Source organism: Ammospiza caudacuta, chromosome 2, assembly GCF_027887145.1.
Source record: "Ammospiza caudacuta isolate bAmmCau1 chromosome 2, bAmmCau1.pri, whole genome shotgun sequence".
Lineage (NCBI taxonomy): Eukaryota > Metazoa > Chordata > Aves > Passeriformes > Passerellidae > Ammospiza > Ammospiza caudacuta.
In genome coordinates this window covers 15,991,777-16,063,865 of record NC_080594.1, presented here as the reverse complement: position 1 = coordinate 16,063,865, position 72,089 = coordinate 15,991,777, and the positions used below count along the sequence as shown (strand labels likewise).

General features: G+C 42.8%; 1 protein-coding gene across 1 annotated transcript; it reads left to right on the top strand.

Annotated features, from left to right (window-relative positions):
• The first annotated feature begins 34,620 nt into the window (after positions 1–34,620).
• Positions 34,621–46,540, top strand: LOC131554638 (transforming growth factor beta activator LRRC32-like). Its single transcript, XM_058800168.1, has 3 exons — positions 34,621–34,848; positions 38,735–38,825; positions 43,640–46,540. Exons 1-3 carry the CDS (start codon positions 34,826–34,828, stop codon positions 45,578–45,580), a joined length of 2,055 nt encoding a protein of 684 aa, XP_058656151.1. The 5' UTR covers positions 34,621–34,825; the 3' UTR covers positions 45,581–46,540.
• Positions 46,541–72,089: the final 25,549 nt, after the last annotated feature.

Below are 72,089 nucleotides of genomic sequence, written 5' to 3'. Positions count from 1 at the left end.
GAGAGGACTCTCATGATGGAAGGGGAGACCTTCAGATGAATGTGGACACCTTGGCATGCAAATATTTTTATATTGATGCAAACCTAGACGTTAATTGATTTGATTTCTGGATTTTCTTTCATTTTGAAATGAGACGTAAAGAAAAAAATCATACCACGGTTTTCCTGGAAGGTAATAATAGAATTACAGAATCACAGAATAGTTTGGGTTGTAAGGCACCTTCAAGATCCTGAAGTCCATTCCCCTGCTATGAACAGGAACACCTTCCACTGCCTCACACTGCTCCAAGGGCTGTCCAGCCTGGCATTGAACACTTCCAGGGGTGGGGCTGATTCACTCCAACGCTGAGCTAAAAGTCACCTCAGAGACTGATTCAGTGAGGTGGGTATTTGCTTTATTCAGTGCCGGGTACATGGGGATCACTCCTGCTAACATGCACACCCAGCACTTTTACACAGTACAATATATGGTTAAATTTCATGCATATTCATGACATTCCTTGGGACAGGTGTGGTTATGCAAATTACTTCTGGGAAATCATTAATATAAATAGCATGTTTGACGAACTGGTGCAGTGTACCCTGGTGGTTCCACTGAGTAAGGCTCCGAGTCTTCCTCAGCAGTCGTTCCAATGAAGGCGAGCAGTCTTCCTCACTTTGCACTTCTCACCTCTCTTTCTGAAGCATGTGCTGGTTCACTGGCTGGTTTAATGTTTTCTGCTGACAACAGGTTGTTCCTTGTATCTTGGCAAGGTGCATTCTGTTTCTCTTATCTTGACAAAGCTAAGGTGCTTCTTAGGCTTGTGATCAATATTTGCTGACTCTTAATAGTTAACTCATGCTTACATGAGTTAACTATTGATCAACTCCTTTCTTTGGGCAACTTGTGCCAGGTCTTACCCACCATCACAGGGAAGAATTCCTTCCCAAGATCACAATATCACATCTAACCCGCCCCTATGGTGGTGTGAAGCCATTCCCCCTTGTTCTGTCACTCCAATGTCTTGTAAATTGTCTCTCTTCATCTTTGTGTAGGCTCCATTGAAGAAGCCTGAGCTTCTGGAATGGGGAGGGGAGGCAGAAGAATAGAGTAAAACAGGGCAACCCTGAAGGGGAGAAATTATGCATCTGGCTCCACTGATATCAGAAGGCTAATTAGTTACGTTCTTATACTATATTATTCTATACTATATTACATTATATTTTATTACATCTAAACTGATTCTGCCAAGCACTCAACTCAACTGCACAGAATCTCATGACTGTGAGCCAGCAGTCCTGACACACACACTTGGATTCAATTGATCAATGAATCAAAACACTCACACCAGAATCCAGTCACCAATTCCCTTCAGGTAAACAATCTTCCACAATGCATTCTACTTGTTTTAAAACATAGGAGCAGTAAATGAGACAAGAATTGTTTTTTCTTTCTCTGAGGTTCAGAGCTGCGATTCCCAGAAATATCCTTGGGAAGTTGTGCCTTGCTTTTTTCTGTGGAAAGAAATGCAGCTACAGAAGGGGGGCTGACATCCCCAAAGATGAGGTAGAGTAATTTAAGTGCAAAAAGGAGTAATAGGTAGGAAAATTTGCTGCTTGGATAGAGAATAAGGTATTTTACAGTGCTGTTCTGGCTCACACAATATTAGGGAATTGTAAGTATTTGGGGGTTTGTATTCATCAGCAGAGTGCCTCTCATGGTTCAGTCATGCCTGGAAAAACTGACACTCAGAGCCTGCAGCTTCTTCTGCTTGTTGTAATTCTTATTTTTTGTTTCATTTGTAACTGAGATGAAGGTGTGGAGCAGAAAATGCATTATGGGAATGCAGTGTTTTGTACAAGGCAGCTGAGTGACCCTGTGGATATTAGGATAATGCTATTGCTGCAGATAACAAACTATATTAGTTGGAAATGGTTTCTAGCTGCTAGGCAAGGTTATTATATTGTCAGATGTAATGAATATTGTCAGGCTAAAAGTATTTAGCATCCCATCTTGGGAGTTCTATTCTGTGATGGTATTCTTCATTGGCTGCAGGCCTTTCAGCCCCCCTGCTCTGGCCTCCTCCCTTGACACAGGTGTTAGGAGCCAGCTGAGGTATTTGCTTCCCTTTGAAGAGCCAGCAGCACTTCCAGGTGAAAAAGTCCAGTTCCTCAAAGTGAGGGAACAGGTCAAACTGTGATAGGGGAAAACTGTTTCAAAACTATGTAAAATCCTCTGGGTGGATTTTCTTCTTTTACATAATGTGGTGGTTTAAAACCAGCTGGGAATTAAACTCCAAATAAGCTGTTCCTCCTCTCCCCTTCCAGTTAGAGAGGGGCAAAGGCAGAGACTATGGGTTGAGATAACAATTTACTGGAAGCAAACAGCAAGAGGATGAACATTGTGAACAGTAACAGCAATATTAATAACATGAGGGTGTATACAAGAGAGAAGGTGCTTTACATATCAAAGATGCTCATTGCCTTGGCTCAGTTCATGTGGTAGCCAGGACAAAGACAAGGTGGTGGGGTTTCCACAGCCTGGCAGGGACATGCAGGTTTTCCTGAGACAAAGGCAATGATATTGTGTGCAGTTTTGGGCACCACAATACAAGGAAGGCTTTAATGATGAGAGAGAGTCCAAAGGAAGGTAACAAGGACGGTGAAGGGCCTGGAGGGGAAGCTGTAGGAGGAGTGGCTGAGGGCATGTGGTCTGTTCAGCCTGGAGGAGAGGAGACAGAGGGGTGACTTCATTGCAGTTACAGCTTCCTCATGAGGGGAACAGGAGGGGCAGCTCTCTGATCTCTGCTCTCTGGTGACCAGTGACACTCCTGAGGGAATGCTCTGAAGTTGTGTCAGGGGAAGATTAGATGCAATATTAGGAAAAGGTTCTTCACCCAGAGGGTGGTTGGTCACTGAACAGGCTCCCCAGAGCAGTGGTCACAGCCCCGAGGCTGCCAGGGCTCAAGAAGTGTTTGGACAATGCTCTAAGGCACAGGGTGTCACTCTTGGGAGTGGTGCTGTGCTGAGCCAGGAGCCAGATTCAGTAATCCTTATGGCTTCCTTTGAATCCAGCTGTTCCCTCAGTACTGCCAAGCCCACCACTTGTCCCCAAGTGCCGCATCCACAGGCTTTTAAAATCCTCCAGGGACGGGGACTCCTCCACTGCCCTGGGCAGCCTTCTAGGATGTGCTGTGCCCATGTTCTTCTTCTTTCTCCTCCCACCCTGTTTTGCCCGTGGGTGTTGGAAGGGGAGGAGGGCTGCTTCTAAGGCGTTTTAGCTTTTCACTCCTGTGCCTTCAGTGGCTGATTCCCCATTTTGCTCCGTGGTTCTGAGCCTTCCCCCAAGACCACCACGGGGTTTTTATGGCAGCTGGTAACATCCTCCCTGCTGGCACTGGAGAAACCCAAATGTGTCCTTTCTCCTTGATTTAGTGTTTCTTTCCTGGTGACTAGCTGTGGGAAGAGCACAGAACTCCCAATTTCTCACAGGCCATGTTCTCTCTCCCTCTGGATTACAGTGAATTTTTAATTCTTTTCCAGAATCCCATCCTAGAGTTTTGGGAGAAGTTTGCTAGCTGTGGGTGAAAAATGCATGCAAGCAAGATGGGATACTGGGGAAAATTCCTTCCCTGAAAGGGTTGTTGCGTCCCAGGACAGACTGCCTGGGGCAGTGGTGAAGTTCCTATCCCTGAAGGGATTTAATGGATGTGTGGATGTGACACTTGGGAATAAGGTTTAGAGCTGGCTTGGCAGTGCTGGGGGAATGGTTGGACTCAGTGGTCTCAGAGGGTTTTTCAACCTGAATGTAAGAACCTGTGCCCTGATGGCTTGGGAGACACCCCTCTGGGATAAGCACTCCACAGTGCCGGACTTTGCACAGCACCCTGTTTGATCTGCTGTCTGTTTCCCATCCTTGGGGCACTTATAAACATTCATGCAATAAAATAGCAGCTGAAATTCATATTTATAGGGCTTTTTCCTCAGGAACACTTGTCTCTGAGAAGTGACTTGTTGAGAAGAGTCAAACAGTCCTATATGTATCAGGAGGGAAATGCTGGAACCTTACCCACCATTGCTGGGTAAGGATAATCTCTGTTTTATGATGCTGCAGCAAATATAGGATTATTATACTGAGTTTTTATGGATATTCTTTAACAAGGATGTTAAAACATAAAGAGGGTTGGAAGAAAAACCCAGAGAATTGTTAAAAGTTAGGAAAGTGTGTCTTAATAGTCTGGGCCTCTGGGCATTCATTTCATATGGAAGAGTTGGATCATGTTGTGTGAATTTACATGGGCCACAGGGATCTGGTGTCAGACAAAAAATAAAAAAAGGTCTTGTGGGGGGAAATGAATTACATCAAAGGGGGAATAAGACTTAAGTTTTTTAACAGTGAGAGAAAAACAAAAAGAACATTTTGCTGGTCATTATGAACCATTCTTCATTGTTAAACACTTTGTTGGGGGAAGGATTTCAACTGAAAACTATTGAAGTAGATCAAACTATATTGTTGTGCTGCAGGAACATGTCAGCTCTTCTGGACACAAAGGTCACAGCATGCAAAAGTTGGGACCAAGGGTGAATTTATGATACATGGCACCTTTAACTCAGGCTAATCCTGCAATTCCTGAAAGCTCATTGGAGACCTCCTTGTCCATGAGAGCCCTTCAGGCACCTCAGTGTGGTGTGCTGTTAGTGTGCCAGCATGGTCCCTGGTGGTTCTCTCTCCTCTGACATTTGTGCAGGTCTCCTTTCTTGCAAATGGGGCATCAGTGCTGATTTTTATGTGCTAACTGATACACAGGCCTCTGATGTTCCCTGGCTGGATCCCATGGTGCCTCTTCATGCGGAAGAAGAGCATGGTTGCCACTTTTAGACAACCAAGATGATGCCATGGCGTTGCCTGTGGTGGCTCTGACACAGCTCCTGCTCGCATGCTTGTGACAGAGAGGATGCTCTCTACACTGGGGACTCAACAGGAAACAGTGAAAGTCTGTAGAGATTTAAAACAAACATCTTCCACCCAAATCAACCACTACGATTAGATTAATTCTTTCTCATCACTTTTTTTTCCACAAATTCCCATCCATGTGTACATTTTTGGTAGTGGACAGTGCAGGAGAGTCCATGTCATAGCACATCTGGCTGTTCTCTTTGGATGTGCAGGATGTCATAGCACATCTGGCTGTCCTCTTCTCCAGCACCCTTGGCTGCAGGCCCATTGCTTGGAGGCAGGTAAAAGATTGATCTCAGGAGGGTGATATCACTGCATGGGGGAACAGTGACCCTTCTAGGCTTACAGGCACTGGTGAAGCAATGGGTTGAATCTGGACTGAATTGTCATCTCAAATTAAAAATGTCAATGAATGAGCAAGGAGATAGCACAAGGCTACTCCCGTATCTCTGTTGCACACCCCAATGCCTTTAATGAGCTTTGAAAGGTTCTGTTAAACAGATCCCGTGGGAAAGACATAAATTTCAGTCTGCTAATGTCAGAAAAATCCAGGTATGTCTCAAAAGGGCAGAGATTTGCACTAGACTAATGGCCTGCTCTGGGAGAAAAAGGAACTGAATAAACAATGAACAATCCCACTTTCTGATGCTTGATAGTGTTGACAATTGGTGGTTCATGGTGGTTTATTGCCTGTTGCTTCATGTTGGCTTCCCCAGTGCTGGAGCCTGTGACTCAGTCTGTTGGATGTAAGAAGGAGTTGATAGCCCTGTATTGCACACAGACATGGTTTCATCCAGCTGTGACTCCTCTCTTTTTAATTGTCTTTTACTTTCTCCACAGCTTTGCAGTCCTGTGAAGTGATTTTTAAAGTTTCCTTACCTGGGAACAATGAAGTCCGGAGTCACCTCTGTCATTTGTAGGGAAAAGAACTTCTGTCACCCAAGAAAGTATTAGAGTATTGAAAGAATGCATCCTTCATGGTGGAGAAAAGTGTAAAGAAACATGGTAATGCTCTAGTTCAGCTTTATTTAGTGCATTGGTTATTTAGTCACGGAAGGATAGAGAACAAACTAGAAAATTATAAATATTATAGCAAGTTGATTAAAAGAATCATGGAAATAGGCTAAAATATATTTATTTTACCAGCATGTGCCCTCATTTGGGGAAACCACACAGAATGCTTAAGGCAATGATGTCTTAACTAATCAGAGGAGTGAAGTAATAAATAAAATAAAAGTTTCATTCCTCCTTTGGAGTTGATTTGTAGTATTGAAGGGATGACATGGGTAAATGACAGTGTGATGAGGCCAAAGGGATGACCAACGCTGTCACAGCAACAGGGAACCCCAATGTCTGGAAATGGGCACTGAAGTCCAAGCATGTGGATTGTCCAGCTGCCAGAGGGTCCCAAAGGCAGTGGTGATCCATGTTTTTGTTTCTGTGAGCTAGTGAAGGGGTCAGTGTGATGATGGGCCCAGCTGTTGGCAGTGCAGGGAGGCTACCTGGGTGCTCACTCTTCTTGTCGCCTTGGCTGGGTAAAGGGGATGGCTGCAGGGGGCAGGTAATGGTCATAAGCCTTCCAGTGCTCTGAGAGTGCTGGAAAGGGACTTTGGACACGGGCCTGGAGTGACAGGACAAAGGGAATGGCTTCATGCTGACAAAGGGCAGGGTTAGATGGAATACTGCAAAGAATTTTTTTCCTGTGAGGTGGTGAGGCCCTGGCACATCTTGCCCAGAGCAGCTGTGGCTGTCCTATCCCTGGAAGTGTTCAAGGCCAGGTTGGATGGGGCTTGGAGCAACTTAGTCTAGTGGACAGTGTTCCTGTCAATGGCAGTGGGGTGGAATTGGATGATCTTAAACCTCCCTCCCAAGCCAAATCATTCTGTGATTCAATGATGATTCCATAAAACAAGCTGGTGTTCAAGATATTTCCCTAAGGAAATTTGCAGAGCTTCTGTAAGGAAAACCCTTATTTTAGACCAAGGCTCATATGCAAGATACAGCTTAGCCCCTCTTGTCTCTATCTCATAGTTAAGATGATTTGGATTCTCTGTTGGAGATGTGGAGTTTGTCTGTAGATAGAATGTTCTTCAGTCTTGGGGACAAACGTCAAATAAAGTCAAGGTCAAACCCACCTTGCTTTGGGTGTTGTCCATTCAGAGGGTCCCCATGTGGACTGGTCATTTGGGGTCCTTTTCTGCTCTGTGGGGAAAAGGCACATTTGGGGCCATGCAGGTCCTTTGCCCCATTCTGCACTGAGGAGAAGTTGAGCCACGTTATGGAAGTGCACACTTCTCTAAGGGAATTCAGGGAATTAGCTCAGGAGCAGTCCATCAGCTTCCTTTTTCTGCTAGATTACAATCTTTGCTACCCAAAGTCCTCCTCACTGTTTTTCATGCTCCAGCTGCTGCTGATTGGACACTTGCAGCATTTTCCATGGCCTTTGAAGTCGCGTTCTGCTGTTGTTGGTGATTTTCAGAGGAAAATGTAGAATTTCTTTTGACTTCCATGTTGTTTCCTGGTACATAAAATACTAATGATAATAGTTTTCACTGTAATTCTTTTGGCTGATTGAGGCCATCATCATGTTCTTTACCACAGTAAGAAATGTTTCATGGCATTCAAAGACAGGGTAACAAAAAAGTCAGAATGAGCAAGTGACTTCAGCTGAGATGGAGGGGGACACACCCTGGCAGTTTACAGCCCTTACACATCTTTATTTTAAGTAATCTACAGTTGTATTATTCATATAAACTTATGATGCTTTTTTGATTTGTCCAGGAAGGTTAAGACAGTGTGTGCAACTCTTTCCCATTTATTTTACATTTAAAATTCTCGAGGCACAAAGATTTTCTTCCTTCTCAACAGAAATACTTTGTTGCTCATAAAGATTTAATGCAGAAAGGACTGTTCTCTCAAAACCTATAATTTATGCTCTTATTTGCTGCAGAAAAAAATAGCATTTTGCAAACTTCCAACAGCTTTGATTCAAGCCACAAAAGAGCTGCTGCCCTTTCATGGCACAAATTCCTTGGGAATTTCTCTCTTTAACAATTATTTCTTACAAGACAATGCTTGTAAGAAAACAATACCCTTTTATTTGTTAGGTTTAAGCTATAAAAAAAAGGAGAGATCAGGCTTAATTAAGGTTTTATGCCATTCCTTGGTTTCCTTATCCCAGTTTAAGAGAGGGGAAATAAAGCTCACTTGGAAATGTTTTGTGCATGGCCATGAGTAGTGGTTGATCTCATACAATTTCCGAACTTTATTAAATCTCTGGTAATTTTCAGATAGTTTTACCTTTCACCTAGAGACTCATCTCCATAACCATATAGGAGGGATCCATTTAATATTACAAATAAATAGATTTTCTGCCATTCCAAGATTTAAATGCAATTGATATTTTGTTTACTTTCTACCTCTCACCTAATCTAACCTTCTCCACTTCTCATCCTTTTTTTTTCCAAACTGGTAAGCTTTGAGGGTGTAATTTATACAAAAAATTCTGTGCTATTAAAGAACCCAAGGTAATTTATTGCCAAAATAAAATTTATTACCAAAATAAAATTCTCAGCATGTGAAGTCCTTAAAATTAGCATTGATTTGAAGTCATTTTCAGATGTATTAGATCAAATTCTCATCCCTTGGAGCCTGTTTACATGGATAACAATCATATTTTTCCATCCTGGTCCCCAACAGAAAAAAGTAAATCAAAATGAAACACTTAATTAGTCTGAAACATGCTTTCCTATTAACTGAATAGTCGCAGCAATAACTCACTGGTGCTTTGGAGTTAACATGGTTTTCCCCTTCCTTAGTGTTATCCTTAGTGGGAAGGGCATAACTCCTGCAATGAATCAATGGGCACAGCTACTGCTGATGCTGATCTCGTTTCAGCACGCTGCCTTGCCCCCCAGAGATGCTCTCCAGGAGTTTCTCTTGGCTTGAGCCCACACATTTATTTAACCCACATGTTATTTTCCCAAAGGAGCACTTCAACAGTTTTGAATCCCCCTCCCAGCAGATGGGGATGGTACAACCATAAACTCCAGAGCAGCAAAAAAGGAATTTCCACTACCCAGCGTTTGTCATGCAGTGCAAGTGGGCTGTTGAGTCAAGGCCAGTGGGAATCTCTGAAGGAAGAGTCGTTGTTCCTTCCCAGCTGGTATCTTTGCTGTAACCCTGCCCTCTCACAGTGGGGAGCCATTCCCCCTTGTCCTGTCACTCCAGGCCCTTGTCCAAAGTCCCTCTCCAGCCCTTTTGGAGCTCCTTTAGGCTCTGGCAGGGGCTCTGAGGTCTCCCTGAAACCTTCTCTTCTCCAGGGTGAACACCTCCAGCTCTCCCAACCTGTCTCAGGAGTAGGGTTGCTCCAGCCCACAGAATGTCTTGGTGACCTCCTCTGGCCCTGATCCAATAGGTCCATGATGTTGTAGCCAGGTGGGGATCAGTCTTTTCTCCCACGTAACAAACAACAGGACAAGAGGAAAGAGCCTCAAGTTGTGCCAAGGCTTGGGTTGGATATTGGGGGAAAATTCTTTCTTGGAAAGGGCTTTTCAGCCCTAGCACAGTTTGCTCAGAGTCCTGGTGAAGTCCCCACCCCTGGGTGGATTTAAAAGCCACATGGATGAGGCATTTGGGGACATGGGTTGGTGGTGCGTTTAGCAGTGCTGGGGGAACAGTTGGACTTGATGATCTCACAGGGCTTTCCCAACCCAAATAATTCTGTGATTTTATATCCTATGATTGTCAGAGCAATTTCCCACTTGAATTTCTGATTGCTTACAAGTGGAGATGGTGCTCCTCATGGTGGAGTCCCTGGACACTCATATTAAAAATCTTTCCTGTAAACATCTGGGAGAAGTTGTACTTGCAAATGTGGTTGGTTTGAAATACTAATTCTTACACTTGGGGGGCAATACCAGTAAAAACAGTGCAAATTGGTCTCTCAGTGACTAGGAGCTCTTTGGAGTTCTAGGGATGGTTTTCATAATAATTAATATCCAGGGACAAACACAATCGAGGCTTGAACAGCTAGGGCTGGAGCGTGCTGGAGCCTCAGGCAGCTTGAGCATCAGATGGCCTGAGTCCTAGACAGCCTGCAGTGGGACTTCTAATGAGATTAAATCCTTTCAACTCTATTTTATTTTGCAGCTCTGCCCCATGAAGGATCTCCAGGGGACTTGGGCTGTAGAGAAAGGTTGCACTTTAGGCTGCTTTGCAGATGTGGGACATTGTCCTAGAGCCATTTTTTTTAATCCAGCTGTAAGTAAACTCATGAACACCACCGTGTTCTGTGGATGTCCCAGGGTACATCAAGGGTTTTCAATCTCCTAATTATGACTTGCTGGGAAATACTTTAATTTTCACATAGATCCTGGAGTTAAAGAGAAAAGATTAAGTGAAGCATTAATTTATGTAAAAAATTCTTATATTGAGGCTATCTGAATTAACTTTTACTCTCTTTATTTAGTTTTTTCATAAAATTAAAATAACATGTGTGAATGTCTTTTTTAAACTGTTCATAGAATCACAGAATCACAAAAAGACTGGTCTGGGTTAGAAGGTTAAATGTCATCTAGTCCAACCTGCTGCCATAAGCAGGGACATCTTCCACTAGACCAGGCTGCTCAGAGCCCTGTTCTCTCCTTCTGTAGATTCCTTTACTGGTTTTGTAGAGTATCCCTTTCTCTACCCTTGGGGGGAGGGGGTGGGGGGGTTCAAATCCCCCAATTTTAACATTTATGGCGTTCAAATGTCAGCTCTGCATTCATCTTATCTTCTTTCCCTTCACCCTGCTCCTTACTAGAGCTGGGCATGATCCCATATAGGACCAAACAAATGCCTCAGGAATAATGATTCCATCTTGTCCCAGTTTAAAAAATTACTTACCACACCATTGATTTGGAATTTCAAAAGTTCGGGGTAGGAAAATGCTGATTTCTTTTTATGGAGATAAAGCACTTGGGTATCACTCTTCAGCTCCCCAAACTCCCCACTCTTCAGTTTTACTAAGCGTGCACAATCAGTTCTTAACTCAGAACTGGTTGTTTAGTTTTTTATTTTGCTTAGCAAAAGATTTTCAGTTAAAGTCATTATTTTTAATTTTCTCACTTTGCCCAGAGATATGCATAGAAATAAAGCTAATGTGGAGGCCCAGGACTCTCTGGTGAGCTGCTGGGCTGCAGGATACAGGATGTTCACGTCTTCAGGCATTCCAGCTCTGGGACTTCACAGGCTCCCGACTGGCGTGGAGGAGTCTCCTCCTTCTGTGCTCTAACACTGCCACCCCCTGGCACATCGACACTTCCAGGAGTGGGGAAGCCACAGCTTCTCTGGGCAACCTGTGCTGGTGCCTCACCACCCTCATAGGGGAGAATTTCTTCCCAAAATTTAACGTAAATCAGAGAATCGTAGCATGGTTAGGGTTGGGAAGGGCTTTTAAAGCTCATCTCATTCCATGAGCAGGAACACTTTCAATAGACAGAAACACCTTCCACTAAGTGGAAGTTCTCCAAGTTTTGTGCAAATGGCCTTGAATATTTCCAGGGATGAGGGATCTACTGCCTCTCTAGGCAACCTAAATTCCCAAATTTTATACTGTGACTCCAGGTGCATCCAATAAAGCCACCAGTGCGTGCATCACAACGTGTGTTTTGAAGGGCTTGCTTTACTTCTCATTATTCTACTCTGATTTTGTTAGCAATAAATTCACATTATATCTCAAAGCTGAGCCTGTTGCGCCGTTGATAGTATTTAGTGAGTGATCTCTCCTAGTCCTCATTTCAATTTACAGGTCCTTCATTAAATTTTCTCTCCACTGTTCAGCTGCAGCAGGGAAGTGAGTGAGTGGCTTTTTTTGAGTTCCTGGCATCTGGCCAGCGTCAACACATGACATGTGGAATATCACTCTGGCCAGTTTGGATCAGTTGTCCCAGCCATGCTCCCTCCCAGTTCCTTGTGTAGCTCCTCACTGGCACAGCATGGGACAAGGAGAAGTCCCTGATTTAGAGTAAGCACTACTGAGCAAAAATGTCAGTGTGTTCTCAACCTCATTCTTGTACTAAATCCAAACCCCAGCACGTTGCCAGGTACTGGGAAGAAAATTAACTCTATCCCAGCTGAAACCAGGACAATGGAAAATGTTGGCAGCACAGGAAAACATGGGGCCTGCCAGGAGAGGAGTGGAGGGGCTGCACAAATCCTTGACCACTTGAGCATCAGAGAGAAGAGAATATGAGGAGGCTGAACTGGGAGGGATAACATGATATCGATGGAAAAGCAAAGGCTGCTGTGTGTAGGGGATGGCAAGGAACACAGGCAGAATGAAGGGAGGTAGATGAAGAAGAGCTTCATTCATTCACTGCTCAGCAGGAAAGAAAAACAGAGGAGGATGCAGAGAATGTAGAGGAGTTTGGTAATTTCTTTTTTTAGCTTTAATCTTCATAAAAATGCAGATAATAAAAGGGGAGGTGAGAAAATGGGCCACAACGGGAGAGGTAGGATAAAGGAGAATGTAGATGTATACCACGTATTCAGTGTGGGGTGTCTGGGAGAGATTTGAATTTGCTGGAGAGAACAGGAGGAGGAACAAGCCCAGCCATGAAAAGAGAGTTTATCAACCCATCTTCAGGGTGATACTGAATAACTGTTCACTGGATGCTTTTGTGTTTGAGACCATTTGTGCCACAGGAGATGTTCTCAGGAGGTTTTTGCCTTATGGCATGTGTGGGTGTCCCTATCAGATGAAAATCCAGAGCCCTAACAGAACTGTTGCTAAAACCCAAACAGAAAAGAGATCCTAGAGGTGTGCATGTATAGCAATCAGTGCATTGCTATGATTGGTGTATGAACTCTGGCTACTTGGGCCTGTGCCACATCCCCAGCCCCAGGGCCTCCACACTCCCTCCAAGGACCAAATCTCCATCGGCTCCTGAAGAGGATGATAATCTGGAGGCCAAGTTTTGGGGCATCTTGCAGGAGTTTGCTAAGGGCTGTTCTGAAACAGGGGGATGGGTTAAATCACAGTGTTGAAACTGTGGACAGTTACCTTCAGGAGCCAGCTCCATGCACACAGGATTTCACATGGCATCATGGAAGGGGTAATTTTTCCAGGCTAAAGAAGTGCAACTACAGAACAAAAATCTACAGTTTTTCCCTATTGTTGCTATCTTATTGTATTTCATATTTCTAGAGTCCCATCTTAAAGTCCATACCATCTAGCTGGTTTTCTACCATGCAGCTCCTCTCTGCTGTGCAGTTCCTCATGGCTTCACAAAGGCTCATCCTGGGCTCTCGACCCACCCCCTTTTATCCCAGTTATCTTTGCAAGCCACAGCTGCTGCCCAACTAAGGACTTCACAGCTGTGGCTCATTTAGAGCATCTAGGACCCACTTATCCAATACATAGATTTTGTAGGGACTCTCACTACAATTCCCTTAGTGGAGCCAAAATAGAGTATCATTCCCCACTGCAGCCCACAGCATCAGCCAGGCTGACTTCCTCTCCTCATCCTTAGACCTGGTTCCAAGTCAGTCCCAGAGAGAAGTTGGGAGACTGGGCTTAGTCCCATGATTAGGCAGGTCCCATGAAAATGAGGGGCTGCAGGGCCTGGCAAGAGTGCTCAAGGTGGCCAGACTGGACATGTGAACTGATGTGAGCTGGTCATGGCAGGTACCCTGAATGGTCCATGGGGAGAAGCAGGAGCTTCCCTGAGTTTATTCAGTCAAAGCAGATACAGGGCCAAGGACTAATTCTGACATATTATATCCACATAGGCCTGATGGCTAAATGAAGGCCACAATACAATGCTTGAAATTCCAGTTGGTCTTCAGTATTTATTAAGGATTAAAGCCTTTTCTGGCTATTGTTCAGATTTGCCAAGCTGCAGATGTTTTGCACTTTTCAAGTGGAAAATGGTTCTGGTCTTCAAAGTTTGTTTGCCAGACACCTCAGCTGCTTGCCCTCTGGGCCATCACAGTCACTGATTCCAAAGCAACCCTGGAGACAGTTTGCTGAGATCCAACCTCCACATCTGATTTCCTCCTTTATTTGTTTTTATGTTCCAAAACTTGTATTGAAATAACATTTCAAAATCTTGAAATGCTTCAGGAAACCAACTAAATTTTCTCCACTCCAGTCAGAAAACTGTGGGCAGGAAGAGAAGGCAGCAAACTGACTCTGCAGGGCTGAAGCTCCGGCCTTGAGGCCTTCACTCACCAGGAGCAATGTCTGAGCATTGCAGAATAATATCTGATTGCAGATGTACTGAAATTAACATCTTTAATAACCATGCTTATTGAAGATTTATTCTGCTGTAGTATCAGATGACTTAAGCCATGGACTATGAGTCTGGTGCTGTAAATCATAGAATCACAGAATATCCCCAGTTGGAAGGGACCCACTTAACTCCAATTCCTAGCTCTGTACCGTACACCCCAAAAATCACACCATGTGCCTGAGAGTGTTGTCCAAACAGTCCTTGAGCTCTGGCAATTCTGGGGCCATGACCATTCCCCGGGGAGCCTGTTCAGTGCCTGACCACCCTGAATGAAAAAACTTTTTCCTGATACCCAGACTAAACCTCCCGTGACTCAGCTTCAGGCCATTCCCCTGAGTCCTGTCACAGGTCACAAGAGGGAGGAGATTGACACCTGTCCCTCTGCTCCCCTTCATGACAATGTTGAAGATTGTAATGAGGTTTCTCCTGTCTCCTCCAGGCTGAACAGACCAGGAGACCTCAGCCACTCCTCATACAGAGCCTTAAGGCCCTTCACCCTCCTTGTTGTTCTCCTTCAGATGCTCTCTAATGACAATGTCTTTTCTATTTCATGGTGCCCAAACCTGCCCCAGCCCTCGAGGTGAGACTGCCCCAGAGCAGAGCAGAGAGGACAATGTCCCCTCCTGCCTGGCTGGCCATGCTGTCCCTGATGCCCCCAGGACATGGATGTCCCTCCTGGCTGCCAGGGCACTGCTGACTCCTGTTCAGCTGGTCATGGACCAGAGCCCCAGCTCCCTTTCCATGGCACTGCTCTCCAGCCTCTCCTTCCCCAGCCCATGCTCACAGCCCTGTCCCAGCTGCAGAATTTACTTGTACACAGAATCACAAAATGAGCTAGGTTGGAAGGCACCACAGTGGGTCATCTGGTCCAGCCTTTCTCCTCAAGCAGGGTCATCTCAGAACATGTGGCACGGGGTTGTGTCCAGACAATTCTGGATCTCAAGTGAGGGAGACTCCACACCCTTTCTGGATGATCTCTTCCAGTGCTTGGTCACTGCACAGAAAGAAGTTCTTCATGTTCAGGTGGAAATTCCCCTGCATCTATTTCTGCCCATTGCCTCTTGTCCTATTGCTGGGCACCGCTGAGCAGAGCTTGGTCCCTGCTCTGAGCCCTCCCTGCAGGCACTGACAGACACTGAGGAGGTCCCCTGTCAGTCATCTCCTCTTGAGGCTGAACAGCCCCAGCTCCCTCAGCGTCTCCCCTTAAGAGAGAAGCTCTGGTCCCATCATCTCTGCAGCCTCTGCTGGACCTGCTCTAGGACCCCTATGTCTCTGCTGTCCAGAGGAGCCCAAAACTGGACACAGCACTCCAGAAGTGCCTCACCAGGGCTGAGCAGAGGGGCAGGATCAGCTCCCTTGACCTGCTGTCAAGGCTTTCTCTTCCTAAAGCCCACAGGGACTGCCCCATTGGCCAGTGCATCCGGGCTGGGAAGCACCTGGGGAGAAGGAACCAGCATCAGCTTTCATGCCTGTCATCTCCATTGCACAGTCACAGAATCACAGAATGAACTAGGTTGGAAAAGAACTTTGAGATCATCAAGTCCAACCTATGACCTGTGCACACCAAGGCACCCAGCGGCCTCCTTGGCCCCCAGGGCACTGCTGGCTCAGAACATCATGTTGTGCACCAGAACCTCGAGGTCCTTCTCTGCAGAGCTATACACCCTTGCATGTGAACTCTGCTTTGGTACATTGTTGCTTTAAACAACAAACCTGAAAACTGTTAGTGTTTCAGGTTTCTTTTAAAATTTTAATTTTAAGAGAAGTTCAGGCTTGCCTCTGAGCATGCATTTTGTGACTTGTGGCAGTTTGCAAAAAGAAGCATTACAGGAGCACAACACTCCTTGCCAATCCTTGTTTTGAGCTCTCTGTGAAATCTTGGCACCATGTCCCAAGAACCCTGTATGCTTTTGTTTAACCTACTTATGTGGGCTCCCATGGAAGTGATTGTCTGCCTGGTGAAATCTGTAACCCTGGCTGCCTGAACACCATCACCACACAGAAAGCACTGGGGGGAATAACTGCAGGCTATTATCCAAATAAGGTGCCAGAGTTTATTCATGGAGAGATGTCATTGAAGATGCTCTGATTGACTGCAACACAGCCAGGACAAGAGGGAAATAGGACCCCCTGCTCATGGTGGGTTCAAGCCTGGGGTCCTGTTTGTAGGCTGACCCCAGGAACTCCATTTCTCACACAAGGGAGGGGAGGGATCAGCCTGAAAACCTTCTCCTCTTCACTCCTGCTGCTGTAGCTTTGTCCTTGGCTGATATTATGAGGACTGCAGACTGTGCACACTGGTGTCTGTGGGTGTGGAGAGAAACAGGAAACATGAGAATAATGTCCTGACCAGGTGAGGTTAGAAGACAAAAAGGTCTTTATTTAGTTAGGATGAACCTGCCTTGGTTCCCCACCCTGGCACTGTTGTCCACATGTGTCCAGCCAGCAGAGAATGGGCAGGAGGAAAGAAAATGAGTGAAGAATCTCTCCAGACAGGAAATCCTCCAGCTGTAATGAGAAAGGAGGTTTCACATCCTGAGAGGTCTCCAGCAGATCATTCCCCATATCTGGAACAACAGGAGGCCCTAAGCAATGAGGGGAACAAGCCTTGCATGTTGCTTCTGTGGACTCAGAAAAGGAAAGGCACAAATGGAAGCTCCTCAGAAAACACAGGGGATGCCTTTGTGATTACATGGCATCTGCTTGGCACCTTTCCCTGGCCAGCTAATAAACTGCCATCCCCTTCCAAACACCCAAACTCCATGTTTGGAATATCCGTGGCCCCAGATGTGCCTCAAGGTTGTTTAGGGTGGTGCTTGTTGGGCTAGGGACCAACTGTCCATATTTTATGGACAGTTATATGAAAAATCCTTTTGTTAGGATTTTTTCTCCTGAGAAGCTGAAAGGCCTCAGAAACAAAATGTGAACAATAATCATCTGCTGCTGTGGAATGCAACAGGTGCATCTTTGGTCTCGTGGTTATTTTTGATTAATGGCCAATCACAGTCCAGCTGTCTTAGACTCTCTGGTCAGTCACAAGATTTTATTATCATTCCATTCTTTTCTATTCCTTGCTAGCCTTCTGATGAAATCCTTTCTTCTCTTCCTTTAGTATATAATTTTCATTTAATATAATATATATAATAAAATAATAAATCAGCCTTCTAAAACATGGAGTCAAGATTCTCATCTCTTCCCTTGTCCTGGGACCCCTGTGATCACCACCACAGTCACCACAGAAAAGGCAAAAAAATACTGCCCTGTCACTGGACAATGTGCAATAAATGGTGGGTTTGGACAATATGGAATCATAGATTAGGATCACGGAATATCCTGAGTTGGAAGGGACCCACATGGATCATCAAGTCCTTCTCCTTGCTCTGCACAGGACCATCCCAAGAACTCCACCATGAGCCTGAGAGTGCTGTCCAAACACTTCTCCAACTCTGGCAGGCCTTTTGTTGTGACTATGTCCCTGGGGAGCTTGGGACTTAGGACATAATCTCCCAAGGCTATGGAAGTCCAGAGATATAGTGTGCTGCTCCCTGTACAAGACTTCAAAACAAAATCCTGAATAAATATGTAGTCAGAATGGTAATAAATGCACTGAGTGGTGAATCAATGTATTGTTGAGAAGTTACTCTTGTTCACTTTCCTCTGGACATAGACAAGGCCCATCAATATGAACTGTAATCACTGTGATAGGTGGTCTGAAGAGAAAAGGCTGAACACCTTGTTTAGGCAATACCTCTGATATTTATGTAAGTGACAGGAGATGCAGTGTTGAACACATTTACCCTCAGTACCTCACACCCAGTGCTGGACACCTTTCTAGGAGATGTGACAAGCTACATGGCTGCTCTCTGCAGCTACAAGGGGAAATGAGTTTAAAATTACTTGAAAATAAACTGCACCAAAGGTGAATGAATTATCTTCTCCAAACTTCCCCCTTCTGAGCCCCTCTGCTATCCCATACTGGCATTGTGTAGGAAAAGGCACATCCATGCCTTTTCCATCTAAAAACAACAGGGCAGTTGTTTTTATGCTACCCTGTATTTGTCATAACAATTGGTCCTAGAAAAACATTTTGCTCTTGATTTTGTACAGCTCACCCAGTTTCAGCAGAGTTTATAGAGAGGAAGGGAACACATGGAGGCCTCCCTAGTCTCTCCAAGCTGGAAAAAAAAAGTCATTATAGTCTTATTATTTTCAGAAATATTTTATCCGAACTAAATTGTAACCAATCACAGGAAAATCTTCAGCATTAAAAAGACCAGTTACCACCAATGGGACAATTAACTACTGCTCACTTCTGTAACATCAAACACAAGGTACAAATCTGACTAAAGTGTTTTCTGCTGTATATGTCACTGCACACATATATATATGTACATATACATCCATACGTGTCTATAGAAATGGATATGCATGCATACACTTAATCAGCACCCATTCACCACGAGAGGGCAGGCAAAGAATATGAAAATCAGTTTTCCTGCGTGTTCCCTGCAAATGCCAATGAGTAAATAATTCAGTGGCCAGAAAATATCACCACTGTTTTCTTTAATCATCTCCAATGACTTTCTTATTACAGAATCATAGAATAATTTGGTTTGAAAGGCACCAAAGTCATCTAGTTCACTCCCCCTGAAATAAGCAGGGACATCTTCAACTATACCAGGCTGCTCAGAGCCCTGTCCAGCCTGGCCTTGAACACTTACAGGGATGTGAAAACCAGAGCTTCTCTGGGAAACCTGTGACAGTGTTTCACCACCTTCATCAAAAATGTTTCCTTAACATCTAAAGAAAATCATCCATCTCCTACCTTAAACCCATCACCCCTTGTTCTAGCACAACAGGCCCTTCTAAAAAGTTTTTATCCTGAATCTCAATCCCTACAACAACCTCATAGGGCACAGTTTGATGGCTATTTTTTGTTTAGTTTACTTGTTTAGAAAGTCTGCGCATTTTTCAAGGCTGAAATGGTCTGAGCTAAGAGTAGCTCATCATGGGTTAAACCCAAGAAATGTCACAAGTGAAAGGTGAGAAACTTCCTCAGTGCTGTGGCTAAAACCTCTTTCCTGATTGGAATGGGTGTTGGCATGTGTATATGTGGAGAAAGGGAGAGGTCAGTAGGAGCTGTACATCCACTCACTTTTCATTGGGCCTAAGTGGATATTCACTTATATATGGTAAAAAGACTGGTCCCTTATCAAGAATGTCTTACCTGAGAACTGAAATGCCTGAGATCCAAACCTACCATGGATAGGTTTGTCCATTCTCACAGTTCCTGAGTCCTGGGAACAGCTGATTCCATCCATTAAGTTGTGAAGTGTGCTATCAGCAAGAGGGACCTTTTGAAAATGTCCAGTGAGAAAAGAAGAGCTTCTCTTCTTTTCACTCATGATATGGAGAGAATAAAAATGCAGTAGTCTTGATGCCAGAGAGCAAATCCAAAGAAGCACACCCCTTCATCCAGGAGATGCTTATAATATGGCGTGGACAGACCTTCCAGATGGGCCATGAGATCTGTAAGGATCACTGTCTAAAACACAGTGCCTTTGAGCTGAGGAGGAAAAGGGGTGTAGAATCTAACCCCAGAATCTGGATCCCAATTTCTTAACAAAGATATTTACATTTTTATATGAGTACATGCTTTATGGAGGTACTGAGGCTCTTCATGGAGGAATCCTGTTCAGGGCTTTGCTCAGTGGGATGAGGGATGTCAGACCCTCAAAGCAACAACAGAATGGAAGAACCACTTATAGCATTTGTAACACATCCAGAGATACCATCATCAACTGGCTTCTCTCAAGGAAACCTGAGAATTATCATAAGGAATTGATATATCCAACCTGGGCTGAAAAGCTGGGGTTTACACCAGCTAGAGGTACGCCCACAACCAGCAAAAAAAATCCCCAAATTCTCTGTTTGCTGGCTACAAGAGGGACTAATTTCCCTTAATTTTGAATCTATGTCTGTGTTAGTCATTCACCACTCCCTTATTCACAGGAGAAAGTTGGAGCTCCTTGTGGGTGATGAATCTGCCGGAGAATGAGATGAATCACAAGCAAGAAGAGCTTCTATTTCCCTCCATGAGCTGTGGAGGTTATCAGAACCAGTGTCCTTTGATAGATACTAACCTTGTACATGTCTGTTTGATCAGAGATATCACATCTTTTTCACCTATGACATCATTCTGGGGTTAAAATTTTCTATGAGAAAAAGGAGACCAGGAGTTTACTCAGCTTTTCAAACTTGCTGCCGTCACTTCTACCTGACAGGGAGCTGATGATACATATTTAAGCATAATTTGAGCACAATTATCTATGTTTCTGTGTTGCCCATGTTTCACCATTCCAGTGCACTAAACTTCCTAGTGGAAAAGTTGCCTGTTCCCTGCCTCTGCAGTTTTTGCTGAGTGCATCCCATCTCTGAAATAAAGATGTTCCCCAACAAATTAGGTTTCAATGTTTGGAAAAATCAAATAGATGAGCAGGATTGTTTCCTTCAGTTTACTGCCCTATGTCTGCTTTCCCAGCCCACTGAACTAACTCCAGCATTCCCCTATGTCTCCCAGTGCATCCCCAGCTTCATTCTTTGGTCCAAATGGGTTGCTATGATGCCTTAGGATTTTGGCCTCTATATTTTTCAAATCCTGTACTGCACTACTGCATAACTCTAAACTCCATATAAAGTGTTAGTTAACTGTCTTCACATTTTGGTCAGACAAAACCATCCCTCTAGGCCTGAAATTCAAGGACAGCCTACAGCCTCAGGCCCCGAAAAGTATAAACTAAATTGAGTTAGGGAGGGAAGCAAACTCAGGGAATATGACTTCTTTACCCGAAGCTGTAATTGGGAGATTAATCTCTGATATGTAAATGGACCCAACTTATAATTGTGTGAAAAACTTGTGACCCTCGTCCAACTTGGGTGTAGCCTCTCTCAGAGGCTTTCCCCTACCAAAGGTGTACGTATTTACACTCAAAGGTGCACCTTTAATAATACCTACTTTTCATTCTCCTAATCGTGTCTAGCCTCTGTTCTAGGTAGTTGTTGGAGGTTGGGTTTTTCTGTTCTTTCCCTGTTATCTATGGAATTTTGTTCCCATGGAGTTGCCAATAAGCACTGATGGGGGGGAGAGGGAACTCCTTTGGATTTTTTGGGAGTTTCTCTGGGGGTAGAGAAGGAGGAGATACTGTGAGAACGGGGGCAGGTAAAAAAGGAGACAGGGTTGGGGGTGTTACAGATGGATAACAGATAGATGGGATGATTGGCTCTCACAATTAAGGGATGGATATCCTGTGTTAAGAGAAGCTTTATTGATGTATAGCTGCGTTATTGTAGTTTGTTGTTTAGATGTCCTCTGTTCTCCCCACAGTTCCCTTCTCCCCCCTGTGTATTGTTGCCATCAGACAGCCTTGGTTATCCAGGACAGGTAGAAAGAAGAGGTGTACAATGGGTTGTGTTGGGGGCCCTGGCATGGCAACACCTGACCTCCAATCAAGGTACAAGAAAGCAGTCTCCAACAATAAACAGCAAAGAAGAGCTGAGTGACAGACTGTGGGAGTGGCCAGGGCTGGCTGATGCACACCCTCGCCCCCGGGGTATAAAAGGTGAAGCATCCACCTTGAAGATGTGCCATGGGGTAGGCAGCCATGAGGGAGGCTCCAAGGCCTGTTTCTCCTTATTTAGTCCTTTTGATGTAATTTTTATTAAGGTTTTAATAAACCTTAATAAACCTTTTAAAACTTGGAGAAGTGAGCAGTCCTTTCTGTGAAAAATGTGTATTTTATGATTGGCTTTTCTCAAATATTAAAATGAATATTAAATGTGTTATGTTAGAAAGTTATGCTCCAATAATTTTCTTCAATAGTGTGTTAAATATAGTTTTAGGTTATAACATAATGTTAAAATAGAAACTATGCTATGTTAGATACTTTTTTAAAGAAAGGATTTGCACCGAGATAGCAGCCACAAGACGCCTAAATCTTTCTGAGAAAAAATTTGCTCTCTAATCAGAAGAAACTAACTTCTTCCTGCCTCACTCAGCCATGAAGACACCGTCAGGATTCAGAGGAAGAAGTTGACACTGACCAGACAGAATCCTGTGTTTGAATGGAATTTATGCATCATGTATGAGGTGTATGAGTATGCAAAAGGCTATTGCTTTTAAGGGTTAATCCTCTGTTAACATATGTTCTTTTTCGGGCTTATGTTGCCCAGAAAAAAGTACCCAGACTCTCCATAACTCTTTGTTTATATTGTCTTGTATTGTCCTAAATCCAAATTGTCCAAATTTTTATTATTCTAACTATATTACTATTTTTATAACCATTTTATTACTATTAAACTTTAAAAATTTTAAAACCAAGTGGTAGTCATTTTTCACGTTTCTCACAAGGGCAGGGCTCTCTTGCTTTCTGGCATCAGAGAAGCACAGCCAGGCTGTCGCTTACTGCAGGGAGAATTCACCAGCACTGCTGGAGCTCAGCCCTGAGACACCTCCCTCTATCTGCTCGTGTGCCCAGCAGACACCTGTCTGGTAAACCAAGACAGACGGTATCACTCCAAAACATCAGCTAGACAGTGCAGATACTTTTCTCCTCCTGCAGTATGTTCTACCCGAAGCAGCACACACAGTGACTGGCATGACAGACTGTCTGCACAGCAAGGGCCATGCTCAGGGTTTAAGTCAGGATTTCAATCATTTTCCTTCATGGAAAAAAAAAGTTCCAAACTATGTCATTGGGGGCAGAAGTTATATTATTCAAGAAAAGCTAACCCACTGTGCAGGATGCAGAGGCGTTTTGGAAATAACACACCTGTAAGCTATTTAAAAAAAAATGACATAGTGATGGAACAAGGGCTTGTTATGGGGAGGATCATAGGGTTTAAGGAACATGACAAAAATAGAGCATTTCCAAGCAATTTCTTCTCTCCCTAGGATTATGACTGCAAATTTCTTTTCTTTTCAGTGCTTGCCTAAAAAAAAAAAAACATAAAAGGAGCAAAATCACACTCTCAACCAACAGTGGTGAAATCCTTTTCTGCAGGATCTATGTCATCATCAGCTTCAAGGCCTTGTACACAGAATCCTTTTACTAGCTTCCCTACAGTAAGACATCACATAGCCAAAATAAAGAGGTGGAAAGGAGGAGCAACAAAAAGTGAAAATTGATTATTTCAATGGTATTTGATAGTTTAAACTGATTTTCATAAGGTATTAATCAATAGCAGGGACTGAAGATGCTAGATATGAATGACATTCATTCCCCCACCCAAAAGGAAACCAAGAGAAGGAAGAATGGATGACAATTCACACTTTAATTGGAGCAGGAGGTGAAGAGTGAAACATGATCTTTAACCTCTTCGCACAGACAACAGGAAACTGTTCTGCTGCTTGTTTGGCACCACCTGATTCATAGATCCCCCTGCTATTGCAGTGGTAGACTAGAGTTATGAGAAATATTTGCAATAGGAACCACATCAGTCTCAATGGTCTGCATTGTGCCATGGAGCACAGTTTCCCAAACCTGCTGATTGAGCTTTGAGATGTTCAAACACAGGCAAGAAGATATCCCTGGAGATAGTAGTGGGCAGAAAAAGTGGCGGACATAGAGTAGTGGACAGAAACACCTGAAATCTGGGTTGGATGCAAGATGCTTCCAACCATAGGAGCTGTCAGGCAAGTGCAAGTGAGGCAGGAGCTCTCTGTCCTTATTGCCATCTTGAGACATCCACCTGGCAACTCTGCTTGCAAGCCATATGTCAAAGTCTTGCTGGGCAGTGGTGTATGTCAGAGGTCCACAGAGGATGGAAAATAAAACCAGAGGGCTCTGGAGACCCTGGAGTTTTGTCCCCTCACACAAATTCCATTTGCCCCATTTCAACCCTCCAAAAATTATGAGACTTTGAAACTCCCGTGATGTGGGTTTACTTGTCTGGAAGTTTTGCCCATGTCCTTTTCCTCTCTCTTTTCCCTTACTGCCTCACTGCTGCATGCCCCAGCAACCCTCACATCTGGGGAGATGCTTCCATCACAACTTATTTGTATTATCTTCTGTGGTCTCTCAGTCTGCAGAAGACCCTTATCACTAAAGCCATGTCATCTTTATCCTGCAGTAGTACCCTCTTATACCAGGAGTTTCCACAACATCTGCCACTCCAGGTGATGTACAACATTCCAAAGCACTCCACAAATGTCTTGAGCTCTGTGAACTTTGCATTCTTGCTCAATTTTTTTGTCATTGCCTGCCAGTGCATCAAGCAGTGCCTGGGGACCCTGTCCTCTAAGACTGACAAGGTGAGCCAGGACCATGCTCAGGACTGTGCTCATCCTTCCAATCACTGATCCATAATATGGGTGCAGCTGAACTGCTTCATAGCTGGTCACATCTGGCTGGGGGAGGGTGAAGTGCCCCGGGAGAACTGGACATATGCCTTTTACTCTGCTTTTGGGGTGAATTTCACAGCTATTTGGGTCACTGGTAGCTGATTTGGAGCTAGTTAATGTGTGTTTCTTTTGCAGCTGTTCCTGAAGCTGTTCATCTTGCAACAACAATGTCCTCATGGCCCAAGGTGAGGTGGGCCTGAGGAAGATTTTGGCTGGGACCACAGGGGACTGAGCCTAGCCTAGTCCAGGGAGATGCCAAGAGCAGCTTCGAGTTCAGGTGAAGACACAGTGCCTGAGAGCTGTGGGCACCATATGATGAGACTGATATGGGACAGGAATCACACCTGACCTGGACAACTTCCCTTCTCTGCTCGCCACCAGCATCAGCACCAAGACAAGCCAAAATCCCAGCATGTGAAACATCATCATATTCCCAGCATCAAACTTCCCTCAACACTGAAAGAATAGAAAATGGGGCCAGAGCAAAGCTCTTGGACCTCTTGCTCCTCGTGTTTGTTTTTCTTTTAAAGAACAACTATAATTGGAGCAGGAGGAAAAGGAGCATAAATATTAAACTTTGTTTAGTCTTGGGAAATATAATTTATACTTAGTGTTGGGCATCCTGTTGACATGATAGAACCTATTTTAAGTGTGAGGTGTGCACATGGTCAACCTGTAATCTTTTGCAATTGTATAAAAACTGCCAGTTCTTTTCTTCTTGTCTTCTTTCTTTTGCCTTATTTTTCTTCTAATTTTTTTTCCTTTTTAATGCAATTTCTAGATAGCAACTGGGCTAAAATAAGTTCAAGATAATGAAACTTATAGAGGCAATGATGTCTTGGAGCATCTCAGCAGCTGGAAATTTTGCTTTCTGTTCGTGCATTTCTGCTTGTCTTCGTGCCAGCCCCACCAACCATGCCTGCTCACCTCTACTATGGAAGAATGGGAATCCCATGAGACTTGGAGGGGTGAGGATATGGTGAAGATTGACTTTGTGTGACCAGCACTGACCTGTGGGCTCTTTGTTTTGAAGTGGCATTTGCCAATTGCCACATCCTGCAGCCCTAGTACAGAAAAATGTAGGACTTGTGCATGGCAGGTACCAGCAGAAATTATTGTAGGACTGATGCTTCCAAGCAGTTTTGGAGGCAAGATCCTACAAGTCTGCAGGTGTCCCTCCTAGAGTGCTCAGGTTCTTCCATGGGGTGTACATCAGTGCTGTCAGATATCTCAGCTCCTCACATCAATTCCATTGAAGGTTAGCTCTCTTCTGGGCACCCTTCCCCACCAAACCAGATTGTTCCTTCCAAGCTGGGTGCAGTCCTTGGGTTTTCTTCAGGGCCTGGATCAGGTTGGCTGCTCCTGTTCTGCACAGCCTTCTGCACTGTTCTAGGACAGCTTTGCATGCTATCCCCATCTTACACAGGGCACTCTAAAAGAAAGTGAAACAACCATCTCAGGGTAGTGGGGTCACCATCCAAAGGCAGATAACTGAGTGTTACACACCTGGACATGTCCCACTTCCACTAGAAAAGGATGAGGTTTGTGTGGATTAGGCAGAGATCACTCCCTGGGAGAGGTATCTTTAGTGGGAGAGATGTAACTGGAAAAGCCATCTGCACTTAGGTGTCACTGGGAATAAACCACAGGCTGACCCAAGTTTCTGCTGCCCACAACCAGCGATGGAGTCTAACAACAGCAGGACCTGTAGGAATTATTCCTGCTGCTTCCATGTAGTCTGAAATTTCATGTTGGGAGACTTCCTATCCTTTCTGAGACGGACTATTTTCATATTAGCTAGCCATGCACCACCTGGGAAATACAATTGGCTCTCCACCTCTAAGCAGCAGGTCCACTGTAATCCTCCAGGCTTGGCTACTGTGACATCAAGTTGGCCATCAGGTGGTCCTGCTGTGGTGACAGGAGGGGATACAAAATATGCTCGTTCCTTGGTCAATCCATAAGCACAACAGCTTCCAAATAAGCTATTGTGGGTTTTGGTCCATAATAATAATAGCACCAACAACAATGCATATACAGCTACATCTGTACATAGGCAATAGTGGAGGGAGTAAAAAAAATTATTGTTTTCTTTGTTACCACTATGTATATGTTGCTATTCAATTGATTAGTCTTATTACAGTCTTATTGCAACAACATGAGCAAAGTGTATTTACTGAGATACTTATCAAACCACATTTTTCACATCCGTAGATGTTTTCATGTCGAATCTCCCAGTATGCTGCAGTTCTGAAGTAACTCTGACTCAGAGGAGCTGGTGTGCTACAGAGAGCAAACCTGCTGCAGAGAAGCAAAAGTTGGAGCCTGCAAATGTTTAACAGAATTCATGAACCTGTTTGGCACATGGTGTAAAAGGACATAGCTTTTAGCTGATTTTAATAAGCAGATCTGGGAGAGGGGGACAGAATTGATGGTGGTTGGGAGAAGAGAACCAGCACTTCATTTTTTTTGGGTGAAAATTCTTGGCCATTATTGCATATCTAAAAAAAAAGTTGATAAAGCACATGATGCAGAAGGAAAACCTCTCCTCTGAGGGAGATCAGATGTTAAAAAGTTTTTTAAACCTTAACAAAAAATAACAACAAAAGGACTAAATAAGGAAAAATTACAGCACTGGGAGCCCCCATGACTATCAGCCATGTGCTCCTCTAAAAAATGGATGCTCTGCCTTTTATATCCTTAGCCCTTCCCAAAATTTTGTCAGTCAACCCCTTCTCTGCCAGGCATTGCTGGAGATGACCTTCTTATATCTCGATTGGAGGTCAGGTGTTGTTACACTGCTCCTCTTGGTAATAAGCCAGCCCTCTCGAAATGCCCTGACTACTGAGGCTGTTACAAGGGAGAGAGGAAAGAGGATTATGGGGGGACATTACAATAACATCACTATACATTTTAACATTTAGATAATATCTATCTCTTAATTGTGAGAGCCAACTATTGCATTACATGTCTATAACAACACCCAAAGTAAAGGAAGCAAAATTCATCCCACAGCCCTTCTTAGAAGGTATTTACATTATTGCCCATTCAGGCATTAAATTGAATTTATCCTTCCCCCCAAGGCTGTGTTTGGTCATCCCACTGCTGTGCCATGAAGGCACAAATGATCTGTTGGGACACCAAATATGATGTGCTTGCCCTATTCCCATATACCCTTTTCCTACACACCCCATCCTGCGTGGACTTGAAATGTAAGGCTTGCAGCCAGCTCAGTGCCCCTAATTTACCCCAACCCTGAGAATCTCCAGGCTGACAGCCATGGGACAGGCATGGATGACTTCAGAGACAAACACGTGTCCCAAAGCCTGTGGAGGGGATTTTTTGTGGTGTTCACAGACTGTTTCATGTGTCAATACGAGAGGAGCGTAATTACCAGCTGAGAAACTGCAGGAAATAAGCCAAGGCTGAATGAACAAAATGGAGAATAAAGAGAAGAGCAGAGGACACACATATCTTAAAAGCATTACAGATATATGTATTTATATAGTCTGGGGAGCCTGGAAATATGTAAGATCTTATGACTGTGAAGGAATGAATTCAAGGATTAGTCTATGGGGACTATTTTTTTTTTCCCTGTGACTTCAAACTTCTCTCAGCGCTTGCAGAGTTTTAGTCAGCTGGCATGCAACAGAGGTACGACTTCCCCAAGGAAACTCTTCCTTGGCTTGAGCTGGAAAGGCTGCTGGGAGAGCCGGGGGAAAAAAAGGCTGCAAGCAGAGAGGAAACCTCCTCCTCCTCCAGCCACAGAGCAGGTATGTGGAGATGTGTGTGAGCCCGGGAGCCTGCTGGAAAGTTGCACTTTCAGCTGTGGGAGAGATGAGGGCTCTGGTGACTTTGAGCTGCAGCCTTTGAAACTAACACAGATGAGGAAGGTACTGTATAAATAAAATCTTCTGTGTTTATGAATAGGCTGAGGAACTGGCTAAGCACGCGGTGTGGATGGCTCTATCCACCCAGTTTTATATTTAATCCATCAGGGACTTGCACTGTGTGAGTTGGATAATTTATATTAAGGAGGCACCAGTCAGTTTATAACAGTACAGTTGTCATACACAGTATTTGTTATTACTCTTTGTGTTTGCAGGAATAGATAATGGGGAGATGTTTGGTTTGGTTTTTTTTTCTTCACAGGACTTCAGTCTATTTATGGTACTACTGCATTATAGCCCTCTGAACTAGGAGTGCTGCACAGATCAGCACTGCACACTAATTAAATGCCACTCAACCAGCTCTCCAACACTGAATCCTAATATAGCCTTGGGCAAATCACACAGTCCCCGGGTGAAATAGGCAAAATGCTGTTTGGCTGGTCTGCTCTTCTTCCTGTCAGTGCTGTCATTGAGCTCTCCCAGCTGGAGCACGAGGTGTGAGATGGCAGGGTTATTTTGCTGCTCTTAAGATCCTCACACCTTGAATGTCACCTTTGGGTGAACGATGATTTACTGAGATGGTTTTGCTGGATCTGGACTGTTATCATGAGAATGAATGTTTTTGCAATATTTGGAAATAGTAAAGTTTTAGAAAATCATAGTTTATATAAAAATCACAGTAAGTTTTCTAAGGCTAAGCCCAGTTGTAATTTAGATAAAAGTATTTTTGATAAAAGACAAATATGCTTCCCTTAAATAGAAGCAATAATTTGGCTTTGTACAGCAGTGATAATTTGGGTTTTTTATTAAGATGTATTAATTTATACTTTAAAATAAACATATTACTCTAAAATGCTGAAATCCTCTAGTTTTCAAGAACAAAAATTTACAACCTGTCATCTCTTTTTTAAGCAGATGGTTACATCTTAGTGACTGTATCAGTGCTTGGCCTTTTACTAGTAAAATGATGGGTGGATTCAAGCATGGATATCAGTATTATGTAAATCAAATCTATCAAAATAATTTTCCTCACCTCATTTTGTTTCCTATTGGATTTTATAAAATCAGTACACCTTTTCCCAAATAGTGACCTCACTGTTTTTAAAAAGTCATATTGCTGAATTAAAAGTGTATTTTAAAAGCTCGTAAGAAAATATTCTGGTTTGGTTCCTGAATTTGAATTTTGTTCTCCAGGAATAGTATTTCATGCTTAGATAGTTTAATCTGCAAATGCCAGTACATGTCACTTTTTGCTGATGTAAGTAGTTTACATTTTCCCATCTCCCTCTGTCCCTTTGCCCATCATTCACAAATTCTCCAGGCTTGTGGGTTTCATTCAGTTCTTGTTCATTTACATTCTCTTTTCTGAAGAGAGTAGGAGGAAATAGGGTGAATAAAATAGGGAACCTGGCTAAAATCTCAGTAATTGGAAATGTTAATTTTTGGTGGGGAAATGCTGTTGGCTGAACATCTGATGAAGATCCACATGGAGAGAGGGCAGAAATAGAAGAAAGGAAGGCAGCAGCTCCAAAAGACAGGAGAAAAGCCTTGTTGGCTTTACAGGAGATGGAGGAGTCTCTATTTTGATCTGTGGACTTGACACCAGGAAGACAAGGGGCTGCATCTGCCTGCGGGATGCCAAGCACAGTGCAGGTTGGGGGAACAAAATAAACCAGGAGAATCAGCTTCTGGAGATTCTGGAATTGTAGAGTATCAGGAGCTGGAGCTGTGCCTCCTTCTCAAAATCTGTGGCTCAGAATGGCATTGGGTATTCTTTTTAATAGGGTTAATATTAATGTTGTCTCCATCTTCCCTGTGGGACGAATTACCAGGGAGCTATTCCAGCCAAAAAGGAGCAAGACTTGTCCCGCTCCTGAGTTTACAGTTCAGACCTACTTTCTAAGGCAGGAACTTGTTTTATGTCCTTCTCTAGAGAGTTTGATTCATAGAGCCTGACACAGGACTCAAACAAAAGCAGTGCCTTAGAAAGCAGCAGCATTATGAATGGACAGACTCCAGAAAGTCTGGAGACTCAAGACACAAAATCGTCAAGACATTTTCTTGTTTCTCTGAAACCCCTGGAGACCTGCAGCAGTTCACAGACTGACTGATAAGAGCCAGCAGCTAGGATTTGCTTTTCCTTCTTGCTCTGGGCCATGGTGGAGAAAGGGTTTGGAGGAGAGGAGAGGTCTGATAAGGTGTCCCTCACTTTGGGTGACAGAGGATGAAATTCGACTGACATTGACAGAAACAGAGTAGGAAGTGACTGCTGAGACACCACTGGAAAATAAGGATTTCACAGGATTTGCTGGTGCAAACCCTTTGTGGTGGGTTTCAGTGCTGGCCAAATGCCAGTGCACTCACTAGAATATACTTACTCATTTCCTGCTGTGAGATAGGATTAGGAGAAAGGCAAAGTAGGCTCAAAGGTAAAAGGATATAAATACAACTTTATTAACAGCAACTAAAAAACCCCCAACTATATATAATAAGAATCAGAATAAACTTTTAGAACATTTCTCCTCCCCCTACAACCTTTTCTTTCTCACAACACATAGAAATAATTCAGTCAGTTAATCACTTCTAGAATAGTTTTTCTTCTAAGTTCACTTAGGGAGAGGAGTCCCTCTAGTAAATTTATGGAGACTTTTCTACAAGAAAACAGTTCTCTCGTGGCTTCTAATTTTCACTAATAGTGGCTGCCCAGAAAAATTAAATCTGCAATTGTGAAGTTCCTCCCATTTTTCACAGGTTTCCCCACAGTTGTGTTTATGGGCCATGTTAAGTTATGGAATGCTATTTTAAGGATGAGCTGTTCAAAAGCAAAAGTTCTCTATTTATTTCTGAGATCATCTTCATCTCTGAGAATAGAGGTCTTTTTCTTCTCTCCCTGGGGGCACAGGGTCTTCATCACTCTTCCTCTCTCTGTTCAAGCTTTTAATTAAACTCACAGCTATTTCAATGTTTGTCTGCTTTAACACAGGTTTGGACAATCCATCCCCCCCATGATTCTTCAATGCGTAATAGGGAAAAAAAAGTTTGATGGATAAATTAAATTTTTCTCTATAGATTTACAAGAGGATTTCAGTCCTAAGATTAAGGCCGAGACAGGGGGCCAGGCTGGCTGAGTTATGTCATAGATGCATAATGAGATGATTGGCTCTCACAATTAGAACATAACTATTGTGTGAATATTAAGAGAAGCTTTAGTGATGTACAGTTATGTTACTGTAGTTTAGATGCCCTCTGCTCTCCCCACAGTTCCCTTCCCCCTGTATTGCTGCCGTCACACAGCCGGGGCTGTCCAGGACAGGTACAAAGAAGCTGCACAGGTGTCCCTGGCATGGGGCAGTGGGGAATGGAAAAGCTCAGGGGTTGCTCAGGGGGTGCAGCATGGCAACACCTGACCTCCAATGGAGTCACAAGAGAGCAATCTCCACTGATAAATGGCAAAGAAGAGCTGAGTGACAGACTTTGGGAGGGCTGGGCTGGCTGATGCAAACCCCAGGGGTATGAAAGGCTGAGCATCCATCTGGAAGAGGAACTGGCCATGTGGTATCCATGAGGGGCAGTTCCCAGCACTGCAGCTTTTTCCTTAGGTAGTCCTTTGTTATATTTTTGTTAAGGTTTAATAACCCTTTCTAAATTTTCAAAATGAGCAGTTGTTTCTCACAGTTTCCTGCTCTCAGGCCGGAAAAGGCAAGGCTGAATTCCCGGAATTTTCATTTTTAATATGAGAATTTACAGTGCTTTAACAGATTGTCAATTCTCAAAGCTAATCACCGATTGGTTTTTTGTCAGACATGGAGGAAACTGCTAGCACCTTCTCTTAGAACATCATTTCCGTGATGCAAAACCAGCACACCCTTTGGCATTGTTGGGATGGGACAACCCTTGCTATTTTGTGGGCAAGAAAAGCTTGATTCTCCAATCTGTGTGATGGAGATGATAATGACTGGGGCTTTGAGCAATGTGGTCTAATGGAATGAATCTCTGCTCATGGCAGGGGGTTGGATTATCTACAAGGTCCCTTTCAAATTGGGCCATTCTCTGATTCTCTGACCCAGTCTCTGACTGATGCAGGTGACACTTGCCCTGCAGATATATCTTACCCATACCATGCTAAAGTTTCAACACCACTTTATAGTGTAAACTGCTGGGTAGCCCAAAGCCAAAAATATTGAAAATTTGGGAAATCAGCCAAATGCTTTGGAGTCTTTGAAACTGTTTGCTGCCAGATTCCCTTTGGGAAAGGACAAAGATGGCAAGGACAGCAGCGATCTTTCCCACTGCAGCTGGTGTCCTCTGAGAGTGTGGTTTTATTGAAACAAAGCCTTGAGCAGTAGAATCAGTGCATGCCTTTCCCTCCTGCTTTGGCATTTGTTTCTGTCCAGGCTCTTCTTTACAGTTCAGCTGGCACAGCTACTTGGTTACTCAATAAAACAGCTTGAGGAGCAGAGCTGGCTTTTTGAAAAGCACAGAATCTCTGCTGTTTTTATCCCTGTAAACCCAAACTTCCTAAAGTGTTCTGAACATCCAGGTGTAGAAGCTGCCACCATCCTGGCCACCTGCTGCTCTTAATTAGAGGCATGATATTTGCAGTTAAAATCAGATCAAAATATTCTACTAAAAAAAGTATTTATTTTCCTTGGAGACCTCAAATATTTGAGGTTTGCCTTGCAAGGTGTCTGTGCTTTTCAAGTGCTTTTGCACACTGCTGACAAGGCAAGCGCTAAACCCAGAGCATCCAAAAGGCATTTAAATCTCTGAATAGCACAGTGGTCCCCAGTTTCAACATGAGTTTGCTGCTTGCCCCACAAGGGTTGCAGATGGAGAGCTTGACTCCAGGGAGTGTGCCAAAGGGATGAAGTGAAAAATAGCACTGCAAAGTGAAGCTCAAGACATTACAAGCTTGGGGGAAGGTGATCAAAACTAAAGTGATGAGAAACAAGTCAAGGAAAACTTTTCTGAGATTGTGGGAATCTCACTGGTGGACAGTTCTCCTGAGAGCTTAACGAGTATTTTTCTATCCATTTCACCCAATCATGCCCTCCCCTGTTGCCTTGTCATAGTATTTTTGTTGCTAGACATGCAACCTGGTCCAGTGAAAGGTGTCCCTGCCCATGGCAGGGGGCTGGAACTAGACGAACTTTAAGGTCCTTTCCAATCCTTTAAGGTCCTTTCCAATTCTGAGATTCCATAAATCTGTGATTTATACCTCTCATTTCAGGGTGCATTACCAAGCAAACTAAGAGCCCAGCTCTTTGGTGTAGTATTTCAGCCATGGGAAAACTGTGTTGTGGCAGTTCAGGCTTGCGTCTCTGTGAGAAAACAGCAGGGAAATCTGTGTAGAAGTGGGTTTTCCTGAAGCAGGACTTAATTAGGAAAAGGAAATGAGGAAACCAGCTGCTCCAGCTCTAGAGGGCAGCACAAAATAATAAATAAAAAGCCAAACTTGGGCCATTTGAAATCATCTTCTGCATGACAAAAGCACCCCTTTGCAGTGAGAATTCTTCCCACTGGATCCAGTATATTTAGCTCTGTCTACTTACAGCCAAAAATTCAGCAGCTCATCTGAAAATACCTTTATGGAGGCCTTTAGCCCTAATTCCTGTTTCATGCGATGAAAATCCATCAAGGGTGTTGTAGCCAGCAATGGACCCCTCTCCAGCCAGCAGAATGCAATCACACTCTCATTAGTAGGCTGACTGCAAAAAGAAAAGTTATTTCTTCCAGAATAGTTTTCCAGATTTTGGGGCTTATAATTATCAGCCACGAATTTTAAACATTTAATCTGCAAGCACTGTTTCCTTAAAGATGCAGAGAGGGATTTAGGTGCAGGAGCCTACAACCCTCCAGGAATGTAGCTTGCAGACACACCCAAAATAAACACACTGTCATGCCCCACGCACACAGCCAAACAATGGCATCGTCAATAAGTTACTTTTTCTCTGGAGAAAACCCACAGCCTGCTCCTGACAGTTCCTCTGGCAGAAATCCCCCTGTGTCTCAATGCCTGCCCCAAGGAAGGGCTGCAGGATGTCACACAGTAGCTGACTCCGTCCCGAGCACAGCGGTGGCTGGGACCCAGCACGAGCCCGGGGAGGAGTGGAGAGGAAGACAAGCAACATAATTTAAAGCAGGCACTGTCCCAAATAAGGTTATTTTCCTGAAAATGCCTTCATTCTGAAGTTATGAGTGAAACTCTAGGTGTCCTGAAGGGGTGAACATGAACCAGAAGAATAATTGCATCGATACCAGGACTGAATCGATTTTGAAGAGCTGGACATGCTTTTTAAAGAGATGATAAGCACTGTTTGGGGATGCAAGAAACCCTTGAAACAAGGTAAATGTGAAATAGTCCCTCTTTTTACCCCTGAAGGCACTAACTTAACAGGAAAGAGACTTGTGTGGAAAAGGATCAGACCCTGGGGAGTGTGGTTTTTGTTCTGTGTGTTCTCTTGTGTTTAACTTTCCTTGGCACAGGCGAGCATCTCCGTTAATTGTCTAAGCAATAACAAAAATTACGTTTGGGGGAAATCTGGAAAGTGCTGCTTTTATTATGCAAACAACATCTGTGAAGTAGTTTCAGGATTAATCTTTTGATAGAGATGGAGGCAAACATTGTTCTGAAGTGGAAACTGGGAATGAATTGTTATTATTCCATAGTTTGAAATGTGTATTGGGGCAAATTACTGGTCTTCTCTGCCTTCTCTGCCTTTCCTACTTTTTAAGTGGGCATGCTGACATGGTTAGGGTATGCTTTTTCTAGAATTATTTGACTGACTTATTAATACTCCTTGGGGATGATACTGACTTAAACCACCTGTATTTTTCAGCTGGGGTTGACACTGCATGATTTTGAAGTGGTGTAATGGAAAGCTGTGGATTTAAATGAGGTTCAGGGCTCAATCCACTGACTTGTGCTGGGCTTTCTATCACAGCTTCTGGTGGGAGCAAATTGGCACTGATCATGAAGCTACTTCAGCTCTGGGAAAGCCTCAAAGCAATAAAAGCCCCTTTGAGTTGTTGCTGCTGCTGCTCCCAAACTGTTTTTGTCAGCTGTGGGTGGAGAGATCAATGCCAGCAGGAGGGGTTTAGTGTTGGTAGACATCCTCTTGCACAGCAAGGGATTGAGGGTCCTGTTACCCTGAGCTTGGCACTGGGAGAGCGTGGGGGGATGCTGAGACCTGCCCAGAGGGTAGAAAGGAGGGGGATGCACTCATGTGTCACACTAGAGGTTGCTGAGAAGGATCTAAAGGTTGTTCAGAGAAAAACTATGCAGGAAAAGCTCCTCCCCTGGACAGCTGAACTGAAACTACCCTAGGGAGGGAATCTCCTTGAGCAAGGAGGTTGGGCAGTACCATGACAGGTCAAGAAGAAGTAGCTTCAGGTTGTGCCAGGGGAGGTTCAGTTTGGATATTAGGGAAAGTTTCTTCACCACAATGGTGAAGCACTGGCACAGGCTGCCCAGGGCAGTGATGGAGACCCATCCCTGTAGGGGTTTAACAGATGTGTGGATGTGGCCCTTGGGAGCATGGGACAGTGATGGCCTTGGCTTTGCTGGAAGAACAGTTCGAGCTGATGTCTTAGAGGGATTTTCCAAACTAAATGGTTAAATGGTGAGGACAGAGTCTGTGTTGCTTTATGCTGGAAGAGGCCACCACATCCTTGATGAGCTTCAATATGTGACAGCCACCTTAGAAACACCTTGAGGGACAGCTTTCTTGCTTATTACAGATTTGCCTTACACAGCAAACCATTACATTTTTTTTTTGGTGTTCAAATACATCAGTTTCCCAGTTGCTTTATAAACCTAAAATTTAGGAAGTTACAAAGTGTGTTAAGACTCTGGATTGTGCCAAGTTTATTATTTAAGAGGCAAACAGACCTTTTTTTGCACTGACAGTGTGACAAGGGAAGACACTGAAGAGCACATGGGCCACATACTGTTCCTCAGGGTGGTGCCCTGTTGTGGCTAATATCCTCAGCTTAATTCATTTTGTCTGAACAGGAAGGATTCCCCTTTGAGGGCTTGGAGAAAAGCCATGTAATCATTGGTGCATTCATCTTCTATTGCCACCTCAGCAAACTAATACTCAAATGATAAAAATAGATTTCTCCTCCTTAAAGGAGGTTCCAGCTGCTCTAAGCTTGGGGAATGAAGAACAGAGGGGGACAACAGAATCATTATAGATGGTGATATTGGTAATTCCTCCTTCCATCAGATGATTTCAGCATATGTTGCAGACATTGATTCAGTGGTAGAGAATTAACATCCTTGATTTGGTTTTAACAGGGAGGAAAACACTTCTGATCCCATCACTGAGACCTGTTTTTTCACCTTGGGGTCACTGGGGTTTTCTTGTGAAATGGAAGGAATACACAAACTGTACAGAGAGTAGCTGTGTACTAATCCTACCCAGTTTCTCTTTTCCTAATACACAGCTCTGTTCTCTGGTTCAGGAAGGTAGAAATGGGCAGATTCCCATCAGGAACTTGTTGGCATTGCTGTTCAGTGACTGTCAGTGCTGCAAGGGGCCATCAGCTCCATTCATCAAAGTGACCAAGCAGAGGGATCTCCATCAGCTGAGAATGATCCGATCTCTTTTGTTTCCAGCTATTCAATGCTCTGTGTTGGAAGCCACTGAGCAGCAGTACATTGATACCAGTGGCTTGTGCATGGGATTGGGGTTGCATTTGGAGTTGTTTGAAGCAGGAATGCTTGCCTTTGGCTTTAGTTCTGTTTTTCCCTATTGTCCAGCGAAAGGTTTCTCAGAGGTGTTTGCTTCTTTTGCAGTTCTGTGCTCTTTTATGGACTGCTTTCCTAACAGTTAAACTCTTATGAATTCTCTATTTCATGCAAATCCATTATATTTTATATCTGTCTCTTTGTAAGGCTGACAATCTGTCCTTGTCCATGGCAGGGGGATTGCACCAGATGGCTTTTAAAGGTCCCTTCCAATGTATGCCTAAGAGAGTTCAAGAAGCATTTGGACAGCACTCTCAGACACAGGGTGTGACTCTTGGGGATGGTGCTGTAAAGGACCAGGGATTGGACCCAATTATTTTTGTGGGTTTCTTCCAGTTTTACATATTTTGTGATTCTGTGGGATATATGGTTCTGTGATCTCCTGTCAAATGTATTTATAAGCCTGTCCATACCTGGTGTAAAATAAAAAATCTCAGTCCACTCCTGTTCTGGTTTGAAAGCAAAACCAGTGAGAGATTCCAAGTCAGAAATACAATTTATTAGGAAAAGAAAAAACCCCCAAAATACATGCAATAATACACAAGAAAAACCACTGACAGAGTCAGAATACAACCTGACACCCTGCTTGTTAGGATGGTGGTAGCAGTCCAGATGAAATAGTCTTGTTGAAGTGGTGATCCTGTAGAAACCATCTGGTAGCTCTTGTCCTCTGGAAACCAATGGGTAAGGGCAGTTTGTTCTGTCCCAAACCTCAGATTATACCCAGGTGGGGATGCTTAGCTCCTCCCCCCTGGGCAGAGCATCTCCCAATGGGCTGACATGATTCTGTGAGTCATGTGGTGGGTCCCTTAAGCAGAAATGGCTCCTGGAAGGAGTTATCTCTGAGCCATGGGCTCAGAGCTCTTTCAGCAGCTCTTGAGGATGGGAATAGAATACATCTTGACATTGTAACCTAGGACAATCCTTAAGCTGTTGTCGTTAACTCAGCAAGGATACACATGTAGAAGCTCTTTGACGCTCTGGGATAAGAGTTATAAGATATATAAGATATATAAGATATATAAGATATATATATAAGATATATAAGATAGAAAGTGTTATGAGTGGAAATGACAACTATTCCCACTTCTGGTTCTCACTGAGCAGCACCTATTGGCTGTGCTCAGAAGATGGCACCCAAAACTTACACCCTGTTGAAAGCACTGGTGCTGCGTCTATGGGTATATGAAGATAACTCAGTCTTCAGTAGTTTTCTTTCTCCATGATGTCAGACACCCTGCCCAGCTTGAGCATCTGGACTTCATTGAGTATTCTGGATATCATTTAGGCAGCAGCTGAAATCACACTGGGGAAAACCCATTAAATGCCTTGGACCTTCCTTTCAAGTCCTCAGAGATGGCCTAATTTATTGCACTGCTTGTGTCCTTCTGCATGTTAGATGATGACCTGGTGCCAACTTTTGCATGTGTTGACCACTGTGTCCCATATGAAGTTTAACTGTAATTATTTTTACCTGCAGAGCCATGAAACTGTACATCATCTTCTTCCTGGCAGTGGTGAACAAAGGAACCTCTAACTACCAACTACCCAACGGGACATCCTGTGAAATGGTAAGGCTGTCTCTCTACTTAGGTCCCTTGGGATCCTGAGTGAGGTTGGGACTCCCTTGTTACAGGCACTGCACAAGCAGTTGCAGTCTCTGAGAAGGGAAACCCCCAGGACCAGGCTTCCAGAGATGACAGAGATAGGATTTGCAGGTTTAGGGGATGCTTGGCAGTTTGTCCTCAGGCTGTGTCCTTGTTGTGACAGCACACAAAGGGGAGGGGTGGGCAAAGAAGGGTCATTATCTCAGCTTTTTTCCTAAGGAGGAACTGGTTAAAAGAAATTTGACTTGATTTCCCTAAGATTGTACAGAGTTTCTGTGGCTAAGACAGAGAAAGAATTAGTCTTAAAATCAACTTCTTTATATCAGTTGTTCTTTGCACTTTCATTAAAACATCTTCTGTGAAATACTTGTATTCCAGCTCTTTTGTAATAACAAGTAGACAGACCTCCTCTGCCCTGACACAGCATTTCTGCCAGAGAAGTTGTACCTGACTTCTGCTGGAGCAAAGAGAAATGACAAAGACTCTTGCTCCAGTACAAAATCTGCTCCTTGAATTTTTGCAAGCATCTGGTACAATATTAAATGTTATTTGCAACTGAGCTTTCTCCCTTCCCTCTCCAAGTGCTTCTGACTGTACCAGGATGTTTAAAAATACTTGGTTTTTTCCCCCCTTGAACACTGAAGCTGTTCAGCACAAATCCTCAAGAATTTCCAAAATAGGGAAAAAATAATTTGCTAGCTGTACACATCTCCCTTGTGGGACTCATTCCATTCCTGCCCACCCTGCCATATTGTTGCACTTCCTGAATTCCAGAGAAATGAAGACCTAGTGTATATATAAAAAGATCTTGGGAAGGTGGCTGGGTAGCACAGCTCCTTGGCTGGAGAGGGAACACTGATGCAGCCACAGTAAACAGGACAGCCTGGGCCCCATGTCATAGTCACATGAAGGCTGGATGAGCCACGCAATAATCCAAGCAATTTCATCCCATTTTTTGATGGCTCACAGACCAGGCTGATTGCTGAGAACTAAACACATGCTTGCTTGCACTATTCCACTGTAACCTGCTTTCATCAAGCCAACGACACAACTAGGCTGGGATAAAATGAGCCCTGACAGAAAACACACTGCAGTCAGGGGCCAGGATGCTCATGCGATGTGAGTCAATAGCTCAGTCAGTGTCGCTAATGTCCAAACTGATTGCCTTCCTTCACTGGCATTCGGTGTGCCTCTAAGCACACTCAAATAAAGAGGGAGCTGCTGGATTGGCTGGTTAGCTGTCATTGACAGTCCTGCATTGCATCACAGCCTCACTGCTTTATATGGTACTTTCCCTGTGGTGACACCTTTAGAATAGCAAAGGCTCAGAAATGGAAACTAATCTCAAATATCACGGAAGAGGCATGAGTCAGAAACCTGTACCACTTTCTGAGTCACCACTGGTGGTTCTGTTGCTGAAGTAAACTCTCCTACAAGAGGTTTTAGGAAGTAAGCAGTTCCTACCAGACCCCTGACATGGGGGTGAACTGCACTGATTACACCAGTCACAGCACATCTATCAGTTTGTGAGGCAATAAGGAATAGATCAAATGTCAGGACATTCTTCCTAACTCACATTATTTTCCAAGGATAGGCAAAGCTTCAACTGCATCACATTTTACCTCTCAAAGAAAGATGACTTTGCTAATTCCTGTTAATTGACAGAGGAGGAAATTTCAAATAATTCATAGAAGGGAAGGGATTTTAGAAAATTCTATTTTATCTTGCTTTGAGGTGATGCAAGGACAGATGCATAACCACATGTCATAGGTCAGCTGATGTGTGGTACCTGGGCAAAATGCCAAGGTTTGATTGTGTAGCTGAGCCTCTCCCTGAGCAGCACTTCTAAGAATGGTCAGGGACACCATACAAGTACAGGTCAGTGCCAAGGGGCTCCAGCCCAGATTCTTGGTTCAAATGTTCATGAATTGATAAAGGAGAACTCAAGGGCAGGCTTGAGTCCACCTCCTTTTTGAAGGGCTCTTACTGAGGTGGCAGAAAACTTCCACCCAGTGCTGAGCAGTGAAGAACTGGAGTCAGAAACCAAATGATGCCCAGCTTTTGAACTGTTGGGTAATTTTTTGGGGGATTTTTTTTTGCCAGCATCTTAATGGACCAAGTGGTCCTCACCCTCCAGTACTTTTTGACAATGAAACAAACTGATGGCAGCACTGGCAGAGGTGATGAAGTCAGAACATGAGATTGACAAAAGTCTCTTTTCCAGTCTCAGGTTACCAGCCCATTGGACTAAGGGGTGAGAGGCAAGATTAACCAAACAGATGCTGTTTGCTCCATCCCACAGAGACATGCTTAATCTGTTTTTTCCCTACTGCTGATGACAATGAAATTCATGCAAGTTTGTGCCTTGGAGGAGAAAATATGGTGCAGAAGAGACAAAATAAGAAATTTAGTGAGGGTCAAAATAGTCAGTGAAAAGGAAGGAGAGTTTAAAAAGAAAAATGAGAGGGAAAATGTTATGGGAACAAATGGCAGACAGTGTGAGGTGTAGATTTTATCAGTCCCTTTTATCACTGGGATGGTTCCATGGATGCAGATTAAAAACCAAATCATGCAAGATACATGGTGAACAGTGGCTGACCTCTCCCCCAGCAACTTCAATGAAAAGCAGATTTTTGGCATTGGCAGGAGTTGCATCAAGACTTTGGTAAGATTCCTGCTGCCCAGGGGGAATGGAGGGTGCTCAGCACTTGGTGGGATCTGGTTGAAAGTGTGAGAACAAACCTGGCATCTGCTTTAGGATGCAAAGCAGTTTCTGCTTTTTCACTCTGATTTTTGTATCTTCCTGGCTTCTTCCTCTTCCACAAATGAGTAAGAAGAGGTTTCCTGTCCTGCTATTTGTGCCTAGGAAATAAGGCCAACTCTGGGCATAATTTAACTCTAAATGAGGAATTGCACAGTGGCTTTGCAGGAAAGAAAAATTTTCAGGGAGAAGTCAGAACATTTCCTTTTTTTTTAATTTCTATTTTTTTTTTTTTTATTCTGAGGGAGATTTGAGTGAGTTGGAGGGAAAAGAGGAAAGGGTTTAAGTTTTAATAGGCAATTTACTTGGGATCATTGGGAAAAATGTGTCATGGGAGAGCTTGTGTACATCTAGAGTTTGAATGAGCACTTGCACTTCTCTGGCACATTCTTGTGTGGTCTCCAGAACTGAGATGATGCAAAAGAGATTCCCAAAATGCTGACTAGTTACCCACTTCTGCTAAACAGATCTGCCACTTCATTCACCTCAAAGTTCATATAAAACAGATGGGATTTAATATCTTTGACTTTTAATATTTGCTTGATTTCTGAAAAGCTTCGTGTCATGGAATCTGGATCCTGCTTCTTCATAGAAGTTAAGATTCAACAGATCTTTCTTTCTTTCTTTCTTTCTTTCTTTCTTTCTTTCTTTCTTTCTTTCTTTCTTTCTTTCTTTCTTTCTTTCTTTCTTTCTTTCTTTCTTTCTTTCTTTCTTTCTTTCTTTCTTTCTTTCTTTCTTTCTTTCTTTCTTTCTTTCTTTCTTTCTTTCTTTCTTTCTTTCTTTCTTTCTTTCTTTCTTTCTTTCTTTCTTTCTTTCTTTCTTTCTCTTTCTCTCTTTCTCTCTCTCTTTCTCTTTCTCTCTTTCTCTCTCTCTTTCTCTTTCTTCCTCTCTCTCTCTCTTTCTTCCTCTCTTCCTCTCTCTCTTTCTCTCTTTTTCTTTCTCTTTTTCTTTCTTTCCTTTTCTCCCTTCCCTTCCTGGAATTTTCCTTCCCTTTTCCCCAGACACCCAAACACATTAATAACAAGACTTTCCCTCCAGTAAATTAAATGCTGCCTAAGCCTTTCACATTCCATTTCCTCCTGCTGTTGTATGTTCTTCTTAACAACAAAATAGAACTTGATGGTTATGTGAGGATGGTTGTGTTCATGTTTCCAATGTTCCTCATGAACACGCACATAAATTTTGCCCTTCTGCTGGGAATTGGCCTGAAAAGGCCTGACCCTAACTGCACATCCCTTCTTTTCCCCTCTCAAACAATCAATTTACATAATTTATGTTTTCAGTGTTGTATCACAGTGTCTTATGTGGGTGGCTTCATAAGGCATGCTCTCCATGCAAGTAGAGGGGAACTGTTGCCTTAGGAAAAGGGTAAACATGGAAGATAAAAGTGGAATGAGTTTGGAGATCAGTGTCAGAAATGTCTCAGTTGTTGAATGACCCTATTTGATTAAAGCTGCCTTGCTTAACTAAACCATGGCTAAGGGAAGGCATATTTGAACATGTGACTGTGAAGGAGAGACAGGCTTTGTGCTATAGGATCCTTATAGGGTTTTATACCTCCTTGCTCAGGAACCCATGTTGCCAACAGAGTGAAACTCTTCCAAGTACTGCCGACTACTGCAAGTGGAGTCTGCAATACAGTGATGAAAGTGAGAAAATTAAACATCAGCACAAAAATGAGGAAAAGATGCTTGATTGCAGAGAAACTTGGGACTATTCCTTTTTGTACCTTTCTCCTGGACTGAGTTCAGGAGAACGGTACGAAAAGGAGAACTTTTAGGAGGTATCACATGCAGATTAAACTCTACTATTCAAAGTCAGAAATCGCTTTAAAATGAAATGTTAGCTGCAAAGGAGCTAATTGGGATTGTTGCTCTTGCTGTCTGAATGCTCAGAAAAAGTGATCAGTATTTCAGAAGCAGCATCTGCCTCGATGCTGAATGTTATTTTTCTTATATTTAACACAAAGACATTTTTCATTTGTCGTGTGACATGTTCTTTTCTCTTTTTCTGGCAGGCAAACTCTCAGGCATTTTGCCACAACAAAGACCTCCACCAAATCCCTCATGAACTCTATCCAAATGTAAACAAAATAGATCTGTCGGGAAATCTGATTCAAAGCATTCCTGAAATGTCACCATCATTTTACGCTTCCCTTCAGTGCCTGGATTTAAGCTCTAACCAGATAAGTTTCATCACGCCTGGAGTCTTCGCACAGATGAAGAGTTTGCTGGAAATAAATTTAGCCAACAATCACTTATATGAGCTTGCTCAAAATGGCACAGAGGGGATTGGACTCTTACCCAAGGTGGAAGTACTGGACTTGTCCCACAACAATCTGTACAATGGAATGGCTGAGTATTTCATTAAAGAAGCTCCAGCACTGCAGTATCTTTCCTTGGCAGACAACAGTATTATAATGATTTCACAAAAGATGTTTCAGGGATCTCCCAATCTTGTGGAGATAGATCTTCAGAGCAACATCATCATGGAAATAGAAGAAGGTGCTTTTGAGACTCTAGCGAGCCTGTCCAAACTGAATCTCTCAAAGAATTCAATTACTTGCATCTCTGATTTTAACCTCAGGCAGCTGGAGATACTTGACCTCAGCAGGAACAGCATTGAGACCTTCCACACCACAAAATCAGAAGATGAATATAGCTTAAGGTGTTTGGATCTGAGTGAAAACAAACTGTTTCATTTCCCAGTGTTCCCTCAGGTAAATAAGCTGGTAACTCTGAATTTATCAAAGAATTTAATCCAGCTCACTGCTGAATCCCCTCATAATAAAATGGACTATGTGAAAAATGAATGGCTAAATGCTTCTGTCCATTTTCTTGACCAGAAGCAAAGTAGAAACAAAAGTTCTCTTTATTTATCACAGCTTGTATATTTAGACTTAAGTTATAATGAAATCAAATCCATTCCAAATGGGTTCTTTGAGTCAATGTTGTCCCTTCACACCCTTAATCTCAGCAAAAACTGTCTTCAGGCATTTGCAGTAAGTTATGACAGTGCACTGATTTCTTTAACTGTCCTTGACTTGAGCTACAATGCTTTGCAGAACCTTCTCCTTGATGCTGGTACATTGTCAAATTTGAAGGAGCTCTATATTCAAAACAACTATCTTCAAACACTGCAGTTTGACATCTTCTCAAATCTTCCTAGCCTTAGACTGCTTAACCTACAAAGCAATAACATCAGCCTTTGCAGCATGTACTCAGGATTGGCTAAGCAAAGACTTGCTGGAGAGCAAAGTGGTTGTGTGTCATTTGTCAATTCTCCCGCTCTTCAGTACTTGTACCTAGCTGACAACATGCTGAACGTCCTACCAGCATACAGCTTCTACAAGACTCCTCTGATTGTCTTGGACCTCTCCATGAACCCTGGGCTGAAAATAGAACTTAAAGCATTATCAGGTCTGGAAAAGTCTCTGGAATGTTTGTATTTATATGGTAATAGCCTGGTAGATTTAAATATTGACTTGCCTTGTTTCAGTCACCTTAAACATTTGAACCTCTCTGAAAATCAGCTGAACTGGCTGCCTAAGTGGGGTAGTGACTCCTCACTAGAAGTTCTGGACCTACGGAACAACAGGTTCAGTACATTGCAGAACAGCAATATTTTAGCATTAGAAAATTCACTAAAAAACTTGTATCTCACCGGGAACCCACTCAGCTGCTGTGGAAACATCTGGCTTTCATCCATGATCCAGAACAAAAATGTCCAGATCCCCAACGTGGAGCATTTAACGTGCCAGCACACTCAGAATTTCAGGTACCAGGATGAAATGCACATCAAGAACATTAGACCAGAAGATTGTGAAAAAGAGGATCTGAAGAAAATCAACTTCCTTACTATATTAACACTTGTGTTGGTTTTATCTGTGATCATCATTGGTGTGGGTTCATTTTTTTGCTTCCGCAGGCAAAACTTTACCCATCACTTTAAAGCATAGTAACACAAAATGTCTTGAAAACTGAAGAAATCAGGTGCTACACTGACTGTGTAGAAATAAAGGGTAAAATTCTCATCTTTGATTTTCAGCTGTGGATTTTAAATGCTTTTGAAGTGCCCCTGAATTACGCCACTGGTATGAGTTGCAGGGATTTGAAAGAGAATTTGCCATGTTTTGCAGATCCATGGTTTAACTCAAAGAGGAGAAAATTGGCCCTTGTGTGCAATATATATTTAACTGAGTTTAATGTGAAGAAAGTCATCTCTGGGGTGAAGTGTTTTTAAAAAAAAATCCTGGAGCATGAATTTCAACCAGCTAACATTGAACTGAAATGTTTATATTTCTAAGAAAAACTGGTGGAAAATCACTGCATATGATTGCATTTCAATGCAGAAGAATAGTATATCTATTTTTAAAGGCCATGGCAGGTTAGACTGCAAAAAATTGTTTTGAAGATACCAATGTGAAATAATGCATAAGGAACACAGTCCTGGGCCATTATTCAGATCTGTCTTCCTACTGACTTTCCCCAGAAATATATTATTGTCTAGAGGATGTGCTGTGAGAAAAGTTCTGTAGGTCCTCATTCTGTGATGTGTTTAACATGGCTAGCCTGTTGCCTTGCTAAAAGTTGACACTGACAAATGTTATGTCCAAACTCTCACAGAAAATTCACCCTTTTGGAGGGAACATGACAGTGAGTGAGAGCCTGACCTGCTAACAGGGTTCAGTGGCTTGAAAAGGAACTAAATCAGGTCTTCTGTTAATGCCAGGAACTGTCCATTCAGGCACATAGAAGTAGTGTTCAAACTGAAACCTGTCTAGGTAAATAACTCAGAGTCAAATTGCTGCTCCATTTCTGTTTCTTCCAGCTAGTGAATGTCAAAACTACCACACTACAAAATGGTGTATAATTATATTTTTTAAGCAATTGTGTATGAAACTGGCTAGTGGTTATCATTGTGGAATTTTGTACAATAAAAACAACTTTGAATTTTGTAAAAAGCACAAGGCAGTGGATATATTAAAGCACTAGCTTGGAATGCTCCACAGATGAAAAGAAATGCCTTCCTATTTTTCTATGGTATTTGGACTCCACCTTAGACCTCTGCCTTCTGGTCCTGAAGCAGAGACAGCTGCTTCATATTATAGAGTACAACCAATGGAGAATAAGGAGATGTACTGGAAATGTAGGCAAGAATTTGGCACAGGTTGCCCAGAAAAGTTGTGGCTGCCCCATCCTTGGATGTATTCAAGGCCACATTGGATGGGGTTTGGAGCAATCTGGTCTAACAGAAGGTATCCCTGCCCAGGGCAGGGGATTGGAACAAGATGATTTTTAAGGTCCCTTCCAAACCAAACCATTTTGTGATTTCTGTGATCCTGTGAATTTGAAAAAACCATAAGCAGCAATAGGGCCTGATGTAACATTTATGGAAGCCAATGGCTCAAGCACTTGATCTTGTAGAAGGCTTGCACACGCAGCAATCCCAGGGATTAGCTGGAAGCTCAGAAGCAAGCCAAACTCCAAGCTGTGCACTCAGATGCTGATTTGCCACAGACTGAGTTCATGGCTTTTGTGTCAAGCATGGCAAGACTAATTCTCCTGCTGTGAGAGCCAGTGTTAACTTGGCTGCTGTGAATAGAATCAGCTAATAACCTGGTGACAGAGCCAAACTGATTTAATTAACAGTTTTAACACTGCTATTGTTTTACTCTACAGAAAGGAAGTTCTTGTTATTACGATGGGACTAATTAGACTTCCATTGACTTCCCAGGGAGCAGAAATAATTTTTGGAGGAATGTCTCAGAAGTAAAGTGCAGCATGGCTCATTTGGATTTTTCTGTTAGCAGCATAAGCAACCAAGTAGTGACATGAGCGTGCTTCAGCCAATTCTTTTAATCTGGGTGAGAGGAGAAGCATGAGGGTAAGAAAATATGAATACATTTACAAAGAGAGGGAAATCAGGGAAAACGAGAGCTCTACACTACATTGTTCAAAATTATTCAAAATAGGGATATGTAGATGACAGCCCCACCTTTTGCCTCTCCTGTGTGTTAATGTGCCTGCAAGAAGACCAAATGACAGAATATCTGATCCTACATCAAATGTGGCCAGATCAAATGTAACTAAAACATTGCATATCTTTCCACCAATCAGCCCCACTGTCCCAGTAGGTTGGTGTCATGGTTTAACAAAGCAGAATATGAACCTTATCCCGGTGGAATCAGGACAGTAGGCATGAGACAACCTGTTATTTTGCAACCAATATTGACACTCTCATTTGTTGCTTTTTCATAAAGTCCTTGCAAAAACCTCTGTTGATGCAAAGAGCTCCTTCTGCTAAGCCAAGTGATATCCTTCTGTGATTCTGGCATCTGTAATAGAGCGTTTGGGATTTATGCAGTCAGTGCAAACTCTGTTTTCTTTAGGTTGCCACTTGCAACAAATGGCTTCCTTTCTGCAGCTGTTTGCATGGGACAGGACAATAGAAACAGAATCCTAAACCGGTTTGGGCTGGAAAGGACCTTAAAGACCATCTCATTTCAACCCCCCTGCCATGAGCAGTGATGCCACTTACTAAACCAGGTTGCTCAGGGCCCCATCCAACCTGGCTTTGGACACTGCGAGGGGCGGGACAGCCACAGCTTCTCTGGGCAGCCTGTGCCAGGGCCTCAGCAACCTCACAACCAAGAGTTTCCTCCTGACACTTAATCTACACCTCCCCTCTTTCAGTTTAAAACCATTGCTCCTTGTCCTGTTACTATCTGCCCATATAAGAAGTCAATCTCTCCCCTTCTTAAAAACCCCTTTAGGTATGGGAAGGCAGCAATGAGGTCTCCCTGCAGTCTTCTCTTCTCCATGCTGAACAACAATAGATCTCCCTAAAGCATTTCCTACCACAGTTTGCTGTGTTTTCTTCCTGAAACAATCCCCTGTAGTGGGATCAAGTACTGGAAGCTCTAGAAACACTCCCAGAGAGGGTCCCTATGAGCTCAGCAAGTCATGATTCTCGTTGGTCATCCACAGAAAATCAAGTCTCAGTTTCTAGAAACTTGGTTTTTTTCTGCAAAGCCAAGACAAAATAATACCCTCACAGGGTGCCTGTCTCTGGCCACAGATTTCTGCTGGGACCCTGGTCAGCCCTAAACTAGCCACAATAGGTTAGTACACACAAGGGAATAATTGCCTCCTAATATTTTGGGAACTCAAAGTATTTCCTCGCCATATCTGTTCTCCATGTAATTCACTACTCTTTTACTTCTCTGGGGAGAAACAAACTGAAATGAAAGTATCAGTAACCAGGGAAATGGGTTATAACTGAAATGGGAGGAAGAAGAAACAAAACACATGGAAGAGCTTTCTGAGGAGGACCTGTCAGGCTATACTACATTCTTTTACAAGCAAAGACATTTGGAGGCTAATGCAACATGATATCAAGCAAAATTTGGGCCAATATAAGGGAACAATCCTGCAACACTGAGTCTCTTTTTTCACAAGCTATTGACCATGGCTCTTCTGCTGTGTTGCAGAGCCACAGATTCCCTCCTCTGGTCCACTTCTAGCAGTTGTCATGTCAGACACATATCTGGGAGACAATGTGAGATCTGATTGCAGCCTTTCCATACCTAAAGGGGGCTTGTAAGAAAGAGGAAGAGTGGCTTTTTATGCAGGGAGATAGGACAAGAAAAGGGAAACAGCTTTAAAATAAGAGCAGAGATTTAGATGAGGAAGAAGCTCTTTACTGTGAAGGTGGTAAAACACTGGCACAGGTTGCAAAGAAGCTGTGGATGCCTCATCCATGTAAGTGTTCAAGACCAAATTGGATAGAGCTTGGAGTAACCTGTGGCAGGGGACTGGAAATGGGTGTTCTTTAAGGTCCCATCCTACCCAAACAGTTTGGTGACTTCATGATTTTCCAGTTCACAAGCAGTATACTCTATGAAGAAATATTCTGGAAGGTGACTATGGAAGTGTATTTACTCTTTACTCCTCCTGATTTTCCCAGAAAAAGAAGTGGAGAAGGGAGACCCTGGTCCTGAAGACCAGTGAAGAAGACACTTTCATTTTCAGGTAGAAAACCCACAAAAGGGAAGAAGGTTTGGAATGGGCAACTAGGCTGGAGGTATGGCACAAGGAGAAGAGAAGGGGAATAAGAATAGTTAAGCCAGGAATCTGGAATCCATATTACAGAATCACTGAATATTTAGGATTGCAAGGCACCTCTGGAGATCGTCTAGTCCAACCCCACTGCTACAGCAGGTTCACCCAGAGCATATTGCACAGGATCGTGTCCACGTGGGTTCTAAAGATTTCCAGAGGAGGAGACTCCACAATCTCTCTGGACAGCCTAGTGTAGTACTCTGTCACCCTTACAGTGAAGAATGGGGAAGGAATGGTCTGGATGAAATTAGAGCCAGAAGCAGGAACTAGGCTTGTTCAGCCTGGAGAAGAGAGAGTCTTGAGGAGAAGTCTTTGTCATTAGTGGATGGGCAGCTACAAGGAAAAGCATCAGCTCCTCCCAGGAGCATTCACTGAAGGGACAAGATACAACTCCTGAGAGCTGCAGCTGGGGAAGCTCACATTAAACATAAGGGAAAAATTCTTCATAATGAGAGGGGTCAGAGTCTGGAAAGGCCTTGGAGACTTTCAAAACTCATCAGGGCAAGGCCCTGAGCAACTGCTTCTGACACTGCAGTTGGCCCAGCTTCAATCAGGGAGCTGGATTGGAGTTCTCCTGAGGCTCCTTCTGTTCCAAATTATTCTCCTAATCTCTGGAAAACAAGAATGGGTCATACACTTAGGTAAAGAATAGAGTAGCAGAGAAACAGAGCCTGTAACTAACATCTGTTCACTGCACTGAAGCAGTGGAAGGGATTTGGCAGGAGAAGTGTGCAGAAAGATGGCAAAAGTGGCTGATGATGTCAGATGTTGACAGAGCTAGTCCGCTCATGGAAGTCTGAGGTCACGTAATCTTCCCCTTTTTTTTCCCTACCAAGTTTTGTAGCTCAAAATTAAAGTTAATATTTCCAAAATTTTCCATGAAAATACTGAAAAATCTGAAGTTGGCAAATGTCTCTTTTGTAAGGACAGAGCTTCAATTTTAATTCAGATACTCCTTCTGCTGAAAGCATATACAATTAAAAAAAATCATTGCTACATCCAGTTTGCTTTTATTATATTTGTTCTAGAGAAGATAAGGAAATATTTCAATCAGCTAATGCTAAATAACATCCCTCCCAGTTATCACTAAATTAGGCAGAGAAAATAAATAAAAATAAAATAGGCTGTTGAAATGAAAGAAGTCTTTTCATGTTTTAAAATATCAAATAGTTCTGGGGCACAGGAAGAACATAAAATAAAATAAAGGTAATTACATTTTGAAATTCCAGAAGAGACCCATGAGGTAAGGTTTTCATTAAAAAATGTTTTATGTTGTAGAAATTCCTTCCATCATGAGTACCTACATTGTAATTCATATTTTAAAAATAATATTTACAAGGTTTATATCTTCACTGCCTTTCACTTAAAAATGTTACCAAAAAATCTGACAAGAAGCATAGATTGAAGAGTTTCAAACCCTCATTTTCACTGATGGTTTCCTCTTGGAAAACACTTTGTACCAGACTGTAGCATAAGTTACTTGCCTCACATATGTGATTCAAGACCCTGTGTTTTCTTTAATGTGTCCCTGTGTTACACCGCAGGCATCAGACAAGTAACTGAATTGTTAAAATTGACCCATCACCCCTAAATCAAGCTCCTTTCCTGTTTGGAAAGAATGATGCCCACTGAGGTGAAGATCCAGAAAATTATTTGGGTGCTTTAGTTGCCACTCTAGATATTTAAACCCAAAATATAAATCTTTACAGTCCTTGTTTAGCTGCTGGTTCTTCCACCTGGTGCCTGAAGTCTCTAGAGGACTATGTTTGAAGTGGAAATTTCCTGTGAATTTCTGCTTCTTGGAATATTCCGAAGTGCCACAAACAGCACAAAACCACTTTCATATGTGTGTAAGCCCCAACAGAACTCTTAATTTGAACTTTACCAAGCCTCCTAAGTAGATAGATATTGCCAAGAGAAGTGTAGCTGGAAATGGAGCAGCCATGATAACTCCATGTCTAGATGGCCAGTCCCATTCTCTCCCCTATCCTCATGGGAATATTCTATTCTTTAAGTGCTGTCCAGGCCAGCAGGAGTGCTACATGGATCCTATCAATTTATCCTCAGCTTTGTCTCAATATGAAGAAGGTTGTGCTCCTTAAAGGAGATTTAGCTAACCTCTGGAGGACAGAACTATTCTCTCCACACAAAAATCTGACTGCTGGGACTGCAGAAGGCAGAGGGGAAGAGCTTGAACAACACACCTGGGAAATACCATGCTCCCATACTTAATGACATACTAATTAAAAGTGTCCTTTCCTGCAGAGGAGGACATTAAGTCATGATGTGTCATATGTGCTCTGAACACTATGTTATAGGAGAAAAGAGGAAGAAAAATCACCGCAATCTCCATCTACTGTTTTCAAAGGAAGGCTGAGGTGTGTGAACCATCAGTGATTAGTTCTGTCTCACTTTCTAGCCCAGGTTACAGCATTTAAGTCACTGAGAATGGCTGAAAAAAAGTACCATCATGAAGGATTAGGACATTTCATTTCTCTGACAGACATCTAAATTCCTATATGGTCTCTACATGCATGAGCTGGACAGTCAGTTTGTCTGGGAGAGCCACATCCCTGACATGGAATAAGCAAAGCCTCTCTTCAGCTTTGTTGACAAGACCTCCACAAAGAGGTGTGGAGAGTTGTGAGGGCTTGGGTGGTGAACAGATTGTAAGTTGACCACAAGCTCATGTGGTGATGTTCGCATTTATGTGTATCTTAGAATAATGGAATTGTGTAAGTTGGAAAAGATCCCTAAGGTCATAAAGACCAAGAGTTTCCCCAGCCACTAAGGCCACCATTAACCCATGTCCTCAAGTGCCACATCCCCATGGCTTTTGTCTCCCTCCACAGATGGTTGTCACCACTTCCCTGGGCAGCCCGTTCCAATGCCTTCAATTATTTTTCAATGTTCTTTCAGTGAAGAAATTTTCCTGGAAACCGATCTAAATCCTGGCACAATTTGGGATTATTTTATTTTCCTATTCTTCCTGTTACTTGCTAGAGGAGCCCAATCCCCATGGGGTTACAGCATCCTTTCAGGAAGCTGTAGAGAGTTAGAAGATCCCCACTAAACCCCCTTTCCTTCAGGCTGAGCCCTCCAGCTCCCTCAGAACCTCCCTCAGCAGATTTGTGCTCCAGACCCTTCCCCAGCTCCATTGCCCTTCTTTGGACATGCTCCAGCAGTTCTGTGTCCTTCTAATCATGAGGGTCCCAAAACTGACCCCAGGATTTGAGATGTGACCTCAGCAGTACCCAGCACAGGGGATGGCCACTGCCAGGTCCTGCTGGCCATATAGGATGGAGCTTAGTCTTACCCCAGAGCTAAAGGCTTGAATTAATTGCCTAAACATAGACAGCTAGTTCAGTCTATGGCAAGAAAATACTGTCATTGGGAATGTTCCTGGTGTTTGGGCTGTATCAACACAGAATTTGCAGATATGATATGGGATAGAGAGGCAAATGAGCCATACTTGGCCCTCAGGCAGCAAAGCCCAGGGTAGATCAAAGGCAATTGAACACTAATTTGTGGGTACCCAGTCAAACTCACAGTTGAACAGGAAACTCAGAATTAGTTTGAAAAACAGATGTTCCAACTGCTTTGCTTTAGCTGGCTGATATGTTAGATCTGATTTCTGAAGCCTAATGTCAGCTTGCCCTCTTAAAACGAATCAAATAAAAAAATCAAGACCAGCTTTCATTGAGGAATGTTTTGCACAACTGTCTGCCAGTGCACATCCAATGTCATATCGTCATCTTTTCTCACCATGGAATTGCTTTTCCAACCTCCTGCTTCTTCTCAGGAGGCTTCTGAGTAGATGCAATCAAATGCAATGGCATTACCTGTTTGTGCACTGCAGAATGTGTCACTTCATTTGATTTACATCACACCCTTCCTACTGCTCTTCAGCAGACCTCTGGATTCACCCACACAAAGTATTCTCAGATGTCTCCTAGCAGAGTACCTGAGTCATGCACAGTTAAACAGATCACTGAGGTCTGTGGAGCAATGCATTCACCATCTCATTACGCACATGGTGTTGGTGATTTTCCTTCACACTTCTTATTTCACAACTTGTTCGGATTTTGGTCTTGAGCAAGAGTTATTATAGGAATAATGACTTATCTCAGAGAAAGAGCTTACTTTATTTGGATGAAATAAAATGAACAGGCCTCCCTAACATAATAACAATAACAATTTCTTAAAATAATAAAAGCCCTAAAAGATATATCTAAGTTATTGTTCTGGTTAAACCAGTGTAGTTTTTGAAGATGCCTCAGCTGTAAATGAACAAGGTGAATTTACAATCTGTTAACCAGCCAAGCCTTCATAACTCTCTGCATCTCTCCTTGCTTATGAAGTAGTCTAAATCAGCAGTTTAAATCACCTTCATGTTTCACTTGACAAATGGACCAGGCAAATACTATGTCCAGTAACATTCACATAACAACTAGGGATGATTTATTAGGTCATGAGCCACAGCTCCATGGCAGCTGCTCCTATTTGCCTCCTGCTTTGCAGAGCTCCCAGGTGGGGCTCCTTAAGATCCCTTTAGGGCTCAAGAATGAGATTATAAAACATGGCAAAGTTTTCCAGGCAGACACTGTGCGACAGTTCAAAGGGGATCCTGCAGCAACTGGGAAAGGTGTGAAAAATGGGACCTTTGCAGAAAGGTTATGAGAATTGTTTCACAGTGGAAAGCGCAGAATTAAAGCACATAAACAGAAACGGATACTTTAAACATTCTGAATCAGCAGGGAAGAAGGAACAAACACACAGAAAATGTAAGTCAGTTGTTGGGTGGATTTTTGCAGTGTCGCTAGTGGCAGAAAAGTGAATACATTTGGGATCAATCCTGAATCTGAGGAATCCAGGTCAGCATAAGAATCTGAATAAAAGTAGTCCCAGAATAATTACATCAGCATTTCCAAATTCCTGCTTGGGAGCAACCCTGTAGTGGGATAGTTTGTGTCCCATCAGTAAGGCACTACTGTTGCTGGTGCTCACTTTTTGCTCTGCAAAGGGTACCAGCAACGCCCAGGGGACTGATGGTGACTGATGCTCAGCAAGTTCAATGCATCTAGGAACTGTTTGGACTGTGCTCAGGGGACATTTTGAGTGAAAACCGGTGACACCATCAAAACTGAGGCTTTGTACAAAATATTCACTCTTTAATGCATTTGGTTTTCCTCCAGCTGCTGCGTTTATTCCATCTCGACCACTGCCTTCCTCTCCCTCTGTTTTTCACTGAATTCTTCTTATCTGTTTCAAGCTGTCTGTCCCAAACAGGACATAAACTCAACAAAATTTCATCCCAAGCTGAACTTTTGAGCTGTATCATATTTGAGTGGACTGGAGATTAGGTCAAAGGAATTTATGCACACATATTTCATCAAGATGTGAGGCCTCTTTTCCTTGTATATTATTCTAAAATATTTAAATCTTAAGAAATAATATTACTGACTAGGGGAAAAAAAAAACCCAAAGCCCTGCTCTAATTGAAACAGTCAAATTATTACAGTATCAACCAAATCTGTGTTCCAAAGGATGCAGGGAAACGAATTATGGGCTGGCACTTGGTCAAAAATGCAGCCATTGTTCTCAAAAACAGGATGCAGACCAAGGGGAAATGGTGTCTAGTCTTGACTGTTCATAGCATAGCAATAAAACCCCCACCATAGTCCTATTGAAAAGGAGGAAGGTCAGATCTTTATGGGAGAATTCTTTTATAGACACATTCTCCTGAATCAGTTGATTTCCACTCTGGATCATCAGGCAGAGATGAAATGAAAGCATTTGCTTCATCCATTATGTTGTGGAATGTGTCGTCCCTGACATATAGCACACACAGAACACTCGAAAGCAGCAGTTCATAACTTATAAACTTGGAAAGTACTTTATAAGCCATATTTTTCATCAGACTCTACTTAAAATTAATGTAAAAATCAATGCAGTGTTTGTACCTAGGTAGAGAAAGAAGAACTGATCTTTTTACGTTCCTCTGATGAGAACTTGTCCATGTTACAGTTGTACAGAGAGTCCTGCAGGGATTGGGTGTATTTGGTGTGTATCGAAACATGTTTGAAGATCTTCTTGTCAAATTCAATCAGAAACAGGTGAAAAATAACCTGGCTTCTTCCACATATGGGGAGGTCCTGCATGAGTTCCTCCAAGTACACAGAGAGGGTACACAATGTGCCTCCATTTACAGCATCCTCATCCAGTAAATTATCTGCTTGCACACAGTTCTCACTCTGCAAAGTGTGTTGGTAGCTCACACACCATATTTGCAGCAAAACACATTCTGCATTGGCCAGGGGTGAAACTGTGCACGAAATGTGGTCTTTGCACTAACCTCAAGTCATATTTGCTGATTTTCTTTCACTAGGTATTTCCCAGATACCCCAGGACTGGGGCTAAACTTGGGGCTTCCAGTTTAATAACCAGAGCAATGATCTGCTCCTTGGTCAAAGTTCAGTTGAATGGTACTTCCCTGTATTGTTCTTCTGGCAGGATGGCTGCCCTCCACCCTCCCTTGGGTCAGGAAAACCCATGTGAGAGCACCTTTCTGTTGTTTAGCAATACTTAGATACATTCAAGAGCAGGTCATCTTTGCAACAGAGGGAAGGAGGGAGGAATAGAGCAGGGAAAACAACCCAGGAGTCTCAGCAGCAGACTTGCTGCCCTTTTAGGATGCTTTGGATCCAGTGGTAGGGAGTAATCATGCCAGTGCCAGACTGGGCCTGCTCACTGCTTCTGTTTTCCTTTCATTCAGTAACATGTGTCACAAATAATTTCTTTATAACCAAACCCCCTATCAGGCTGTGAGTATATTCCTCAGTTTAGACCTTTGAGGAGGATTGCTCTAAATAAGTCCTGTAGCAGGGAAAATGCTTTTTGGGAAAGGTCTTGAACAACCCTTGCCAGCAGCTTCATCTTTTTCTCTGAGTTCCCCAGGGGTATGTCTACACAGACAAGTGCAAGCTGTGTGTTTGCTCCACCTGAGTGCTGAGCTGGTTGGCCTCAAGCCAGTTCTGGCTGGGATCTGCATGTCTTCATGTGCCAGAACTCAGCTTCCACAAAGGAGCTTTCATGGGTGCACAGCCCCAGTCAGGGTCAGCTCATGCCCTGCTGTGTCTCTTTACACTGATAAGCCCGAAGTAAGGTCAAGCTGAGGAGCCAGGAAGAGATGGAGCTGTTTTACAGTATCCCTGGCTGGGGGTAATGTACAAATCACAAACAGGATGGGACTGCTAAGGAACGTGCCTTGAGCTGTTTTATTTTCCAGCATCAGTCTCATTACATGGTTATGACAATGGGAAGATGCCAGCAGCTCACATCCCAGGTAGCAGACCAAGAATTTAATGTTACAACTCACTTTATAAGTTTTTTGACCAATCACACAAAGAAAAAGCATATTGACAGTAGTTCTATCTAACCACTATACGTTCCACCTAACCACTTTTAACATACCTTTTGTTAAAACCATGCTTGCTTATTTCAAATAATATACCTGCTTGTCAGCCTTAAAACACAATGCACAGAGATCCATTATTAAGCTTAGGACTTTTTAATATCTTGCTAGATAAACTTTTCTGTAGCTTAAGGAGTTATTCTAGACAAGCGTTAATACACAGACCATTGTTCTGTTTGTCCTTACTTTTCTACATTTTACATAATTTTTCTGCTGACCTATCTCATGGCTACTGCTTAGCTCTAATCACCGTTCTGCTGTCCGTGAGGCCTGCCTTTTGCAGCTTTCCCAAAACCCTCTGATTTTATGGATTCCCACAATTCCCCCTCTTGGTTTACTGAGAATGGGAATTATTCCCACACTACAGCACTGCCCTCTGTTAAATTAGGAAAAGTCCTCACTAAGCTGCAGCCATCTAGCCTCTTGGTCCTCTTGGGCTAGCAGTGATGGCTCAGGAGCCAGATAAACAGCTCTGACTGTCTGTTCAGCTCTTTCAGTTTTATCCAGTGCCAGGAGGCCATCCCAGACAACAGCAGAGCATGCTAACATGTCTCACCACACCCAGCTTGGGGATGCTCCAGCCATTGTTGCTAACATCATAAACCCAAGAGAGCTGGAGCAGTTGGCAGTCAGATTGTGAAGGATGAGTCCTTACTCTATATCATGCATTATTAGTTAACACAAGCAGCCCCAGCTGCCCTCAAAGTCTTGGAGAAAGTTGTGGTACTTGCAGGATAGCAATACTCCAGTGAAGAACTAGGTTTGGTGCTTTTGGATGAAGGAATAAATAAAAATGGGGCCAGTTTTGCCCCATAGGAATAAATATGGATGGGGCCAGTCAACTCACATAAATCAGTGGATGTCCTGCCAAAGGACTGGATTAGGTGCAGTCCCTTTTCACTGAGGAAGAGTGACCCAAACCTTATTGCAGAGGCTCTTCATTGCCTCTGCAATGTTGTGGTTACACTCCAGTGCAGCAAAGAGGTCAGGGGGACAGGGCTGAGGCTTAAGCAGTCCCTGGGAACAAACCACAGCCCTTTGCTCACAGTGTGCTGGAGATGGGAGGTGCAGGGAGGATGTACAGCAGCCCAGGGGAGAGGTAGTTTGCTAATCCAGCTGTGTTGTTCATGCAGAATTTCTGGCTGCCTGCTCCTGACTGAGGGTGTTTAACAAATAACCAGTTCCCTGGTCATCAGCTGTAGAATAAGATAATCAATATAACAAAACAAATATTACATTTTTCTCACAATGGAAGTATTGTCCCTTTTGGGGTGGCTTGGAAAATGCCCAAATGGGCATGAAAAGTCAGGAGTGCAGGCAGAGGTCATGCAAGGTAGAAGATCCTCATTTTCTGGGGTATTTTTAATCTTCAACCTCTACTTGCTAAGGGTCAGGAACAATCTGAGCGGCCTGGGGTACTTGTGGACACAGGATGCAGGACAGTGCTTTTCATGTTTTTTTTTCTGTTGTCACCTTTTTTCTCTACTCAGTTAGCAACTGTTTTTACAAAGAAAAACAAACAGCTTTTCTTCTAGAATTGCTTTCCCTTGGTTGTGTCCTTGCTCTCTGTGCAGGTGGCTCTCACTTGTCACAGAGCTAGCAGGACCTCCTTGCTCATTTTTCAAAAAAATTCTGGCTTGAATCACAGTCCTCATGAATTCTATTGCGGGGATGGCAGAGGTCTGGAGGAGAGCAAGTAGCTGTCATCACTGGGTAAGAATGGAAATTACAGCCAATTAATCACCATTATTTACTGATTTACAACATTTAAATATTAACAGCATTTGAATATCTAAGCTCCTTTCTAAGGTTGCCAGAATCACCACACTCCAGACACTAATTATTGGATTACAAAATACTGCAAAATACTAAAACTGAGCCTTGCAGGAGTTAATTAAGTGGAGCAGTGTAGGTGGAAGCTGAATTTAGAAGCTGTGAGTCACAGTCGCTTGCTTGTATCCCTGTACTATGTGCATTGCTTGTACTGTTTGCAGACCTCTGACTTCTGAAACCTGGCAGCTTTAGACAGCTCAGTAGAAATAAACAACAATCTAGAATTAACATCAGAGGAATAAATAGCCTAAAGAGTAAACAATACATATAAAAGTGAGCTGACAACCCAGCTGTGAAAGGTTTTGCATGTTGGAGATGTTGCTCTTCACAATAAAGTTAATTGATAGCATAACCAAAGTAGGGCCACTTGGAGCCCCAAGAATTAGAGCTCCTAGGTTCTGTAAAATTAGATTTTAAATACACAGAAGGAATAGGTCTAAAACTTTTAAAATGTTTCTTGCTCTCACCCCATATATAAGAATCAAACCTTTTAGAACAATTATACTTCTAGCAATCTTTCTAAATCAAATAATGCCCCCTGCAGCTGCCAATAACCTCTTTAGTGGCTGGGGCTTTGCAACCTGGCTAAGAGATTTTTTTCTAGCATGAGTATGTAGGTGATAATTTTGATAATAATTGTATTAATCATGATACCTTTCTTGCTTCAATGTGTGCAGAGATTAATTAATAAGGCCATTAAAGGAGTGTTTTTGGTTAAAAAGAGAAGGGGGAGATGATGCACTTTGGACCTGATTAGCATAAGAGATTTGATAATCAGGATGCCTTGGCAAGAGCAAACAGAGCTCTGAAGATTGCAAGAAGATTGGATCAAGAAAAGAAGATTGAGTCAACTTCTACAAGAAAGAGACGTTGCAAAATGTATGTTTGTTTATGTGATGATTAACCCAACCATTGCAGTAAAAAATTACTAGGTTTCCTAGAATAGTATACAAGTATATGTAGTCCACAATGAATTTGGATTCTGACCACCACGACTCAGTGTCCCCTCCTCTCTCCAACGCCACTAAGACAGGAAATTTGAGAACCCATTAAGGAAATTAAAGGAGTACCAAGGGAACTGCAAATTGAAACCTGATAAGGGACACTATTCATGCAGATGGGGAATAAAAGTGCTTGAACATACACAGTATTTTCTTAAGGACTCTTAATCCACTCGTGCTGCTGTGGAATGAAAATACAAAGAGCTGTCTAACCTGGCCTTGAACATTCCCAGGGATGGGGGAGCCACAGCTTCCCTGGACAACCTGTGCTAGGGCCTCACCACCTTCAAAGAAAAGAATTTCTTCCCAATATCCCATCTAACCCTGTCCTCTGGCAATGGGGAGCTGTTCTCCCTTTTCCCATCACTCCAGGCCCTTGTCCAAAGTCTCTCTTCAGCCCTTCTGGAGTCTCTTAAGGCACAGCCAGGGACTCTGAAGTCTCTCCAGAGCTGTCTCTTCTCCAGGCTGAACACCCTCAGCTCTCCCAGCCTGTCTCCAGAGCAGAGGGGCTCCAGCCCTCAGAGCATCTCCGTGGCCTCCACTGGATTTGCTCCATCAGCTCCATATCTTTCTGATGTTGGACGCCAGAGCTGGAAGCAGCACTGCAGGTGGGGTCTCACCTGAGGAGGACAGAGGGGCAGAATCCCCCCTCCCTGTTGCCAACTGGTGGGATCAGCCTGAGGTTTTTAAGGGGTTTCTGGGTGTCAGCACACGTGGCCAGGGCATGTTGAGCTTCTCATCCCTCAGCACCCCCATGTCCTCCCCAGGGCTCCTCTCAATCCATTCTCCAGTTTTCCTTTGTTTGTGCTTAGGATTGCCACAACCCATGTGCAGGGCCTTGGCCTTGGCCTTGTTGTGCTTCATGAGGTTCACACCATGCCACCTCTGCAGACTGTCCAGCTTCCTCTGGGTGACATCTCTTCCCTCCAGCATGTTGACAAGCTGCAGGGGTCAGGGAAAACACCTATTTTCCCCACTCTTCTCTGCTCACCTTGAATACTGTCTGTAGGTCTGTGTACCATAATACAAGGAAGACATTATAACCCATTGAAGAGCATTCAAAGGACAGGCCTTAAGGGGAAGCTGCATGAGGAGTGGCTGAGGGCACTTGGGCTATTCAGCCTGGAGAAGGGATGACTGAGGGGACGCCTCACTGCAGTTACAACTTCCTTGTGAGGTGAAGAGGAAGGGCAGACACTGATCTCTGCTCTTTGGTGGCAGTCCTGAGGGAATGGCCAGAAACTCTGTCATGAGAGGATTAGACTGGATATTAGAAAAGGTTCTTCCCCTAGAGGATGTTTGAGCACTGGAACAGGCTCCCCAGGGCAGCAGTCACGGCAACAGCCTGACAGAGCTCAAGAAGCATTTGGACAATGCTCTCAGGCATGTGGGGTGGCTTTCAGGGATGGTGTTGTGCAGGGCCAGGAGTCAGACTCTATGATCCTTGGGAGTCCCTTCTAACTCATATTCTGTGATTCTGTGATATTTTTAGCTTGTTTCACTTGAGATAGAAAAATTGAGTTTCAACAGATTTCTGAAGAGTATCAGACTGAACTCCAACTGCAGAAGGTATTTTTCAGTGGGACAACCATGGTTATTGTAGAGAAGCTGACATCATATAAAATTGAGTTGCATATGGCCTTTGTGGAACATTTGCATATGGATAAAATATCATCGCTTCGTGAGAGCTTACCATGGAAATGAGGAGAAATAGCAGCACCAGTCATCAGCTCTACAGACCTAATTCAACCCAATGCACCAACATGATCCCAGAACTACTTATAAAGCTTCACATATGTATCATTCAGCAAAAAGGAAGGCTCACTGTGCATTATCCTACTCATCTGGGACAAGAGGAAGTGGAATGGAGCTTTGATCACAAACCCTTACGCACTCAAGAAGCCTCACTGCACAGGTACATGGCTCCAACAAGGCTGAAATTATCTTATTTTCTTTGTTTTTCTGAAAAAATCACATCAGGCTGACCTGAAATCATGGCTGCCCCTGTGCTGTATGTCCTGCTGAATTTCACCAGGAAAATTTTCATGAATAACCACATAAAAACCAGCATGAGCCTGCTGATATTGATTACTGTTGATGACAGGTGACAACTTCCCTGATGCTACTACTGGATTTACTGTCACAGGACAGCCTCATCCAAGGGGACAGATTCCATGAGAAAGAAGGGCAGATATGGGCTTCTAAATGCCCATCTCCTGCCTCCAAGCCTGTACCCAGACTACTGTGCTACCAGACACTCAGGAAAGAAGGAGAAGGAGAAGGAGAAGGAGAAGGAGAAGGAGAAGGAGAAGGAGAAGGAGAAGGAGAAGGAGAAGGAGAAGGAGAAGGAGAAGGAGAAGGAGAAGGAGAAGGAGAAGGAGAAGGAGAAGTGAATCACCTCAACAGAAGATGGCTTGAAAAATTCATTTGAAGTTGATACAACCTATCTGTTTATTTTATTCTGTGGTAACTAAACCAGGAATATAATAGATGTGATTGATCTTCACCAAACATCTCTCTACCAGCTCTAATCTAGACAGAGACAGTTACCATTCAGAGCAGCATCTGCAGCCTTAGCTGGGCCCAGGAACGGTTTGTTAGCTAGTAAGATGCCACTTATGTCTTTCATTTTGTGGAAAATACAAACAAACAAACCCCAAACAAGTCAACCCAAAAAAATCCAACTAAAACACACACTGGAAATTTATGGCTGAAAGCAATTTTGCAGTAGTCTCAATGAAATACAAAGCAGATGTCTTCAAGAACAGAGCAGAGCTGACTAATCCCTCAGTGAAGCAAAAAACTTTAATCCTTATTACAAAGACTGAACTGAGAGTAAATCTATCTTTCCAAACTTGGTTTGTGCTTCTTTAATAAAGCAGTCATCCAATACATTGTATTTAGCTTTTGTTTTCTTATAAACAATGCAAAACCCCCTTACTCATTTTTTCTTACAATCTCTTTAGCCTGTTGTTTGTGTTTGCAAATACTTGTTCCCAGTTTTGACTCCCAGCAGATATGTCTTCGGTATTTTTCTGAATGAATTAAGATTTATTGCATTCTAGTTTTGGCATTCCAGTCTCAATTACTTCTATAGCATTACTTGAGATTAGCAGGAGATCTGGGATTCACATAAATCCAGATGAAGCTTAAGTACAACTGGATGAGAACTTGAAAAGCACTGAGAGTCAATCTTTAAAGGAGCCAGCACAAATCAATGGATCATAGCTATTAGAAAATGTGCAGTTTCAGTCTCAAAGCTTCCACAATATGTAGACAGCATTCTGACATCAAGAGACATTTACAAATGTGTGTTTGGGCTTTGACAGAAAACAGGAAAATATCAGAAAACAGTTATTGGGAAAATTAGTTTAATTCTCAAAATTATATTTCTCATTACAGCAAACTTGCCTTGTTGTTTCATAATGGGTTGAGCTAGGAGAAACATCAAAAAAGGGGAAAAAATTCCATAGATCATTAATGAGTTCAATACCTGCAAAAAATGCACTGATCCTGGTAATTAGAAACATCCCCAGGCATAATAAAATAGACTATCATCAAAGGAATCTTATATTTTAAAAACATGCAGATTACAAAGGGAGACTGTTAATGATTTATAAAAGTGGCATAATAATGTAATGAGAAACAAAGTGTCATATGAAATCTTGTCTTAGACACTTAAGTATTCCCTTATTTATGTAATTGTTGTCCTCATTTCTTTCCATAATATTTACTTCCTCAGGCATTTTGCAAAGTTAGTAACAGAACTGTGAAGTTTTGGACTGTATGTGCATGCACCTCTGTTGTTGAAAAATCCTGCATAAAAAAGAGATGTTGGTTTGACCTAGGACCTCTGAAAAGATCAATATGGACCATTTACAGCACTGAAACTGAGAAAAAACCCAAACAATTTCTAGGAAGAGCCTTTCATTTCACTTTGTAGATTCTTTTAAATATTTTTTCTCCCCTCAAACCTGGCATGATTTTGGTCTGGAATCTTAGCACCGTCAGGGTGACCTCATGAAAATGGTTCTTCAGATGTGGGTCCTGGCCTGATGGTGGTCAGATTCATTCCATCATACTTAATTCTGGATAGATAATTTAAGATACTAGGTGTTGGTTTACAACCAACAGCAATACAGAGTTACCTTCAGAGGAGTTGCATACCAAGAAATTATTTTACTTATTTTGGGGTATTAAGGATGTTCATCATTCATTTTCTCTTTCCATGGTGAACAGTAGAAGAGTAACTTAAAGCAGGTACAGAACTTTTCAGAAGCTGAAATTAAGTGGCATATTCAGCCATTAACACTTAACCAATTAGGGTGGGATTAAGCCATCTTAATGTCTTTTCTACTTTTATTTTAAGTCTTTTCTACTGAACACAACACTGTACCTGATCTTTCCCTTTTATTAGAAAGAACTCAGAGAAGCACTTGCTAAGGGAGGTCCAGAAGTGCTTGATCCACCCTTGGAAACTGAGTGAAGATATTGGTCACCTTTTCAGGACTTTCCCAGTCTTAATTTCTGTAAGACTCTATGGGATCAGTTGCTGGATCAGATTCTTCTACAATGAGTCTCTAAAAGGACCTCTTTCTCCCCAGTGGCAAAACTGCTGAGCTCAGACACAAATATTAACATCACATACATCTATATTTAATCTGGCAAATCCCACCAATTTTTATTCAAATATAAAACACATATTGTGCAATTTAGTCTTGAATACTCGTAGTCTTGATAGTGTTCCTGGGTATCTCATCTGTTCTAGCAAAGGAAGATCTCCAAAGCCATTGCTATGCATGTGATGTTTATTAGAAGTAAAGTGTCTGTGATATGTACTATTGAGTGATTATGTGAGAGGTTGAAGACCAACCTCAAAGTTAATAATTCAATACACTTTTTCTGATTGTCTAAAGGTCAGATATTTAAGCAAGAAGATGATTAGCACTGAGTAGGTGGAAGGTTTGAAGAGAAAATACTAATGTGGCACTGAAAAGTGCACATTCTCCAGAATCTTAGGTGATTATATGTTGTGGTGGGCTCTCTCAGATTGCACCAGGAGTCAAATTCCATGTAGGTCCTCCAACAAAATGAAAAGTTCTAACAGTGAGAATAGTTACAGTTTGGCTTTGAACAAGCAGGTGTTAATAAACTCATGGGATCAAGGAAATGTACTTGAATGTCAAGGTAACGTGAATTAAAAAAAAACATTGAAGATCATGTTCTACTGTATTGTTACAAGGAAGCTGAATGGAGAGATGAGTGCAGCACATAATAATCAAAGCAATTCAAAGAATTAGTCTTTGGAGAAGGCAAAGATTTCTTCATGTGTGTATGAAAAGGGTTTATTATACCCTTTATTCATAGTCTGGGGTCTTCCTGTTGAGTCCTCTGCTCCTGCTGTATCCCTGGTCTCCTGGCTTGTCCCACAGGTCCCTGTGGTGCCTGTTGTAATGAAGGAGCTGGTGCCAGCCTGAGTGCCACTGCCTTGGGTTCCTGCCACCCTGCAGAGCTCACCCTGCAGCTCACACACCCAGCCAAGCAGTGAGAGGTAATTCCATGGAGGAGATTGCTCACTCATGGAACACTGACTTGAGCAACCCACCAACTCAATAGAAGGGAAAGACTGAGCCTGCAGGTAAGTTCGCATGAGAAGAAAGAGAATCATTCAACCAGTAGAGGGTAGGATACTAATAATAAGAGAACTAGGTAACTTGTATCCAGTGAACCAAGACTTCCTTGTTGGCTAAAATGTATGGTGTAAAGGTTTGAGACTGCTAACTTTGTGGGCTTACTACCTAGCACCCATCTTTGAAAATATAAAATAATCAAATAGCTCGGGTCTGCATGTGAGATTGACTGTCTGCACACCAGGTGACAAATCCCACTTTTGGGGACAGCAACAGTGTTATTTACGGTAAATGGGCCATTAGAAGATGGGTGGCCACTTGCACAGTTTCAGGTGGAGGACACATCTTGGGTTACAAATCCCAGCCATTTATAGGAACAGCACTTTTTACTTCAACTTAATTCAAAAGAAATATAACTCCCATTTCACTCCATTGCTGAGCCTGGTGACGCACTAACTTTACACTACAGGCTGGCAACTTGACATATGTTTTTTCTAATGTGCTCAAAGTCAAATGCCAGTGGAAAAATTCTGGCTTCAAGTAAGGGCAAGGGTTTTGATTTGAATGTGGCAAAATTTTCCCTCAATTTCTGATCTGTGGACACTTCTCCCTCACTCTGGACATTTTTGATGCTGTTTTAAAGGTTGTGGACCTTCACCACAGGACTGGCTGTCTCAAGCCGTCAAACAATGTCCTCTTGCAGTGCTCATGTGTCACAGCAGCAGCAATATCATTGTCCAACAGCAAAGTGATGTGACAAAACGAGTTTTTCACAGAGTCTGGATTTACAGACCATAGAGTATTTTCCTTTAGAGATAAGAAATATATAAACAGGATTGGAGCTTTCTTCCTGCAAGGATTTATGTATGTGTTATGCTTCATTTATCAGAGTGGGCTAATTGACATCAGACACTTGTGTACGTTAAATTAAATATGTATATAAATACTATCAGCATGAGGGGGTTGAAAAGTAAAAGAAAGCCCTTAGGCTAGCAGTTAAATATAATCAAGTGGATGATTAAGAATTGTCATCTTAGCTCTGGTACTTGGCTTGCGCACATTCCCAATGTGCAGGAGCACGACTCTGCTCTGACACGCCGGCAGGGCAGAGATTCCAGCAGGAGCATTTCCCTGAAAACCTGAGCTAGGCTGAGAGCAGCAGCATGGATGGTGAGGAGACCTTATCAACAAACAGCGTTTTGGAAAAGGTCAGGGGGGATGTGCTGCCAAACCTGAGCCATCCTGCTTCAAACCCACTTCTCAAAGGTCATGGCTGCAAGCCATTGGAGGGATTGTGCAGGGGACCAGGAGTGAGCTTCTATTTTAGCTCAGGGAGCTGCACAGACCTTGCTAGAGGTTTGGGAAAAGGTCTTGTCACCCCCTTGAAAGGTAAATTATGATTTTATCTCAACACTGTCTCCTTCCAGAAGGAGCAACACGCAAAAGATTTGCACAGCTGAAGTGATTACTGCCATTACTCAGAGGCATTTACCTTAACACCATTTATCTTGACTAGGAGGACAATCTAAAAGGGGCACTTTCAGAAATTTTTCTTTCTTAATCAGTTTTTTTTTTGATGCACCTTTGCACTCCTAAGTTTTAGAAATGGCGTGCAAGCTGACAAACTTGAGAGTAAAACATACTGCGGTGGTTTGTGGTTTGTTGATACCAAAATGTACATGCTGAAATAGAGGCTTTCTGTGATTTTCCATAAAAGGCCTGGAAGGATATAATCCCAATAAACAAATCTGACAGCACACTGGGTCTGGCAGCCTGCTGAACAAACCTGAGTCATGTGAGCTACAACAGTTCCTTCACCAGAAACACAGGAGTGTACTGGGAGAAAGGAAACAAGAATCACAGCTCTTGGCAGCATCAGGGACTGCACACCAGACTGTTTCAGGGTGACTCTCACAGCATATCTGTTAAAAAAAAAAGTTTTGCAAAGGAGAGAGGATTAAAAAGAAATATTGCTCAGAACCACTTCTGATAGACATTGGGAATATCTACAAATATATTAATGCATATATATTGAAATAAACCTTCCCAAGGTCTATTTTGACTGGTTTTGCTCTATTAATATGCTAATGTATTTATTATAATAGATCTTCCCAAGATCTCTGAGGAGTAGTTTTGAGCAATACTTCTTTTTAAATTTTCTCTCCTTTGAAAACTATTTTTTATTTTTTTTTTTAATTAGCTTAACTATTAGTCTAAACTGCACAACAGGAGCTGGAGCTCTAAAAATCACATCTGATTGAGCTGCTTAGCTCTGGAGCCCCCCAAGAAGAACCTGGACCTGCTGGAGCAAGTCCAGTGGAGGCCATGGAGCTGTTCCAAGGGCTGGAGCCCCTCTGCTCTGGAGACAGGTTGGGAGAGCTGGGGGTGTCCAGCCTGGAGAAGAGAAGGCTCTGGAGAGATCTCAGAGCCCCTGGCAGTGCCTAAAGGGGTTGCAAGAGAGCTGGAGAGGGACTTTGGGCAAGGGGGAGTGGCTTCCCATTGCCAGAGGACAGGGTTAGGTGGGATATTGGGAAGAAATTATTTTCTGTGAGGGTGGTGAGGCCCTGGCACAAGCTGTCTATGGAAGCTGTGGCTGCCCCATCCCTGGAAGTGTTCGAGGCCAGGTTGGATGGGGCTTGGAGCAACCTGGGCTAGTGGAAAATGTCCCTGCCCATGGCAGGGGTGTGGAACTGGATGATCTCAGAGTTCCCTTCCAACCCAAATCATTCAGGGATTCTTTGATTCTGTGACTGTATGAGCAAAAGGATGTGGTGCTCTGAGCTTCCACGTGATCTTTTGGTTGAGATTTCCACTCAGACTTGCCAGGATCACTTCTGTGACCAGACCTTCTTCCTCAAAGATGCAAAGTCATGAATGGCTGAACACTTTCAAGACCCAGAAAAGAGAGGTCAGCACCCCAACTGTAGCTGGCTACAGCTGATACCAGATATCCCACAGTGTTCAGGCCCAAACAACTTTGTTTAAAATTGCAGATATAAGTGGAAACCTGCACTTTCTCATTGAGCTTAGAAAAAAACTTGTTCTGAGCCTTGAAAGGTTCTGGAGAGGAGGATAAAGGTACCTTAAGTATAAGTTGATCAAAGTGTGTACCCTCCAGAAAGAGGTTGGGACTTTGCTAATGAATTGAAGGGACCAGTCTCACAATGATAAAGGTCAAAAGATCTTGGTTCTAATCCTGATTTTTACTCCTTTTATTGAAAAATTAATTTAATTCTGTGTTCTCAGCCTCTGTATTTCTTACTAACACAGGGTGCCAGATTTTCAGGGGAAGTTTTATTGTATGTATGAATAGTGCCTGGAGGGAAATGATGATTTGTTACAGAAATAGTGAATCAGTTCTTTCCTGGTGCATAACCTCCGCCTGTTTTGTTGGTTGGATTGTTCAGCAAAAAGTGGCAAATTAAACTATTCCTTGAAGTGCAAATGCTGCCAATAATGCTCTATTCCTATGTCTTTTTATGGTGGCCACAAAAACAAGCAGCTCAAATCTAAAATTAGAAGCCAAACTTACTAAAATTCAGGCTTTTTAGCTCTTGTGCTCTGGTTTGGATAAATTACAAAGCCTCCATTACAGAAAGCTGAGGTCTTATTAACCAAAATAGTCCATCAGTTATTGATTACAGGCTGTGATGAATGAACAGGGATTAAATCCCTTTGTTGGTGACTTTGGACCAGTTAGTTCTGGTCAGACCTAAAGAGGTTCTAAAAACTCAAGTCCATTTTGCTTCAGATGACCTCTAGTCCTGAGTCCTTTTTGTGCATATGGTACACAGTCCCACCTCTCTTTACATGTAAAGTAACAACTGTCTCCTTAATTCATTGCTCTGTTGTACTGTCCTAGGGAGAGATGACAATCATAAAATTACAGAATCATGGAATGGTTTGGGTTGGAAAGGACCTTAAAGCTCATCTCATTGTAACCCCCATTCTCTCTTTGTGCACCACGGCAAGAGAGGGAGAGTTAAGGAAGGAGGGAGGGGTGGAGGGAAGGAAGGTGTTTTTAAGGTTTATTTTACTTCTCATTTTCTTGCTCTGATTCTGTTGGTAATAAAATCAATTAATATCCCCAAGTTAAGTCTGTTTTGCTCATGATGGTGTTCAGTGAGTGATCTCTCCCTTATCTTTACTCATTTCCTATATTTTCTCTCCCCTCTCCAGTTGTAGAGGGGAGTAATGGAGCAGGTTTTGTGGGTACCTGGTATCAATCCAGAGCACCCATGCACACTTCCACTAGACCAGGTTGCTCCAAGCCCCAGCCAACCTGGCCTTGAACACTTCCAGGGATGGGATGTTTTGTTCAATACAACAGTAAAGATTGGCTGCATATTTACAAAACTTTACCCTCTTCTTTTTCCGTGTTTTCTGGTATAGTATTTAGTATATGTATAGATATATATATGTAGATATACATATATATGTCTATAGTTTCTTGTCACAGAAGAAACTAGCAGCAAGGGTGATCTTGCATGCTTCATTAGGCACTGCAAAGCAATGACATTTAAAAAAAAAAAAATTAATTAGTCACAGCTTCCATATTTCTGAGTTAGCCATAGTTATCTTTGGCTGGTTGCAAGTGTTAGTATGAGCTATCTTAATATTTGAAAAGTGACTAAGAAGCCCTGCTGGTCATCTTTGAACTTTGACAGAGTTCAGAGGGCCAATAGTGTCTCCTCAGAAAGCATGGGTGGGCTTTACATTGCTCATTTTCTGTGAAAGAAATGTTGTGGATGTGCAGAGGAGAAACACAGGTCTTCAAAATCAGCAGTGGGTTATCTTTCCATGGGACTCAAAGCACTGCATCAAGTGGCATCAAATATGGAATCAGACAATGCCTTTTCTGTATGTAGTAGCTTCCTACAACTCCCAGCCATAAATGCACTCCTTAAGGGTTCAATGGCAAAAGATTGCCTACAGCTCCCCAACCTGGAATATCTCAATCCTCTGGCGCCTCAAAACTTTCTAACAGAAGGAGTGTGAAATACTCTGAAGCACTCTCAGTGGCCAGGATGGAAGAAGTTCCCCTTAAAGAACTCTCCCAAACAGTCCAACTATAACACATTTCTGACCTCCCACCTCTAAAATAAGTACAGAACACTAAAACCTCACAAAAATACTTCCAAGACAAAACAGCCCACTCTATCTCCTTATTCCTTAGAGAGAATGAGAGAACAAACACATGATACATTAGTCATAGCCTCTCAGATCAGAGGGGACCAAGATCATTTGTCTGACTTATTGTGTAAGAGGTCAATAGGATTTTGGCAGTTAATTCAGGGTCAAAATGGAGAAAAATATCCTGTAGTGATTTGGAGAGTTATTAGCAATGAAAATTCAGTCACATTCTCTGTTCTAAGCTGCTCCAATGACTTGTTACACATCTAGATCCAATCTCCATCCTCTAGGTCTCCTTCTACTATTTTCTCCTAAGACTGAAAATTCTCCTGTCATCTTCCTTAGCACCCTAAGAATCTGATCAAGACACTTTTTTCTCCTGGCTATGACAGCTACACAGTCTCAGTGCTTCGTGACTTTTTCTACAAGGCAAATTTTTAACACCTTAATTATCCTTGGTTCTTTTGTCTGAATGTTTCCAAACCTGGTTGTTGTGTTTAGTTCCCCTACTAATGCATTCTGAGATATCATGAGATGGTTATGTTCATCTAAGCAGAAACTTCACAATTCTCTTCCAGCCTTGGTACTTTGCATAATCTTCTTCATCATGTAAGTGTGCCTTTCAGATTTGATACAGTATGATTTTATGTTCTCTTTGGTATTAGTTGGTATTAAACTAATAACTGTGGTATTAGTTTCCCCCTTTATCCTTTGCCTTTTTTGCAGTGCTTTTGTCATCTGTGAATAACTGATCATGGGCTTCAGGGACATCAAGGCTCTGGTAGGATTCTCAAACTGCAAGTGGTCAAGATATCTCTCCCAAGACCTCGTATTCCCTAAGAAAATTAGTAGGGAATGATAACTGAAATAGCAGAATATGGAAAGCCTTGCTTTCATTAAGCTTTTATGAATATTGTCTTGGAAACTGAAGCTGTTCTTCATATGCAGATGGAAGTTCTTTGCTTCACTTTGTGTTACATGGAACATCAGTGTTGTCTGCGGTGGTGTTCACAGGGGACCCAGGATAAGGGAAGAGATGAGAATCTTGACTCCATGTTTCAGAAGACAGATTTATTATTTTATGGTATATATTATATTAAAAGAAAATTATATATTAAAGCTATACTAAAAGAATACAAGAAAGGATTTCATCAGAAGGCTAGCAAAGGAATAGAAAGGAATGGAAAATAAAAGAATGATAATAAAATCTTTTGACTGACCAGAAAGTCCAAAACAGCTGACTATGATTGACCATTAATTAAAAACAACCACA

What these genes read in the sequence shown, in the direction of transcription:
- LOC131554638 (XM_058800168.1), top strand. Translation starts at nt 34,826, where the DNA reads ATGCAAGAAACCCTTGAAACAAG. An exon ending in CAAGAAACCCTTGAAACAAG is followed by an intron (nt 34,849 to 38,734) that starts GTAAATGTGAAA and finishes TTTTACCTGCAG; the next exon opens with AGCCATGAAACTGTACATCA. An exon ending in ACGGGACATCCTGTGAAATG is followed by an intron (nt 38,826 to 43,639) that starts GTAAGGCTGTCT and finishes TTTTTCTGGCAG; the next exon opens with GCAAACTCTCAGGCATTTTG.